At 44.0% G+C, this 72,089-nt stretch overlaps 3 protein-coding genes across 3 annotated transcripts in view; 1 reads left to right on the top strand and 2 right to left on the bottom strand.

The window, feature by feature from the left end:
- LOC111863802 (hexamerin) overlaps nucleotides 1-3,441 on the bottom strand; it is a 51,992-nt gene extending 48,551 nt beyond the window's left edge. The window contains exons 1-2 of the mRNA XM_023850512.1: nucleotides 3,300-3,441; nucleotides 1,081-1,214 (exon numbers count right to left, since the gene is read on the bottom strand). Of these exons, the coding sequence (XP_023706280.1) occupies nucleotides 1,081-1,214; nucleotides 3,300-3,426 (261 nt within the window). The 5' untranslated portion in view covers nucleotides 3,427-3,441. The remainder of the gene's footprint in view (nucleotides 1-1,080; nucleotides 1,215-3,299) is intronic.
- Nucleotides 3,442-22,122: 18,681 nt separating this feature from the next.
- On the bottom strand, nucleotides 22,123-39,763 carry LOC111863773 (hemocyanin A chain). Its single transcript, XM_023850432.2, has 10 exons — nucleotides 39,624-39,763; nucleotides 38,470-38,603; nucleotides 35,399-35,768; nucleotides 32,437-32,843; nucleotides 31,480-31,644; nucleotides 30,415-30,543; nucleotides 28,480-28,789; nucleotides 27,428-27,564; nucleotides 23,977-24,084; nucleotides 22,123-22,745 (listed from the first exon to the last, which is right to left on the bottom strand). The coding sequence occupies exons 1-10, from the start codon at nucleotides 39,757-39,759 to the stop codon at nucleotides 22,557-22,559; spliced, it is 2,085 nt and encodes a 694-aa protein (XP_023706200.2). The 5' UTR covers nucleotides 39,760-39,763; the 3' UTR covers nucleotides 22,123-22,556.
- A 6,094-nt stretch (nucleotides 39,764-45,857) lies between these two features.
- LOC111863819 (hemocyanin) lies at nucleotides 45,858-67,049 on the top strand. Its single transcript, XM_023850544.2, has 11 exons — nucleotides 45,858-45,964; nucleotides 52,166-52,299; nucleotides 54,422-54,760; nucleotides 55,221-55,426; nucleotides 56,984-57,212; nucleotides 58,161-58,454; nucleotides 58,593-58,748; nucleotides 61,197-61,377; nucleotides 63,011-63,147; nucleotides 63,874-63,981; nucleotides 66,659-67,049. The coding sequence occupies exons 1-11, from the start codon at nucleotides 45,898-45,900 to the stop codon at nucleotides 66,860-66,862; spliced, it is 2,055 nt and encodes a 684-aa protein (XP_023706312.1). The 5' UTR covers nucleotides 45,858-45,897; the 3' UTR covers nucleotides 66,863-67,049.
- The last annotated feature ends 5,040 nt before the right edge of the window (nucleotides 67,050-72,089 follow it).

Raw genomic sequence — 72,089 nt, 5'->3', positions numbered from 1 at the left:
AAGTAAATTTTTCATTTGTTTTCGTACTAAATTTCCTGTCATTTACTCGCGTCGCATTAAAATATTTTTAAAGGAAATTGTAAAAGTAAAAAAATAAAGTTAACACTGTACCAGGTTGTGAGACGTTGAGGCTCCCACACTATCTAGACAATCGGCTCAAAGATGGCGGTAAGGTTGTCAGCCTTACTCGCCGGCCGCGCTTTACTCCCCAGGAAAATTATTTAATTAATTCCTGGTACTCATTTCTGTTAGAGGCGGAGTAAACCCCAGGGCCTAGTGCGGCTGAAAAAAATGCAATGACCTCATCGGGACTTGAACCCGCGACCTTCCGGCTTGTAGCATAGCCCCTCAACCAACTATGCTACCGCTGAAAGAATATACAACACTCATGGAGCTGAGCCCTTCTTGAGAAGCCGCCAATTATGCAGCTACTCAAGAACTTCCCAGCATTTTATGAAACCGGAAGGTTCATTACCGTGTTCAGAAGAGCCCTCCACTAGTCTCTATCCTGAGCCAGATTAATCCAATCCATACCATCCCATCCTATCTCTCTTAGAACCATTTTAATATTGTTCACCTACCCACACCTTGGTCTTCCCAGTGGTTTCTTTCCTTCTGGCTATCCCACCAATATCGTATACGCATTCCTCGTCTCCCCCATTCGTGCTACATGCCATGTCCATCTCATCCTCCTTGACTTGATCATTCTTATTATAGTTGGAGAAGAGTACAAATTATGAAGCTTCTCATTATGCAGTTTTCTCCAACCTGTCACTTCATCTCTCTTCGGTCCAAATATTCTCCTCAACACCCTGTTCTCAAACACCCTCAGTCTATGTTCCTCCCTTAATGTCAGAAACCAAGTTTCGCACCCATACAGAACCATAGACAAAATTATAATTTTGTATATTCTAATTTTTGTGTTTTTGGACGGCAGACGAGAAGACGAAATGTTCTGGAGTGAATGGTAGCAAGCATTACTCGAGTTCAGTCTCATCTTCATTTTCTTCTGAATCAAATTTTATTGGAATGGTGTACATCAGAGAGAGATGTACTGGCACAGAAGGTGGCTGTTCTTACCTCGTATTTATCGATATTTTCCTTCGGGTTGTAGTTCAGCCCCTCTTCCATTTGATCCTTGAACAAGTTGGGTTGCAGAATCCCGTACAGCAGGCGCAGGATGTTCCTCTGCTTCTGGAGGAACGTCTTGTCCGCTGTAACAATATATGTTCATGTTTTCTTTGTGGTCTGTATGTTCAGGGCCACACTGTTACAATTTCTACCCAAGAATTGACGCCTGAGTAATGTTTTGCTGTCTCTGCGTGAACGACCAGAGCGTATGAAGTCCGCCTATGAGCACCAGGAACTCAGTCTGTCCGTATGTCGCGCCATGAAAATATCAGCAGTCAGAATGTTCGCGCCTGTTCTTTGCACCGTGTTGTAACCTTGTTTTCGGAAGTTTCATATGCAGCTCTCCCAATGTTAACATCATAATCTCATTCCAGTGCAGTCCTCCCAAAGTTAATATCAAAATGAATTCTAACAATAGGCATTAAAAGCTCAGCTCAACTTCTTACGTCTTCTCGTAACAAAATCCACATCCTAACCCTCTACCTTATTCACTTCCAAACGCTTTACCCTTCCTCAAACGTACCTCTAGCAGAAGGACGAGCGGGCATTACCTGGGAACCTTCAAAGTCGGAACAATTTCTGTCCTCCCCCTTAAGTGTAGTTTCGCTCACCCCTCCCTTTCAATTCTCAGGTGGACAGATGTGAAGGAATCATGAATCGGAAAGTCCCCGCGTCCCGCCACCTCAACACAGGCATTTTTCGTCTTCCTGTCCTCAAACAAACGCTGAGATTGTTCCTAAAATCTGAATTGCTACTGCTCGCGTCCCATGCAGCCCTCCCAGTTAAAATCCTTCAAACCGAAATTCCCGAAGTTATTTCTACAAATTGTGCCCTTTTTTTAATCAGAGAACCAACATTGAACGGTTTATGTCGGCAGTGGTCCATGAAACTTCCCGTCTAACCGTAATCAGCTAATTTGTTCATGAAAACCCAGGCTAGTTGGCTTTGCTGAGATCCTGGATAACATCCATTCTGGCAGCTGTCTTACTATGCCGTATGCTTGCTATCCCCTCCCCTTGTATCCTGTAGGTGCGAATCAGTGACGATCTTCCCCACGCCAGAGATGATGGTTTGCCGCTCACAATGCTCACCACGGTGACTTATGTTCCTAACGTGAATTACCAGATTTTTTTCCTAAACATCCAGGCTAACGAACACTACTTAGGTCCTAAGTACTAACACTACTTAGGTCCTAAGTACTAACACTACTTAGGTCCTAAGTACTAACACTACTTAGGTCCTAAACTAAGTACCATGTCCTCGGTCTGGTATGTTCCCTGTTCTCTCCATAGTGTTATGTGGGTTGCATACACGACTGGTTATCCGATTGATGGTCAAAAGCCCATGGTACCAAATACCTGCATTTAACATTTCTCATAATTTACCTATGAGAGTAGAGCTTAAGGTAAAGTTGTCACTAATTAAGCACTACGCCACCAAGACGTATGGGGAAGTGGATGTATAGATCCACGTTTCCCTAACCTCGGCAATTGATGAGTGGTCAGCTTCAGACTCCGGCCGCTCTACCTTCCGGGGAGAGAGACCCCTTTACCCATTGGATAGGAGGTTAGGTATGCCCCAAAGCCGGTCTAGACAACGTGGAGAAGAGAAAATTTTTGCCCCTACCGGGACTCCAACTCTGACTCCTCGGTCGTCCAGCCCGCAACCAGTCACTATACCGACTGAGCTATCCCGGCTCAAAACCTTAATATACCTGTGTGAAAAATACGATTTCCCAGTCGTAGCGGTAACTGTCCAGACTCGTCTTCATGACGTGCTCGGTTCGAACTTCTGTGGAGACACCGGCTACCTTGACTGAGGTTTATCGTTGTTTTCCTCAGTCTGGTCGTGTAAATGGTGAGTTAATATTTCGATTTGACTGAAGCTACTTCTTTCGAAATGGTTTCGAAATCGTCATTCATCTATCTTCTTACGGTGTCAATCTGCCTACCGACACCGAAGTAAAATACCCCCCCCCCACAGAAGAAATTACGACCTTCCTATTGCACGTTCATTATATGCACTTCATGTAGACATAGCATCATTAATGAGAAAAAAAATATGCTTTATTCCTGGTTGCCTGTAGAATTACTTAGTATTGCTAACAAGTGAAAATATTTGAGAAGCCTAGAAATCCGTTTCCGGGGCTTCAGTGACTCCGTACTCACCGATTTCCTTCTTCTCTATGTGGTGGTCAGCTAGGGAGGCGCAGGCCACGAGGGCCACGACAGTGAAGAATACGATACCAGTCCTCATGGTGGCCAGTGAAGTACACGAACTGGTGGGCGTCGTCATGGCTTTTATAGCGGCTTGAGGGTAAGCAGTGACCAGCTTATGTAACGCGAGACTCCTGCGTTGCCAGGCGTCGGCACGGGGTCACAGGAGCAAATTTACTTACAGGCTTATCAAGTGTACGGCTGACAATCTAAAGATGAAAGCATACACAACTATAACGACTGTCCTGTTCTGGGATCTGACCCCGTGTAGTCCTGTAAAAGCTCACAATATTTGAGACAAAAATGTGATCAGCCACCAGGCACGCTTACTCTTTGATCCTGAAAATGGAGGCAATACATTCTTCCGAAACGTCGCTTAACTTCTACCGGATTACACGGCGTCAACAGTCATATGTGTGAGAACCTCATATCCTACAAGACTATAATGTAGCTCAGTTTGTGGCCTCGTGGGTTGTGACACCATGTAGATTTGTTCGTAGGAACATACTGCATCCATCTTAAACCTCAAAGATTAAGCCAGTATGTCCTATCGAAACTTCGATAACCATGCACAAGATTAAACGGTGTCACAACCCACAAGACCACGACTAGAACACTCACCACCTTGAAAACCTGACGTAAAATATAAATGTAATGGTGCTGCTTGAGATTATGATAACACAGTGCGCCGATAGATCCATGCACGCGCTAGTTGCAGATAGTAATAATTCTTCTTGTAGGTGAAACTGCCAGCAACAGTCGCCCTGTCCTCAGTTGTTATCATGTTTGTGAAGATTTTCTGTTAATAACAGTTTCTTGAAAGTTGCTTGGAATATGAGTCTACTTTTGTAGGGTTCGTAAACTCTGCCTCTCGCTCTAACGGAAGAACAAAATGGAGGGTGGAGAATATATTTGTTTGTAACCAGAGATTTGGAAAACTGCGTAATTTGTAATCTCTGTCTCTTATGACAGTAATTTTATGCAGGAGGAAGAGATGTAAAGAGCCTCTAAATCCTGGTGCTGAAATATAAATGCATACACAATTTCGGTCGGGCAACTGCAAGTGAGGCGCCACCTGCAAGCCTGACTCGAATATGGGAATATGGCTCTGAGAGAAATATGATATATTGTGTCTAAAATATCTTTGACGTTACGCAGTGCTGTATCTCGTTACGTCATCATACAACGTTATTATGTTCTACTTTGAACACAGGATAGGAACCCAAACCACCGTACCGAAGGTTTCGTTAAATACTTACGACTTTTTCTTGTATGGACCGCATCTGTGGTCTGGTGGTCAGAATTCCTGACTATAGATTCAGAGGCTCCGGGTTCGATTCCCGGCGCTACCGTATTTTCTGAGAAGTAGTCGGTCTGGAACGAGGTCCACTCTTCCTAACGAGGATAATTGAGGAGCTATTTCAAGGAAATAGCGGCTCCGGTATAGAAAACCGAGATTAGCTGCCGTGGGGATCCGTTGCGCTGACCACGCGACACCCTCTATCCACTATTTTTGGCACTAACTTCGCCGACAAGCGGCGGTCGCTCGGTCGGTATAGTTCGCTTGCGGACTAAAACCACGGAGTTTGTTTGTTGCACAACAAAGTGTGATTTGCACTCAGAGATGTTCTGGACAGACAGTATGAGCATGTTTATTGAATTTAACTGGCTCAGGATATCGTCCACCTGTGCGCTCTTGTGTCAGTAGTTACGTAGGTTTGGACCGTTCGATTGTTTTCCTTTTTTTAACGACACTATATAAACTGTACTTATTTTACTGCGGTTAGTGACGTGGAGAGTTGACTGAATGATGAGTTCGTGGGGATCTTAGAGGGGAAACTGTTGCTAAATTCTTCAAATTACTGTCCCTGAACTCGTTCCAAGAGAAAAAGGGACATTCCTCTCTGTAGATTTCCCTGTAATGCACCGATATTCGAAGAGGGTGCATGTCCAACGGAAATCTACACATTCACCGGCGAGCTGTTTGTCTGAAATTGTAATTGATGTGTCTGGAGGAAGTTATATCGTGACTTAGTGGAGGTACCATCCTGGAATTTGTCTGGAGGGACTGAGGAAATCCTCAGTCATGAGAGCCGGTTCTCCACGTGACTGACTTTTATTTGGGCCGAGACACAGGCGGTCCTGACTGAGGCTTTTCATGGCTTTTCTCAGTTCTTTCAGAAAATTTCGGGTTTAATGTCTCTACTTAAGATAATACCGCTTTATTGCGCATCGTTCTGAGTTCATTACTCTCCATCCTACCGTTCCGATGTATATAGCCCGAGATAGCAACAACGCCGTTAAAAAACTATAGTAAGTAAGTATAATTATGAGGATAAGTCAATAAGTAAGTTACAAATGGATATAGAACTTAAACAAATAAGAATACTGACTTGAAAAATGCTTTTACTTCTCAACATAATCTCCCTGTACATTGAGGCACTTGTCCTTTCTTTTCACAAGCCCCTGAAAACCAGCAACATAAAGTTCTTTGGGCTGCTGTCGGAACCAGGCGTGTTGCTCTTGCATGACAACGCGCGTCCCCATACTGCCAACAAGACAAATGAGACGCTGTGAAATTTCAAGTGAGAAGTCCTCGAGCATCCTCCTCCGACCTTGCTCCAAGCGACTTCCATTTGTTCGGCCCTCTTAAACATCATCTGTCGGCTGAACATTTTCCTGACGATGAAGCTGTAGTAAGGGAAGTCACCGCCTGGTTCCGACAGCAGCCAAAATAATTTTATGCTGCTGTTTTTCAGGGGCTTGTGAAACGATGGGACAAGTGCCTTAATGTACAGGGAGATTATGCTGAGAAATAAAAGCATTTTTCAAATCAGTACTCTTATTTAAGTTCTATATCCATTTGTAACTTACTTATTGACTTACCTACGTACATACCGACTATCCTAAGTGAGGGTTTTGTAGTTTTATGTAGTACCTACAGGAAAATTTCGGGACTTTTCAAAGTATGCCACGGCCGCATTACTTTCAATTAATTATTTACTCATCTTGTGTATTCTATATCGAATTGAACGAGATAGAAAAATCGTCTTTAAAAATAAACGGAGAATCAGACATTTTATAAATTCGAAGCAGGGGTCAAGGTGTTGAGTGACATCAGATGGTGGAATGTTACTTATCTACCCGTCTAAAAACAACAAGCCATGGGTCAGCGTGGAGTGACACAAGTCGCCCTGGTAGGCTTCCATCCGCACGTACTGGCCGTCTACCCATAATTCCAGTTGTTTTTCTCCCTCAAACCTTCGCCCTTGAACTCTTCGAAATGAATGCATGAAAACTTGTATAGGGTGACGCTGATGGGTACGAGATTGGTGTTGGATTCGAACCACGGCGTTATATTGTCGACAGCCGACGACAGAGGTACTTGTTGGCAGATCCATCTACCGGCAGAATTAATACTACCTGCAACCAGCGCTCATAGCTTTATATTGAGGCGCTGTGTTAACAGCAATCTCACACAGGCATTATGATTTTATTGTATAGACGGACAATCAGAATCGTTCATTCTTAGCTAGGGGCACAGCTGGTCTCTTTGCTAGTGTCACGATGCTCAGGGCTCAGATTTTAACCTGTGTTTTTATGATTTACTTAACCCCACTCTCAGTAGCTCCGAATGCATGACTTCGAACGGTAGAGTGAGTGGTGAATAATGAATTGGAAAGGATTTGTAAGGGGCCGATCATGGATTAGTCGACGTATGGATTGACTGAGGAGAACAACGAAAAATCTCGGGATAGTTGTCGTCTGAGAAGAGGTTTGAAGCCGGGTCCTTTTGAATACGTAGCAGGAATGTTACCCACTATAACGCAACATGTTGTGCTAAACTTTAAAGGTTATAACACTGACATTAGTGAATGAAGGGTTACTCTTTTAATTTCTAAACAGATTGGATAAGAAGTTGATAATCTCATGTAGAAACTGTACCGCAGTTGTTGCATGTCGCTTTAACAGTTATGGCTCCCCTACGTAAAATTGTGGCACAGTTCAGATATTTGGAAATGACAAGACAAATCAAAATTTGTTTCAGGAGGAAATTAAGAGGAGATTGGATTCGGTTAATGTTTGCTACCATTCAGTCCAGAAGCTTTTGTCTTCTCTTCTGCTTTCTAAAACCGTAAAAATTAGAATATACAAGATTATAATTTTACCTTTAGATCTGTATTGGTGTGAAACTTGGTCTCTAATATTAAGGGGGAAAATAATTTGAGAACAGGGTGCTGAGGAGAATATTTGGACCGGAGAGAGATGAAATGACAGGAGGTTGGAGAAAACTGCACAATGAAGAGCTTCATAACTTGTATCTTTCTCCAAGTGTAATTAAAATGATCAAGTCAAGGAGGATGAGATGGTTAGAGCATGTAGCACGAATGGGGGAGAAGAGGAATGCATATAGGATATTGGTGGGAAGTCCGGAAGCAATACGACACTAGGAAGAGCAAGACGTAAGTGGGTATATAATACTGTCACGTATCCTGGTAACGCGTCAATAAATTAATGGGTTCCGGATTAGACGAAGTTGTTTATTGGATAAGTTGTTTACAATTTCAATTACTATCACTCAGAAATGACGTCTTATATGCTATACCACTTGGCTAGTATGTCGTCTTCTGGTTCTTAGCTGAGCTAGTTTCTTTTGCTCTCAGCTCTGCTCCGTTCGCCTCTGTTCTGTTCTCCGCTCTGGTCTGGCCTGGTCTCTTATATTTTACAGTCGGACGGACTAGAAAACACCTTCAAGGGTTCCGTGTCACGTGTTCTATGCGCAGGTCGCTAATGTATTCTTTGCCGCAGGAACTTCACGAGTTCTGTTTTTCACTTCCGTGGTGACGTCTGCTATGTATGCATTGTCGCGTGAACCTATTTCATTGTCACCTTGACAACGATACGGAACCGTGGATACCGAGCCGTTGCCTAACAATGGACTCCCGCTTTGACTCAGATATTCTGGCTTCTAGACGGTACGCCACAACATTAAAACGAATCTTGGAGAGATAAGATAAAATGGCATGGACTGGATTGATCTGGCATAGGTCAGGGGGCCAATGGAGAGCTCTTGTGAACACGGTAATTTGCTCTCGGATTCCATAAAATGCTGGCAAGTTCTTGAGTTACTGTGCAACTGGTGGGCCGCGCCGTATCTCAAGCGGTTAAGCGCTGGCTTCCCATCGCCGCGACCAGGGTTCGATCCCAGGTCTGGTCAAATGGGATTTGTGGTGGACGAAGTGGTGTTCGGGCAGGTTTTCTCCGAGTACTTCGGTTTCCCCTGCCAATCTTCATCCCACCAATTGCTCCACATTCACCCTCACCTATCATCTGGAGCTGGTACAATAGGTCAGAAGTGGCCGCAGTACAAGGGACTTAGTTCCACCCCACTAGCAATAAAAAAATGCTGTACAATTGTCGGTTTCTCAAGAAGGGCTCAGCGTTATAAAGTTGGTTAGTTAGCTACCGTACATATTTGTAAAATATCTTTAGGTGTTCTCTTGTGGGTCCGCGGAACCGGTAGCAGTTTTCCAGACAGGTAGATTTCGCAGTGATTTACCTTTCCTCAACGTACCTCTGCCAACAGAAGCAGGAGCTCTTTCCTGCCCCTTAAAGTGCTGCTTCTCGCTGCTCATCCACTTTCTCTCCTCTCTCTTGTCGTATGGCTCTTAGATTCTCTCTGACGCCTTGCTCTCTGTGCTTCTTAAGGACAGGAGCACTGTGATGTCCCTCCTGCTCGTCTTTCCTCTAAACATTTGATCCACTTAACGAGTTTATATTATGTTTGCTCCTAATGGAGACTATGTAACGGGAATCGAAGGAAACCGCAGAAGGACGCTTTCAGAGCGAAAATTTAAAGAAGATGAGAGGGGTGTGATGCTTTATTAATACATGTGGAAACAATAAATTCATACAAGATTTTGCTTAGGAAATCAAAGAAGAAAATTCACTCTAAAGACATTGGCGTGGATGGGTGTATGATACGGTAATTGAGGCCCATCCAGCCTCCTGTCGAATTGGTACCAAGGTCCTTTCCCCCAGGGGTGAAGCGGCTAGAGCGTGAAGGTGACCACATTCCACCATATTTTGCCGAGTTCAAGAATCCATGGAGCTACACCTACACTCCTCCATACGTTTTCATGTCGTGGTATTTGATTAAAAATGGAGAATTGTTGCTTTACCTCAGAATAATATTTTGCAGAGCTGTACACTGCATTAAACTGTGGCTAGGGTAATTTTGGTGAGCTTTATAATCGTGGTAATGAACTCTTTTTAAGCTCCAATACTGGGAATCCAATTGAATGACTAATAATTATTAACTAACTCCATGGAGCTGAGCCCTTTTTGAGAAGCCGCCAGTTGTGCAGCTACTCGAGAATTTTCCTACAATTTATGGAACCCGAATGTTCATTGCCGTGTTTACAAGAGCCCTCTACTGGTCCCTACCCTGAGCCAGATCAATCCAGTTCATACCATTCCGTCATATCTCTCTAAGATCCATTTTAATAATGTTCACCCACCTGCGCCTTGGTCCGCCAATATCCTATATGCATTCCCCTTCCCCCATTCGTGATACGTGCCCTGCCCATCTCCCTTAATTTGATCATTCTAATTATACTTTGCAAAGAGTACAAGTTATGATTAACTAAACTTATTATTTTTTTATTCTGGCTCAACATACACCATCCAGTTTTGGAATCGAGCTCGGTACCTCCTCAGCACGAACACGCCGAGATACAAATTTCACCATAATATTGTTTTATCTGCGTTGAAATGAGGTTTCTGGGTCAGTAGAAACTTTTGCGGGCAGAGTCCAAACTAATAGAAACAAGAGAAGCCGTTTGTATGGCATTTGGGTTATCGTTGCTAAGGTGACTTCACAGCCGTGTCAAACAAACAGGTCACAGACTTGGCCACTTGCCAGCAAGGGTCACATTCAAATTAATTACCTCACTATCTTAAACCTTATGTACACCGAAGACGGTATTTGTAGCCATCTCCGGGTAACAATGTCTGACATTGGCTGCAAAGAAGTTGGACAATTGAATCCTGGAAAACAGTTTAAAACATTCATGGTGATTGTAATGTAGTCGCTTCTAAGATGGTATGACCATGTAGAACGAATTAAGGGGAAATATACCCTAGTCACCGCAGTGAAGAAGAGAAAGTACACGCAAGCGGCAACATAAAAATTCGGATTAGAGGTTCTCACAGCGGTAAGTGCGAAGTTACACTCTGTAGTCCCATAGAAGTTCACAAACCTTTCGCAGTGACTTTCTGCCTCCATCTTCAGGGTCGAAGAGTAATCCAAGCAAGCAACCAGAAAAATCAAGCAACAAACTGAATGATTTGGGCTTTCCTTGCGTTATTCTTCGACCCTGAAGATGAAGGCAATACGTTTCTCTGAAACGTAGCTGAGCTTCTACCAGAGTACACGGCGTCACACCTCAGAAGATTGTGCTTCTGACGTGAAAGTGTATGCAGAATGTCGAAGGTGGGAGACGAATGTGCGGAAAATAGTTTTAGTATTTTGGACTTACTGCTTGTTGCGTTCCCGAGAGCGGGTCTAATTCGAGTTCATTATATCTTGGGACGTACAGGGTTACGTTCCTGGAGCTCAAGGCAGAGCCCGATCTTTCAATAAATTATAATTATATTGTTTTTATTACAAGATCAATAAAAGGACATAATAACGATTGTAATATTAAAAGTAAACAAATTAATATGTTACCATGGATCATTACGAGTTACAATTCGAGTCGTCAGAGCATTTACCGACTTTATAACCAACAAAAGTAAAAAATCCGATATCTCCAGGATCTTGTCGAATTAAAATTCTTGTTTCTAGTTGAAAGTTCAAAAATTCGGAGCGTAAGTCGAATGGGTGTCAATTTAATGGGATCCTAAGCCGGAAAATTCGGAGCGTAAGTCTAATGGGTGTCAATTTAATGGGATCCTAAGCCGGAAAATTCGGAGCGTAAGTCTAATGGAGCTGGTCACGGTAGCCGGGCTCTCTAAGGCATGCACTATCTTCGCTTGCTCGGAGGGCAGGATCGTGGGTTCGAATCCCATTAAGGGCATGGATGTTTGGTGTCTATGTGTATATGCGTTTTTCTGTGTTTGTGTACAGGTAGAGGCCTTGCGTCGAGCTGATCACCGACCCAAGGAGTCCTACCAAATGTCTAAGCTCTAGTAAACCGAAGTGAAACGGAGAGTTTCATGGAGACAGGCCAAGACCAAAATTGGGGCTGTAGCGCCAAAGGAAAAAAGTCCAATCCTAGGCAAGGAAAATCCCACATAGAGGTGCGTGTGCTTCGGTGCCATGGAAACTGAAGCCGTCAGTCACATAGAAGTGTAGCACCGCAGAAACTGTACACTTCTGTGATGACATTTATGAGTGTAAAACTCGGTTTATCACCGGTCTGAAAGATGAATTATTTTTATAGTAAATTCCTGGGAAGACTATGTGGATGTAAGGCAGGCTGTGTGTCAGGATAATGCACGAAGTTGCATAAGTAGAAACTTATGTAATTATCTCAATTCTTTAACAACGTTTAGGTGTCGAATTTCTATACTAGAGAAATTTTTTGCAAAAAGAATAATCACAAATTTATCATCATATTTACCCTTTCCAGTATTGGGCGTATTACCGCCTGTTATGGATATTAAAAAATGGAGTTCTTTCATCGTTTCAGAGGTCTTCCCAGGTATCTCTTTTCTCTTGGTTCATATTTTAAGACTACTTTTTTGTACCCCTGTGAGAACTCGTCCTTCCAGCGTGTTTCTTCTAATTTCTTCTGAATTTTTATATAAATTCTATTAAATTTGGAATTTATAGTTCTCTAATAATTTCTTCTGCACATTTGCTGTCAGAGAAGGCGTATTCCGCAGCCCTCCCCATCAGGCGCGTGTCTGTTGACGTCAGCATTCTCTCACCAGCTCTTGTTCTGCCCAGGGCTCACCGCGCTCACCACCGTAAGAGGATGTTGAACTAGCAAATGTCTTGTAGATTTTTATTTCCCCACAAATGTATATAATTATTCATTCCAAACTTCTAGATACCAAAGAGGTTTAACATTTTCTATATTTACCTATACTCCATTCAGAATGTGTACCGATTGCATATTCACAAAACATCGTACGACAGGCGATAAAAATTGCTACGTATTTCCTGACAGGACGACACGAAGCCTCTCTTTATTACAGTAGCAGTATGTGGAGACAGGGCACATTCTGAGACAGTTGACACGTTCTGAACTTCAACTTAAACTCGTCTCGCCTTCTGCCTCTCGTTCGTTTACATGCACTCCATAGACATTCCGAAAGAAGTATAACCTATTTCTTGACGCAACAGAATTCTTTAGATACAAGACTGTAGACTTTTGTTCGGGAAATGCTTCCATCTAGACAGGGACACCGACTTTCCTCGATTTCCTTAGTACCTCCATGCAAATGGGGGCATGCAGTAGCGTACTTGGTTGAGACACTATGCTACAAGCCGGAAGGTCGATTTTTCAATTGACCTAATCATTCCAGCCGCACTATGTCCCTGGGGTCGACTTAGACTCTAACAGAAATGAGTATCAGGAATCTTCCTGGGGGGTAAAAGGGCGGCCGGCGCTTAAGGCTGACAACCTCACTGCCATCTGTGAGCCGATTGTCTAGATAATGTGGGGCCCTCAACGTCTCACAACGCTATGGGTCTCTACGGCCTGCTACAGGGATAGCTTTACCTTTTACCTCCATACAAATTCCGTGATAATGCCTCGATTTGGATAAGACCACTTCTTTACGGATCATTTCTAATTCACCCTACTGTCCGATGCTATCTAGTCTCGGTATTGGAAAAAGCATCGTCTAATAAGAATAAAAAAGACATTTGTTGCTCCAGGAACTTTCCATTCAGTAACCTTTTGAATCTTGTGTGAGGTCCATGGAGTGACGCTGTTACGTGTCACAACATGCATAACAAGTTGTTTGCTCAAGTGCTGATACTAACATGCATGGCGTGGTCTGGTGTTGCTTTGACGAGTCCTCCAAGTGTTCACGCGTTGTATTGGCCAGTCAGCGGATCTTATCGAGGGATCACGCCTTTTAAAAATTCGCTCGATATAGGCCGATGATTGAACCCTCCCCCCGATTACATGTCATCTAAAAATGTCCGTTACCCATCCAGAGAAACACGCATGAAGCTGATCTGTGCAGTGCAGACCAGTACAGGTTTCAAAACAAGCCAAGAGAGAGAAATGGCGTAACGCTACAGCTCTTGACTCGTACTCGGAAGGTTTCGGATTTGAATCTAGGCTAGGGCACCGTCAATCATTTGATTTATGGTTTTCCTCAGTTCCTCAAGGCAAGTGCTGGAATAGTGCCTCGAATAGGCCACAGCCGCCAATTTTATTCGAAGTAAAAGTTCTTTCTGTGCTTAGCGAATTAAGCACTAAGCCTTGAAGGCGTATGGTGGAGTGGATGTATAGATCCATGTATTCTTGACCTCGGTACTAGATGGTGTGTGGTCAGCTTCACGCCTTGGCCGATTATCCCTGGGGAAAGAGCCTCCCGGTACCCACTGGACAGGATGCTGAATGGGCCCCTGAACCGTTCTGGACGACGTAGAGAAAAGATAAATTTCACCCTTATTGAGACTAGAACTCCGGCCCTTGGGCAAGCTCCTGCTTTCATCCAAATCCTTTGCAGTTCATTCATCACCAATCATCCTACCATCTGACGCCGTATAGTCTAGCTACTGTCAGCGTCTTGAAGTAAATCTTACAAACAGTATACGAAACAAAGAAAGGCAGGGAGTGATGTTAGGATTCGTGTATTTAAATGCTGGAGGGCCCAACACAATAGCCGCGGGGTCTAAGGCATGATCTGCCTTTGCTCGTTCGAAAGCTCCCAGCTTTCGATCTCATCGTCGGTTCGAATCCCACTCGAGCCATGGATGTCTTTGTATGTGTTTATTATTTGTTTGTGCTGTCCTGTGTGTGGGTATCGGCCTTGCGACTGGCTGATCCCCCGTCCAAGGAGTCCTACCGTCTGTGAGAAAAAGATTACGGAATGGAAGAAGAGACCAGGGCCTAACAAAGGGCTGTACAGCCATTGATGAATGAATGAATAAAACACTGGACTCCTGGCTAGAAGTCAGTTTATATCCGGCCAACATTTCGAAATCTTCACGTGGTTTTCCTCTGTATGCACTGGATATATATATACATATATATATTCTTATATAAACGTATGTAAATTTCAATGACGAGATCTTGTGAACGTTGTAATGAATTAACATTACAAGTTCAGCTGAGTGACTATCAGCTTATCAAGTACTTTGCACTATGGAGATATTTAGTTATTAATATTTTCATCCAGTATTTTTTTACCAACACGGTAAAGGCCTGCATAAGCTTATTTCATAAAATGTCCCGTAAAGTGTGAAAGACTAATAAAGACACCACACGCTGTGGAGGAAACACGCAAACCAGGGGCATGTGGCAGACATAACTGAAAAGTAGGCTACGAACGTGAGGGGCAAGCTGCCAAAACAAAACACCCTGTACATACATACATTTATGAACAATGGGCGACACTCCGTGTGAGGTGAAATAAAATGCATCAAAATAACGTGGGTTTAATAGAAATTTAAAAGATTTTATCTGGTTTTACCTTGATAAGAGAATTACAGCGTGTGATTTTAACACGGACTAAGACAGTGTAGCAATTTTAACATAATTTAATAAAATATTTGTAACATATCAAGACACCTGAAGATAGCCGTTTGGGGCCAAGACATGTAGTGTCGAAGAGGATAATGTTAAACTNTTCTTCTACCCTGAAGATGTAGGCGATACGTTCCTCCGAAACGTCGGTTAACACCACTTATACACGGTGCCAAATCCCAGAAGACTGCTTTCTTCATAGTCACCGCCGTGAAAGCCTCAAATCTTACACATGGACGTTAAGTTAAACAATTGCAACAGGATGCTGAAATACAGAATTATAAGTGGGAAATTATGTTGGCAGATTATGTGTATCCTAGCAACCAGTACAAATTAGGTGCTTAGCTAATTGAATTTATTGTATTCTGTTGCTGAAACGGAAGACCAGAGGGAGCACTGGCTGCAGGACAGTGGCGAGGACAACTGTATGTGTCTCTTTGTGCCCCTGTAGCTCGTTGCTGCTATTGTGCCCACTCCGTGGCCTTTACGAACGCGTAAAATCATTCTTTGATTTAAATAACTAAACCAAACAAATTGCTGAACAATTTGAAACTGTTCGCTGATATAAAATCTATTGCCTTTCCTGCCAATGGAAGAATTAAAATCTTTGTTTTCTGTTTCATGCACTAGATGGCAGGCTGCAATAATTATCTCATCGCTGTGAAGCCAGTCAAACAAGGGGAGCGGGTTGAAAACAAAAGAAATCTCATAATGTAAATTTTATGAATTTTAGTTCAATAGGTTTGTTTGTTGTCTGGCTGTATTATTTGAACTGTAATTTGTTAATTGAAATACGTCAGGGACGAATACATAAAAAATAAGGATATAAGTGAATAAACCAGGTGGGACTGAAATTAAACGGGACACATCAGCTGTTGGTCTATGCCGATGATGTGAATCTACTGGGTGATAATGTAAATACCATAAAGAAAATCACACAGACTTTAATTGACGCAAGTAAGAAGGTTGGTCTAAAAGTAAAAATAGCTATATGTTGCTGTCTCGTCAACAAAATGCAGGGCAAAATCATGACATAAAAATAGGAAGCAGATGTTTTCAAAACGTGGCACAGTTCAGATATTTGGGAACAACGATAACAAATCAAAACCTGATTCAGAAAGGAATTAAGAGGCGATTGAACTCGGATAATCCTTGCTACCGTTCAATCCAGAACCTTTTGTCTTCTCGTCTGCTATCCGAAAACATAAAAATTAGAATATATATAAAAAAAATATAATTTTACCTATGGTTCTGTATGGGTGTGAAACTTGGTCTCTGACATTAAAAGAAAGTTATATAATTTTAGAATGTTACTTATCGTACATCATATCAGAAAACTAAATTAAGTGTCGCTGTTATCTCACCCACCTCATAAGTTCGTGCGTTATTCGTGTTATTATCGATTGTTGTTTGGGTGATGCACGTGTCGAATTTCGTCAGAATCCGTTTAGCGGCTCTTGAGTTGAAACATGCGAATATGCAGACGGACGCACAGACAGACAAGACCCTTCTCCATATGCGTTTGTTCCTGCACGTTACGCAAATAGCGCATAATAATTGCACAGGTAATCCGAAATAGGCTTATGTGGGGCCGGCTAAGGCATGGAATTTATTTTCTTTTTCACAGCCTCCACACCGGTTCTGGGGCCCACCTAGCCTTCTATCCAGTGAGTACCAGGGGGCTCCTTTTCTGGGGGTAAAGCGGCCGGGCCCTGAAGCTGACCACTCATTTCCAACTAGTGCCCAGGTTGAGAAAGCGTAGAGCTATACCTCCACCCCCCTTCCCTCTTCATGGAGCCGTGGTTAATTAAGTGCGGGGGTAACTTTACTTCTAGTGACACATGGAAAGGGGGAAAAGTCTCGCAGATTTATGCCATTTTTGCGCTCACACGAGAAATAATTTTGTTCATAGAATTGCAGAGGCGGTACTGTAATTAAAGTGTATTTTAGCTATGGGCAGTGACGCAGTCTGTTACGTCACAATATGGTTAAGAAACACATGACTAACGCCTTCTGTTGGGATCTGTCGGGCTTTGCAGAAACTCGCTTTCAGTGTCGCACAGTTGCTGAATAATCCCTGTTCATGTTTCGTAATTTTGTTTGTTTAATGTCGCACGGTGTTCGGAGTTTTGTTCTCTCCTGTCTCCTTGGAATTTAGGCTTTGTGCAGCTCATCATTTTAATTAAATCGTTGGCTAGGTGGGATTGTTCCCCTATGTTTCTTTCTTCCACCACACTGCGGCGCCACCAGCAGGTAATGCCTCATCGCTCAGCCGAGTGAAACAAAAGAATAGCTAACCAGAGGCGGAACTGGACAAAGACTGTCAGTAAAACAGATTTCTGTTTTTCCTGTTCTCGTTTCGGTTTCTGCTTTGTTTTACTGCGCTGTCCGTTTCTCAGACTTTACAGAAACGTGTTAGGATGAGGGGTGAATAATGAATTGGAAAGGACTTGAATGGAAGCGGTCGTAGCCTAATCGAGGTACATCCTGACATCTCTATGGAAGGAAGAGGAAAATCACGAAAGACTTCAGTCATGATACCTTATGCTCCGGCCAAGATTCGAACCTACCATCACCCAGATCGGAGTGTAGAGCATTACCGCTGCGCCAACGCGCTCGTTGTATGTCTATCCTTAAGTTTCAGGCCCTTAAGTATGAAGATGTAAGGGGAGTGGAGGTATAGCTCCATGTATTCTTAATCTCTGCAGTGGGTTGAAATGAGTGGTTATCTTCGTTTCTCGACTGCCTTGCCCTGACGGAGAGAGATCCCAGTACCAGTAGACAGGAGACTGGGTGAACCCCAGACCCCATCTGCCACTATGAGGAGTTGAACCCTGGTCTCCCAGCCCTTAGTCTGATCAGTCTACTGAGCTGGGCTACTGAATTATATGTGGCCAGTCTGATTAATATTTTCATGAGTTCACTACGCCCTCTGGGAGCACGCGGCAGCGTAGTTGGTTGGGGCAACGTGCTACAAGTCGGAAGGTCGCGGGTTCGATTCCCAGTGAAGTAATTGGATTTTTTAATGGATCTAATTCCTCCAGCCACACTATGCCCCTGTGGTCTAATCAGCCTCTAACAGTAATGAGTACCAGGAATCTTCCCGGGTTTAAGTGTGGCCGACGCGTGAGGCTCAGAACCTCACCGCCATCTATAATTGTCTTGAAAATGTGGGAGGCTCGACATCTCACAGCTCTATGGGCCTCCACGGCCTGTTGCAGGGATAGCTTGAAAGCTTCACTACTGAGGTATTCAGAACAGCTGTGCGCGTGCGCCGACGTGGCTTCCTGCCCAGAGGGATCAACTGGAATGAAACACTCCGAGCATGAAGCTGGCCATTTCCCCCTTTATAATACCAAGATTAGTTGTTATTTATTTATTTATATATACCCTGCCAGTAGCTTAGTCGTTTCTTGTTACTTGACGCTGTCGGTATCGAGACTGTACAGCGAGGATGTAGGATGTTTAATGAACATGGAGGAGTTAGTGGAATCAGTTCTGGAAGGGGAAACGGAAGCACTTAAACGAAACCTGCCCCATTGCCGCTTCGTCCACCGTAAACCCTACATGGCGTGAGCTTGGATCGAACCCTCTCCCCAGCGGTGGGAAGACAGTTACTGACTACCCGAGCTATGGCACGGCCCCAAGCCGTGATAATATATCTGTTATTTGACCACAGTTTCCTTCCAGATTCTTGTCGGTTCACTATTCATTGATAATCCTAAAGGTTCGGCCACACAGCGCTACGCTATGTTCGCTACGTGCGCTGTGTACACTCTGTGACGCAGCTAACTTAGGGAACATAGCATACGTAGCGTACGGAAGTCTGTGTGACCAGTCACATTGGCAATAAAGGGAGATATTTTTCTGTTCGTATAGCGAACATAGCATACGTAGCGCTCTGTGTGGCTGAACCTTTACGCCGTGTTTTCCAGGTTGTATTGTACGAATAACTCCTGCATTTCATGCGCTAAATGGTTACTTTTGCGGTAAGTATTTGGGCTGGGCATTTAGCACGCATGGGAGAGAGCAGAGGTGTATGCAGGGGTTTGGTGGAAACTGCTGAAAGGAAAATACCACTTAGAAAACGTAGGCGTAGATAGGAGAATAATATTAAAATGGATCTTGAAGGAATTTTGTCGGAAGAATGTGAATTGGGGCTCGTGATAGGGCCGGGAAGCGTTTTGTTTTATGAATACAGTACTAAGCTACCTGGTTTCATAAAATTTTTTGGACATTTTGTCTAACTGAGCAAGTATTAGCTTCTGGAAAATGACAGCTTCATAGAGTTACTTAGTTCCTGTTATGAGGCCGCGCCATAACTCGCGCGGTAAGTCGCTGTTNAGTTCCTGTTATGAGGCCGCGCCATAACTCGCGCGGTAAGTCGCTGGCTTCCCACCGCGTCGGCCCGGGTTCGGTCCCGGGTCTGGTCAAGTGGGATTTGTGGTGGACAAAGTGGCGCTGGGGCAGGTTTTCTCCGAGTACTTCGGTTTCCCCTGCCAATTTTCATTCCACCAATTGCTCCACAATCACCCTCACCTATCATCTGGGGCTGGTACAATAGGCCAGAAGTGGCCGCAGTACAAGGGACTTAGTCCCACTCCACTAGCAATAAAAATAGTTCCTGTTATGTGTTGATACCAATATTTGCCCATATTTGCGATATGCATGCTGCAGGAAGTATGTCATACAGTCACAAATCTGTATGGCTCCCCTCACTGACATTATAAACTGGCAACTGAATACACAATGCTGTGCACTGATCAGACAAAACAGGTTATGTATATATTGTCACGTTATATAGTGACTATAGATGGGGTTTGGATTGAAAAAGGATTTATTAAACTTTGAAACAACACATGACTAGACTTTTCTAATCTGTGTCAAAAACAGAGTACCGTTCTCAGTCACGGTCTTCACTAGCCGTTGTTTGGTAGCGGCTTCCAACTGCGGGCTTTCCTCTTCCTCTTGGTTCCCCAATTGACCCATGCCTCAGCTTCTGCAACTCTCAAGTGACTGCCTGCAGACTCTCTCTCGACTGAGCCATCGCTTTGCAATGGGCATGTTTACCGAGACGTTCCTTAGAAATGGCTGTCTCTTCTGGCTTCACAATTGTGGATTTCAGCAGACGTGTCACAATATAAAAATTATTTTTAAGCATGCGAATAATCATTGCCGTTAAACATTTTGGGTTACCATAGCAACTAACTGTTGAGCGTTGACATGTTGCGTGAACGTAAGCAACGAACAGTCAGCCTTTTGTTTCAGCGTATAGTACTGCTCTGTGAGCACTGATTACGTTTCCATGTGGTAATATGAAATTTAGTGTAAGTATATAAAGGAGACGGTTTAGGGTTGAATATTTTTGCGAGTTATTCGTGGTAGATGGTTTTAAACGTAGGCTTCGATGTATCATACGATAACAGGTAGTACTGGGGAGGAATGCTGGATAAAACAAGGGAAGTTAAAGAGTATGAAGACGTGCCATGACAAACAACTAGACTAACTTCACGGAGTTGAGCCCTTCTTGAGAAACCGCCAGTTGTGTAGCTGCTCAAGCACTTCCCAGCATTTTATGGAACCCGAAGGTTCATCACCGGTTCACAAGAGCCCTCCACTGATCTCTATCCTGAGGCAGATCTATCCAATCCATACCATCCCATCCTGTCTCTCTAAGTTCCATTCTAATATTGTCCACACACCTACGCCTTGGTCTTCCCTGTGGTCTCTTTCCTTCTGGCTTTTCCACCAATATCCTATACGCATTCCTCGTCTCCCCCATTCGTGCTACATGCCCTATCCACCTCATCCTCCTTGAGTTGATCATTCTAATTATACTTGCAGAAGAGTACAAATTATGAAGCTCCTCATTATGCAGTTTTCTCCAACCTCCTGTCACTTCATCTCTCTTCGGTCCAAATATTCTCCTCAACACCCTGTTCTCAAACACCCTCAGCCTATGTTCCTCCCTTGATGTCAGAGACCAAGTTTCACACCAATACAGAACCACAGGCAAAATTATACTTGTTTATATTCTAATTTTAATGTTTTGGACACCAGACGAGAAGACAAAAGGTTCTCGACTGAATGGTAGCAAGCATTACCCGAGTTCAGTCTCCTCTTAATTTCCTCCTGAATCAGGTTTTGGTTTATTGTAGTCGTTCCCAAATATCTGAACTGTGCCACGTTTTCAAAACATCTTTCACCTATGTTTTTGTCATGATTTTGACCCGTATTTTGGTGACGTGACGGCAACATATACTTAGTTTTCTCTGTGTTTACTTCAAACCAAATCCCTTACTTGCGTCAATTACAGCTTTCTGTTTCTCTTTATGGTATCTGCATTATCACCCAGTAGATTCACATCATCAGCATAGGCCAACAGCTGATGTGTCCCATTTAATTTCAGTCTCACCTGGTTTCCCTGTACCTTCCTAATTGCATATTCTGAAGCAAAATTGAAAAGGAGTGGCAATAAAGCATCTCCTTGTTTTAGACCATTCTGGATAGGAAATTTATCAGAGAAATATTTACCTACACGGACTTTACTATACTTTTCGTTTAAACACATTTTAATCAGCCTAACTAGTTTCATGGGTACCCCAAACTCTTATCAGAATATTGTACAATACTTCCCTCCTAACTGAATCACACGCTTTCTTGAAGTCTATGAATAGCTGATGTACTGTCTTATTGCACTGCCATGTCTCTTCCAGTATCTGACGAATGGAAAACTCTGATTTGTAGTTGATCTGCTACGTCGAAACCCACACTGATGATCCCCAATAATTTCATCTATGTATAGACATAACCTTGAGAGAAGAATATTGGATACAATTTTGTATGAAGTTGATATCAGTGGCATCCCCCGATAAGTACTACAGTCAGTTTTATCACCCTTCTTATGAACCGGTACAGCAATGGACTCCTTCCACTGATCAGGTAGTTCTTCCTTATTCCAACAAACGATGGCACTTGCTGTATAATCTCAACGGTTCTTAACGCTACTTGTAATTCAAAATACCCGTGCAGTGAATTATCCAAAACGAAAAAGTTACACAAACTATGTTTTATTTGAATTAATTCCGATAGAAATATTATGACAATGATTGTATGACAAATATTATTTGAAACACAACTTTTCAATCTAAACACAAATGAAGCCATACTGATTAGGCACGTAATAATATACAGACCCATGATGGGACATGTTATTTGATGTACAGGTTGTGCAAAATTCAGGACACACTTCATAGTAACTTCAAGTATCCCCACCAGTTTTGAAGCTCGTATCACTGTGTGAGGTGGTACAGTTTAAGTATTCATATTCGTACGTGAATATGTATATGCGAGATTTGATTATATCTGCAAGAGAAATCACGAAATGTATTTCAATGATACGATTAATGGATATTTTCCTCATTTTAAAGTGTGTCCTGACTTTTGCCTCATTCAGTATATGTGTAGCTATCGACCGGAAGCGCTGTCCGATCTACTCGCTGTCCTTGAAGGTGATTACAACGTCCTTCTGGTAAATGTTGGATCTGAAGAAGTTATCGCTGTTGATTTGCCTATCGAAGGGGAATCCCATGGGCTTGCTGTCCGGGTACTTGTGTCCCGAAACGGTACCACAGTAGCTAATGGAGCCCCCGTAGTCGTAGTCCCAGGGTAAATCATTCACCTACAACAGAAGGATGGCACTTTACGTCGCACTGTGTCTGAAATAGTGACATATTGTATTTCATTATGTCTGCTTTCAACACATGATGGAAGCAGGATGTTCCAGCTAAATATTTTGGGATTGAGTTGATTTTTTGTGCATGTTACTTTTATTTATGTTAAATACCTATCAGACTAGACGGCGTCACATCTCTTTATCTCCACTCTACTGGGAACCTTTTTTTATTTCTAGTGGGGTGGGACTAAGTCCCTTGCACTGCGGCCACATCTGGCCTATTGTACCAGCCCCAGATGATAGGTGAGGGTGATTGTGGAGAAATTGGTGGAATGAAGATTGGCAGGGGAAACCGAAGTACTCGGAGCAAACCTGCCCCAACGCCACTTTGTCCACCACAAATCACACTTGACCAGACCCGGGATCGAACCCGGGCCTCCACGGTGGGAAGAGAACGACTAACCGCTTGAGCTATGGCACGGCCCTTACTGGGGACCTTACGACGGCAGTAACTTTACTCTCTTACGTTGCAGATCGAAAACAAAGCGTGCCCCTGGTTCTCATATTGGCGTGGGGATCCGCTGGTACTTATCACCGCCAGAAGGATTAAGAACTAAGGAAATCACACTTTAAACCCTTTTCATATTTACACTTTTAGTAGATGTTCATTTATTTTAACACAGAGTGTCCCCCCAAAATGTACACACATTTCAATAGAGGTTATTTAATAACATTTTCAAAGTTGAACCGAAATATAATGTACGGTGTATAGTGTGGTATTCTCTCGACAGATGGTGATAGTCACATAAATACCGAAGCCACCTTATCTAATGGCAGAACAGTCAAAGAAAATGGCGGGTGAAAGGTGTGTATATATTTATTTGGGTTCCCTGTATTCATAAAATCCTGTCCCGTGTAGAGGCGGAGTCGAATGCCTCTACCTCCCAAGGGACTCGGACCCAAGAAAAACTGCTCTGGCAAGGACAAGTAGCATGGAAAAAAGACAGATCCGTCCTCTCGTCAGAGAGGGCGCCTCACAAAAAACAAAACAGTAACGTTCAACGTAATAAATATCTGGTCATGAGCTCCAGACGGGGCTCGACACCAAGACTTACTGACAGACTGGCCGTCAATCGCAATATGACTTGGACTTGAACATAAAATCCTGATTGGCTCATGTTACTCATGCATCAACCGGCTGCATAGGATGGAATGTGTTAAGAACTTTGGAACTCACCTTCTCCTTATCAAAGTCAGTCAGAATTACGAAGAGGCTGAAGGGCATGCCGTCTCGTTTGCCCTTGGGGAGTAGCAGGCGCTCTGGGTAGCCGCAATGGCGCACATCCTGTAAGAGATCAATGCTACCAGTAACAGTCTGTTAGAAATAAGCTGCTCTGGCCTTGACTCCAAGGCCTGTCTGTCTCTCTCTCTCTCTCTCTCTGTACAAGCTCCACAGATAACTGCATCTTTAAATACTTCGATGTGGCCTAGTAAGTTTAATGAAGCATCGGAAGAAACGAATGATATATAGTGCATTGCTACAGCCCTACCTCGAATTTATGGCTTCTTTCTTTCCCGAAAAAGGGACATAGTTAGTTAGTTAGTTATTTAGAGAGGGTGGGTTTCCCCGTGCACCGCGACCAGTTTGATGTATGTGCTTCCCTCTATGATATTCTACCAGTCTCTATACCCTACCAATACTGGTGCTTACCATCAGTCCCGACCAAGCCAGCGAGTTCGGCCTCTACTGGCTTGGCGGTATCTATGTTGCTTCCCCCATCTATCAGAGGCGTTAGAGACTACTGTTGGGCGGGAAATGTCCTTGAATTTGGCTCAGTGACCTCCTTAGGAGATATGAGGTTCTTTTACGTGCCGTAAAGCTACGACACGGGACCCACGGCTTAAAGTCCCTCCCGGAGGACTTGTTCCCTGGCCCTTAAAAATTCCACGACCTCCGACGGGTTTGAACCCGCGTACTACGAGTCATGAGGTGGGAACGTTACCTCTAGACTACGGAGGCCGCTATAAAGGGACATAAGTCCAAAAATCATAATTCTAGTTCATTATAACCTGGGATGTACAGGGGTACTCAGTCAACGTATTATCCACTGTCATATTAAAATAACTCACTCACTCGTGGAGCTGAGCCCTTCCTGAGAAGCCGCCAGTTGTGCAGCTACTCAAGAACTTCCCAGCAATTTATGGAACCCGAAGGTTCGTTATTGTGTTCACATGAGCCTTCCACTGGTCCCTATCCTTAGCCAGATGTCATGTTAAATTATGTTGTCTTTATTATAAAATCAATAAAGGGATTTCATATATGACGTTACTGAACGTTTTAACCATTGAACATATTAAAAATAAGTTTTCACGGGTCGTTGAGAGCTGCAGTTCGAGTCATCAAACATTTATAAACTTTATAAACAAAATAACATGGTGTGATATGAAACTCAGAGAAAACTAAGTATATGTTGCTGTCTCGTCACCAGAGTGCAGGGCATAATCATGACATAAAGATAGGAAACAGATGTTTTGAAAATGTGGCACAGTTCAGATATTTGGGAACGACGATAACAAATCAAAACCTGATTGAGGAGGAAATTAAGAGGCGATTGAACTCGGGTAATGCTTGGTACCATTCAGTCCAGAGCCTTTCGTCTGCTGTATAAAAAACATAAACATCAGAATATACAGAACTATAATTTTTCCTGTGGTTCTGTATGGGTGTGAAACTTGGTCTCCGACATTAAGGGAGGAACATAGACTGAGGGTGATTGAGAACAGTTTGCTGAGGAGAATATCTTGATCAAAGAGAGATAAAGTGACAGGAGAAAGCAGTCTTCTGGGATGTGGCGTCCTGTAGATATTGTGTTAATCGACGTTTCGAAGGAACGTATCGCCTCCATCTTCAAGGTAAAAGAAAAAATAAGAAAATCTGCTAGCGGGGAACCAGCGCGAGCAGGTGCTAACAGTCTAAGACTGCTTTCTTCATAGTCACCGCCGTGAAAACCTCAAATCTTACAAGTGACAGGAACTTTGAGAAAACTGCATAACGAGGAGTTTCATAACTTGTACTCTTCTCCAAGTTAATTAGAATGAACAAGACAAGGAGGATGAGATGGGCAAGGCACGTAGAGCGAATGGAAAAGAAGAGGATGGAAAGCCAGAAAGAAAGAGACCCCTAGGAAGACCAAGACGTAAGTTGGTGGATAATATTAAAATGGATCCTAGAGAGATAACATGGGATGGTACTGGCTGGAGAGGTCTTACTCAGGATGGGTACCAGTGGAGGGCTCTTGTGAACATGATAATGAACATTTGGGTTCCATAAAATGCCGGGAAGTTCTTGAGTAACTGCATGACTGGCAGCTTCTCAAGAAGGCCTCAGCTGAATGAAGTGCGTTAGTTATGGTATCAGAACCCGACATCTTCAACATCTCGTCGAATTCAGACAGGAGAGAGCTCTGGGTATGGATGATGCTGGGAGGGACTCGATTTGGGAGAGTGGGGTGTCGCTGGGGTCCCTGAAGGAGTTATCCAAGGTTCGCAATTCGATTTCCGCATTGCAAGTCCGAGGCTAATGTGATTGTATGTACTGAAGTTCGCAAGTGAGGGAGTCATGGGTCGAGGCTCAGCTGTATCATCGAATAGTCTTTGTGTTCGCATGTCCGAAAGACTAATTCGAGTCTACGGAAAGCGTAGCCACGATGGAGTACAGAGACTTAGCAGCGGCGCTACCTTGTCACTGTGGCTTTCTGTCGATACTGAGTCAATTGTTCTATTTATGTGCCTTGTGAAAAATGGATGTGTTTTTCTACGTTTCGGAAGTATATTGTGCCTTCGTCTTCAGGGCGGACGCTAAGGATTGAGACAACATATATCTAAAATGTCGCCAGCACTGCCCATATCCACACAGTGTAAAGGCCCACGAGCGGAGTCAACATCAACCGTGTTGAAACCGTTAAATATGGCTGAAATCACAATGGCGGACACGTTACGAACTTTCCCTTTTACCAAATTCAACAAAAACTTAACTAACATATTATATCATAGATGAAGTTCATTTATAACCTTATATAAAGTAGGCTTCAAGAACGAGGTGATGGGTATGGGATGTAGCAGGCATAGGAGAGTAAAGGTCGTGTATGCAGATTTCTTATAGGAAAGCCTGAAGGATGCGGACAAGGATAAAGGCAGACTTTGATGGGAGGGAAGTACTAAAATTATTCTTAAAGTAATGGAATTGGGCGGGTGTGGACTGGATTTCTTTGGCACAGGTTATAAATCGGTTCCGGGCTCTTGTGATGAAGGTAATGAACATTCGAATTTCTTGTGTGGCTAAGCAGCGGCTGGCTTCTCAAGAAGTTCCCAGCTCCATGGAGATAGTTTGTTTCTTAGCTGGAATTTGTTTTCGACCCGTGTGGCCGAAAACCTGATGTTTCCGAAAAATTTACTTGAAGTCTCCAACAGGGCACGTAATTAAAATGTTTTCAGCAGCTCAGGCACTGGTATAAGTCACAGACAATAGACGGAGTGACATGACCACCGCACCGGACATTTACTTCATAAAGAAAGCGTAGAGGTTTTGAGAACAGGGTGCTGAGGAGAACATTTGAACCCAAGAGAGAGGAAGTGACAGGAGGCTGGAGAGAATTGCTTAACGAGGAAAATTCTTCGTCAGGTGTTACCTTGTTCACTGTGTACGTCGCCTTCCCCTGCAGCGCGTCGTCAACCCGCCGCACGAGTATTTTGGTCGTCTCTCTGTCCGGAATTGCGACGCTGGACTCGCTGCTCTTCCGCTGTATAACGGTTGCCCCCTTGTTCACTGCAACACGGCACACATCACGTCACAGTTTTACTACAGTTAGTGCGGAACCGATCCTAAGCCAGTTCCAGCCATCTCCTAGCCTCACAGCCTATTTCCCTAAGATCCATCTTACTAATTAACTAACTCTCTGGTAGCAGAACCCGAAGGTTCAGCACGGCTAATACCAAACCCCGCCACTGGACACGATCCTGAGCCAGTTCCATCCACCTCCCATCCTCACAGCCTCTTTCCCTAAGATCCATCTTACTAATTAACTGACTCTCTGGTAGCATAACCCGAAGGTTCAACACCGCTAATACCAGAGCCCGTCACTGGACACGATCCTGAGCCAGTTCCATCCACCTCCCATCCTCACAGCCTCTTTCCCTAAGATCCATCTTACTAATTAACTGACTCTCTGGTAGCAGAACCCGAAGGTTCAACACCGCTAATACTATATCCCGCCACTGGACACGATCCTGAGCCAGTTCCATTCGCCTCTCTTCCTTAAAACCTCTTTCCGTAAGATTAATCCTAATGCTTCGGTCTTCTCACCAAGGTCTATTTACTTTCTTGCGGTTTAATCCAATCTACATTCTTACCCCATCGTAATTACCTCGGTTACGCCACTGTAACAAATATTGTAACCCGTATACGTCACAAAGTTCCTAGAATTATTTCACTCCTTATTCTTTCTTGATATATCTTCAAACATTTGTAATTTATCATCCATCCTTCCAGAATTCAAAACATTTACGCTTGGAAGAAAAATACGAAATTAATTTTGAGTTTCATATGTGGCGGAGCCCACGAATGGAAGAACATTCAGTCCAGTAAGTTTTAGTGTGGCTATGGTCACCGAGACTGCTCCCAGTCTACTCAGTAGTTCATAAGACGGAAGTGCTGACGGACAGAGGGAGACGTAGCCCTCACCTTTAGCAACAAACTTGTCGAGCTCTATGACGTAGAGCCGCTTCTCGTTGATGGGGATCTCTTGCCCGAACCAGTCGAACTTGGGGCCCAGGAAGATCCGAACCGCTGCCATTTGCTCCTGGTTGCTGTTCACAGTGATGCTGAAAGTGAAGGGGCGGTGGTTGAGGCGACGCACCCGGGCCTTTATCTCCACGTCCTTCAGCTCTAGGGTGTCATCCAGGGCGTTCAGCAAGTCGATGTCGAAGTCCTCGAAGTACGTGACCAGGTCGTCCACAGTGACGTCCTGAATCGCCACGCCCGGGAACTCGAGCTGCAAGGTAAGTGGTCACCGTTACCATGGGAACGACGAGTTCTGTCTTTTGGGATATAACTCCATGTAGTCCGTTAAAAGTTAACCGACGTTTCAGAGGAATACATCGCCTCCCTTTTCAGGGTCGAAAGTGAGTCTCTGCTTGCTAGTTGTCTCAAGCTGTTTTCTTACTTGGCGTATTCTTTAACTCTGAAGATGTAGGCGACATGTCCATCCGAAACATCGGTTGACTATCGACCGATCGGTGGGTTAAATTGCTGCTGGTCCTCGTCAGCACAATGATTCGTGATTTTGAATCCTTTCGGGACCCATGAACAAGATTTTTCCTCTCCTAGGCATATACGAGTTTAGAAATAGGGCTCCGTCTTCAATAAAGGGAGGTCTCTAGCTATTACTGGTTACTACTCTTCTAATGGGGTTACTCGGGCGGGCGCTCACTCATTAACTAGCCCCCTCTACACACGCACGCTCTACTCACAGACCTGTCAAGTCTTCTAGATAATATATAAAAATCCAGTCCGTACTTCACAGGAAACACATTACTTCTGCGTTACAGAGACGAACCGGTTAATGCTGTTTAGGGAAATAATTGCTGTTTATTGTGAGAAGCATAGGACAAATACATTCTGGAGGCAGAGTACAGATCTTTGTTATCTTAAAGCAGGTGATACATATAGTAACCACCGGGCTTTAATGGGATAAACACCGCTGAGAACCAAACACCTGACAGGTGACATAGAGATTGCGCAAGACGCTTTCCCAAGGAGGCAGCCAAGCATGCCGGCAGTGTTACATTGCAACTGCAAAGTAAGAATGTGACATTCAAACAGTGAGATAATGTTGTCGTGGAAACGGCAAGGAAACTGAGCCACGCTGCCATTTTGTGTTGCCAAGAGCAGTGATGCTACCGTGAACAATAACCTAACCATCCACTAGACCATAGGGCGACTGCCAGTGTCATGAGACAGTACGAGACTCGAAACCAAGAATCATTGTGCTGGCGAGGACCAGCAGCAATTTACCCGACAGTTTGTAACCATCCATACAGTGGCCGCGCCATATCTCAAACAGTCGCTGGCTTCCATCCGAGGCGGCCCGGGTTCAGACCCGGGACTGATAAAGTGAGATTTATGGTGAACAAATTTGCGCTGGGGTAGGTTTTCTCCGAGTACTTCGGTTTCCCCTGTCAATCTTCATTCCACCAAATTCTCCATCATCATAATCATCCGGGGCAGGTACAATAGTCCAATCAGTGGCCGCCGTGCCGAGTGGACCCAACTGGACTCCACCCCCCACTAAGCGAATTAAAAAAAAATCCACACAGCAAGGCAGTGTTAACCATAGGAAGAAGGAGGAGAATCTAGAAGGAACCATTGGGAGGCGACAAAAATAAAGAAAACAAGAGCTAGATAGAACGGGAAATGGAAGGAGAAGGACAAAGGAAAGGGAAATGAGGTGTAAGAAGACAAATTTCAGAGAAGGGATGAAGACGGTGTTGCCATAGAAAGAACAAGAACGGCAGTAAGGAGTATGTGGAGGGAGATGAAAAAGAGAGGGAACAACGTAAAGAAGAAGGAAGAATAGAATGAATTGGAAGAGAAGCAGAAGCAGAAAGAAGCGCTCACCTCTTCGCGTGCGTAAGGAGGCAGCATGTCCTTGTGCAGCTTGAACAGGTTGTCTATGTACTTGTGCAGCCTGAAGAAGGCAGGGTCGCGCGTCGCAGTCTCGAAGTGCTCCATGACGCCAGGGGGCATCTGAAAGAGGGCAGAGACTGCTGAATTCTGGGTCTAGGATAAAGCCAGTAGCAAGTAGCTGCTGGGTGTGTTGCTTCCGGTACTGAGAAGCTAGGGCAAAGTGTCACGCTTCATCCACATGTTTATAAACGTGAAAAGCAGGAACATTTGTGATACATTGATTTGTTTATGTTAACTGCCATTACGAGAGCCCGCCGCTGGACACGATCCTGAGCCAGTTCCATCCACCTTCCATCCTCAAAGTCTGTTTCCCTAAAATCCATCTTACTAATTAACTGACTCTCTGGTAGCAGAACCCGAAGGTTCAACACCGCTAATACCAAAGCCCGCCACTGGACACGATCCTGAGCCAGTTCCAGCCACTTCCCTTCCTTAAAACCCTTTCCCCTAACATTCGTGTTACTAAATAATTAACTCTCTGGTAGCAGAACCCGAAGGTTCGACACCGCTAATACCAAAGCCTGCCACTGGACACGATCCTGAGCCAGTTCCATCCACCTCCCATCCTCACAACCTGTTTCCCTGAGATGCATCTTACTAATTAACTAACTCTCTGGTAGCAGAACCCGAAGGTTCAACACCGCTAATAAACAAAGCCCGCCACTGGACACGATCCTGAGCCAGTTACATCCACCTCTCATCCTCACGACCTGTTTCCCTAAGATCCATCTTACTAATTAATTAACTCTCTGGTAGCCGAACCCGAAGGATCAACACTGCTAATACCAAATCCCGCCACTGGACACAATCCTGAGCCAGTTCCATCCACTTCCCACCGTCACAAACCCGTTTCCCTAAGAGCCATCTTACTAATTAACTAACTCTGTGGTAGCAGAACCCGAAGGTTGAACACTGCTACTACCAGAGATCGACACGGGCACAGTCCATCTGCCCTGTCCTTCCTAGTATTATCTGAAGAAATGACGTCATACTCACGTCGAACTTTCCCTTGGGGTCGGTGATCTGTCCGAGCAGGATGTGGCCGTAGTTGTGGAGCGCGCCGTAGTACTGCGGGTTCGGCGATTCTTGGGACGGCTCTACCAAGCTGCCGAGTATGTTGATGCCCATCGTGTCGTTCAGGGGCAGATTCTGGCCCCACCTCTGCATGACAGACAAGCCACATGACGCAAGCAGCGAGACAACTATTCATTATCAGTAGTCATATGAGAATTGGATTTATCACTATTGTTGAGTGTGGAGGTTACTCTCGTCTGGGATGTGACGCTGTGTAGACTAGTAGAAGGTAAACATACCCTGGCTATGTACGCAGCATGTTCCTCCGAAGCATTGGTATCTGTCTACCAACATACACAGCGCTATCTCCTACTCATTCTCCTCGTTTGCCTGTATTGAAATCCGTCATATGTATTTAACTGGAGGCTACTGCATAAGGCAGAGTCTCTACACTTAATTAATTACCACCGGGATTGGAGGTATAACTCCCTATATTCTTAACCTTTCTTTTTAATGCTAGTGGGGTGGGACTAAGTCCCTTGTACTGCGGCTACTTCTGGCCTACTGTACCAGCCCCAGATGATAGGTGAGGGTGATTGTGGAGCAATTGGTGGAATGAAGATTGGCAAGGGAAACCGAAGTACTTGGAGAAAACCTGCTCCAGCGCCATTTCGTCCACCACAAATCCCACTTGATCAGACCCGGGATCGAACCCGGGCCGCCGCCGTGAGAAGCCAGCGACTACCCGCTTGAGCTATGGCGCGGCCACTTCTTGACCTTAGCATTACGTTGGAGTGATGTGCTTCGTGCTCCGCTAGAAAGAGTACACAGTAGCACTGGATAGGCAGAAGAGGCCCCCGTGGGATCAGAAGCCCCACCCCCGCATCATATGCGACCCCATGTTCGTGTGTATAATATTGACTTTGAGATAGCTCTCACCGTTATGACACTTTGCTGAGAAATTGCCTCGCGTATCCTGCGCGTATAATCAACCATGTCCTTCACTTTGATGTCCTGCAGGTCCTGAAACTCGAAGTTATCAGGTCTGGCCGGGAACTCTCCCCCCACCCGGTACGTTGTCTGTGGGTAGAAGCCATCCTCGATCTTGTCCTCCCAGTAAAGTGGCTTCACGAAGGGCAGATCGTTGGACAGGCGCTCCAAGTCGAGTCTGGCGATCAGCTGGTGATGCATGTAGTAGAACAGCTCCCCCTGCCGGTCCTTCTTCACGCCATACTCATCCTGCTTCCACCAGAAGGGGAAGTCCATGTGCCAGTGACTATGATGCGAGTTTATGCCCACGTCCTCTCCCAGGTAGGCCACCCTCTGCTCAGGATTCCTGACCGTTCCTGCAACAAGTACCGCAAGAAGTTCTTCTGTTATGACGTCAATACACGTGATGACCTCTGGGTTAGGAAGGGAGTGGCAGTGTCATGTCATGCGCTCCAAGGACTGGACTGAATTCTTAGTCTTTTTAGTTTTTTTAGTTTCTTTTGGTGGGGTGAGACTAAGTCCACTTGGTACGTCGGCAACTAACTGGCCTATTGTAGCAGCCCTGGATGACAGAAAATGAGTGCGGAGCAGATGATGAAATGAGAATTGGCAGTGGACATAGAAGTACTAGGAGTAAACCTGCCCCAGTACTACTTCGTCCACCACAAATCCCACACGACGTCACCTTTACTCAATCTCGGGCCGCCGCGGTGGAAAGCCGGCGACTAACCGCTTGAGCTATGGCACGGTCCTAACTGAATTCGTTAGGATGATTTGTGAGACACTAACTCCGTGGAGGATAGTGCTTGAGAAGCTGACATTCTCTCACTTAAACAAGTTATTTTCCTCCTTTTATGGATCCCAAGTGTTCATTACCGTGTTCACAAGAGACTTCCTACTTGTCCCTGGTCTGAGCCATAACTGAGGATCTGTTTAACGTTTCGTAACATGTTTATCTATTTTACATGGAGGGTTTTGCAACACTCGCTTAACATACACGCTGCAGACCACCCCTTGTCAGCTCTCTTCGACTGCATATTCAATATATTGACACCCCCACCCCCCCACCCATCGATATCACCAGGCTGTCTCCTGCGCCATGCCATGGTGATGAGGATCCACATGTCAGGGAAAATGATTTAGGGGTTCGAATTCTAAACCAGATTTTCTCAAACTGCAATTCACAGGTACCCCAATGATCGCTGAAACTCTTCCCAGAAAACGTTACTACAGTAACGGGCGGTTGTGGATTGAATTCATCTGGCTTAGGATATAGAAAATTGGCAAACTGTTGTGAACACGGTAATGAACCTTAAGTTTCCATAAAACATTCTGAATATCTTGAGTGTCTGAGCGACTATGGGGTTTCTCTAGAAAGATTCAGCTCCATTGAGTTAAATGGTTAGTTTTTCTATGGCCTAACAGCAACTGTCCACCGGCAGCAATCGAGACGCATGCGCCCCACGCTGTGCAGCCCTTCTGGCACCCTCCGGTTTCCCATATGTATTGAAGCCTTCCGCCTCTTTAAGAGAAGGTGAGGAGTGTCTATAAGTATGAGGGGTGAGCCATAGAAACCGGCCCTCGCACTGCGACCTTCAATGATCTATGGTGCTTCCATTTTGGATTAGCCGTTTATTAATCCTACACTTCAAATGAAATGTAGGACTTTATTTATGGGGGCGTCATAAAAGTCAATTGGTTCCATAAAAAACTAACCCAAGTGATGAAATCTTAAATAAGCTATGTCCTCACAATTACACAGGATATGTGAGGCTGATTCGTCTTCTTGTAGGCACCTTTCGCAGGTTGGGTCATCTGTCAGTCTCAATTTGAAAAGGTGTCCTTTTAGGTGACAGTGTCCAGTAATTAATCCTACCACCCATCTTAATTGATCTAGGTGAAGAGTTTACTAAACATCCTGTGTTATTTGTATTGGCATTACTGAAGCCTCAGACAAAAGTCCGAGGCCCACTGTTCTGAAAGGTAATGTTTTCCCATGCTTAACTAAACTCCGTTCCGTGAAGTCATAGGGGTTGCTGGAGATATAGCTCCACGCATTCCTAACACTAAATTCAATTCAGTGGTCGGTGTCATTCCTCCCTCACTTTGCTCACATTTCCCCAGGAAAGAGACCTCCGGTACCCCCAGGGTAGGAGAAGAAGGTGGTCTCTCGAATCAACCTAGATGCTGTGAATAACAGACAATTATTTCTTAAGCCGAGAATCGAACCCCAGCTCTCCAGTAGTCCAGCCTGTGTCATTGTCACTATGCCCACTGAGCTATCTAAACTGTTGTCATTAATGTTTGTTAGAATTAATTTTTTTAAAGTGCCGTATCACATTTTAAGTCATTTGTATAGATCACGGCATCTCCATTTTATTCACATCAAGACGACTCCAAACTAAGTGTTTGAATTCCTGACACTCAGGGAAATTCACAGAAGGGTGACATCTTCAGGGGTATGGATCGTCATCTATTCTGATAGAAATCTGCCGACTTTATGGTGGAACGCACTGCCTCCATCTTGCCTACTCGAATTTACTCTTTGATCATGAATTCACTTAGAGGGGGGTGGAGTCCAACTGGGTCCACTCGGCACGGCGGCCACTGATTGGTCTATTGTAGCCTGCCCCGGATGATTATGATGATGGAGAAGTTAGTGAAATGAAGATTGGCAGGGGAAACCAAAGTACTCGGAGAGAACCCGCCCCAGCGCCAATTTGTCCACCACAAATCCCACTTGACCAGACCCGGGATCGAACCCGGGCCGCCGCGGTGGGAAATCAGCTACTAACCGCTTGAGTTATGGCGCGGCCTTGATCATGAAGATGGAGGTAATACATTCCTTCGAAACATCGGTAAAGTCTACCAGCGTGAGAACCACAAACCTGACACTGCAGTTCCATTTTACCTGTGAAGTTCATGCGCACTCTGGCCGGCTCCTGCCTCATCTTGGCTCTGTAAGCTGCGTGAATGACGTCGGAGTTGACGAAGAGGTGTGGGTAGACCTCGTACGCCGGCGGCAGTACCATTCCACGCGTGTCCTCCCTGTGAAGTACAGCGACACTCAGGGCGTAAACGAACTGCCCCTCGTTGACCCTGTCGCGAACGTAGCACGCCGTGCGGTAGAAGGTGTCCCAGTCTTCCGCGTAGAACAAGGACTCGAATATGGTGATCATCTGCTCGCGTTGTCTGTCGTTAAACAGAGTGAAGATCTGTCCTCGCGGCAGCAGACGCCCTGACGTGTACTGCTTCACGAGGGTCTTCACTGGCAACGCGTTCTGCAATGTTACAACCAGCCGTAGCTCCTTAGTAAAATCGATCTCTGCTTCTTGATGGGAAGGTTCTGGGCTTGTATATCGGCCGGAACATCGGGTATGATGGCTAAGGGAAAACCTCAGTCGGGCCAAGATTTAAGCTCAGGACTTCCATGCATGAAGCAGGGATGTTAACTGCTTCTGGGAAGGTTCTGGGCTTGTATATCGGCCGGAACATCGGGTATGATGGCTAAGGGAAAACCTCAGTCGGGCCAAGATTTAAGCTCAGGACTTCCATGCATGAAGCAGGGATGTTAACTGCTTCTGGGAAGGTTCTGGGCTTGTATATCGGCCGGAACATCGGGTATGATGGCTAAGGGAAAACCTCAGTCGGGCCAAGATTTAAGCTCAGGACTTCCATGCATGAAGCAGGGATGTTAACTGCTTCACCCCGAAGTTTCATTTCTGATTTTCTTTCTTTTTGTTTCGTTTGTTCAATTGTTACTTGTTGACCTCTTCAGTGTTCTAGTGGTCATGGTTCCTGGCTACAGATCCAGAGGTCCGGGTTCGATTCCCGGCGCTACCAAATTTTCTGAGAAGTAGTGGGTCTGGAACGGAGTACACTCAGTCTCGTGAGGATAATTGAGGATGTATTTCAAGGAAATAACGGTTCCGGCCTAGAAAACCGAAATTAACGGCCGTGGGGATTCGTTACGTTGACCATGCGACACCCTCTATCCGCAAAAGTTGGCACTAACTTCGCCGACAGGTGGCGGTCACTCGCTCGGTGGGTATAGTTCGCTTGCGGACTGAAACCACGGAGTTTATTTGTTTGTTAATTGTTGCATTTTGTTCCTATATTTTATTTTATTTTTGTTCCTGTTCTTTTTGGTTTTAGCTGGAAATGATTTTTAATTTTCTGTTTATTTTATTTTTTACGAGCCTGTAGTTTTGTGTGCGTGTCAAACTTGGTCTGTGACATTAAGGGACGAATGTGGACCGAAAGACTTGTAGAACGAGTCACAGAGGAGAACATCTGCACCTTAGAAGGATGGTCCAATAGGAGGGTGAAGATTGTAGCATGATGAAGGCCTTCATAATTTGCATTTGTCACCAAATATTGTGAAAATGATCAAGTTAAGGCAGATGAGATGGGTAGGTCATGTAACATGCACGGGAGAAGCTTGAGTACAACGTTCTAGTGAGAAATCCAGAGGAATGAGACCACTAGGGAAAGTTATACGTGAATGGCAGGACAATATTAAAATGCATCTCAAGGAAATAGGAAGGGAGGTTGTATACTGGAATTATGTGTCTCAGAATAGGGACTATTGGGGATTTCTTGTGAACACGGTAATGAGCTGTCGGGTTCCATAGAATGCCGGGAATTACTTGAGCGGCTGAGCTCAAGAAGGACTCAGCTCCATTGAGTTATTTAGTTGTAAACGTGATCTACTTATGTTCCATGTACAACAGCATTGAACTTATCTTTTTATATAGAACCCGTCAACAAAGCTGCTTCATTTTAGATTACCTATATTAATGGAATTGGTGGCACTGCTAAATGTTTCTGCCGATAATTTTCGTTGTAGGCTTCGGAGAATGTGTCGTCACTAGTTGTCATTTCCTGAATTGTTGTTTGACAAGATGGCGAACACGATAAGACATCTGCTTTAATCGAAATCACTGCATACATTGCAAGCAGAGCTGTCGCCAAGTTTCAGCATTGACTAAAGGTGGTCTTGGATGGTGATGGTTTGCATGTTTACCATTATTTTCCCAAGGCCACTGTGCTAATTGATACCATTATCATTCCTGTACATTGCATATACGTATGTAGATGTATTTAGTTTAAACCGAAACGTCTTTCTTGACTGACCCTATGCTTTTCATTGATCCGCAATTGACGAAGTAGTTACATGGGCCACGTGTTCTCCGACCCTATTACACTGAGGGCCTGTTAAAGTGTGTTCATGTACCTTGTACTTGCTGAAACATGTTCACATACCCTGTACTTGCTGAAGTGTATTCGTGTACCATCTACTTGCTGGAATGTATTCACGTACCCTCTACTTGCTGGAATGTGTTCACATACCCTGTACTTGCTGAAGTGTGTTCACGTACCCTCTACTTGCTGGAATGTATTCACGGACCCTGTACTTGCTGGAATGTGTTCACATACCCTGTACTTGCTGAAGTGTATTCATGTGCCATCTACTTGATGGAATTTATTCACGTACCCTCTACTTGCTGGATTGTGTTCACATACCCTGTACTTGCTGAAGTGTGTTCACGTACCCTCTACTTGCTGGAATGTGTTCACATACCCTGTACTTGCTGAAGTGTATTCAAGTACCATCTACTTGCTGGAATGTATTCACGTACCCTGTACTTGCTGGAATGTGTTCACATACTCTGTACTTCCTGAAGTGTGTTCATGTACCCTGTACTTGCTGAAGTGTGTTCACCTACCCTGTACTTGATGGACTATGTTCAAGTACCCTGTACTTGCTGAAGTGTGTTCACATACCCTGTACTTGCTGGAATGTGTTCAGTACTTGCTGAAGTGTGTTCACCTATCCTGTACTTGATGGACTATGTTCACGTACCCTGTACTTGCTGAAGTGTGTTCACATACCCTATACTGGCTGAAGCGTGTTCACGTACCCTGTACTTGATGGACTATGTTGACGTACCCTGTACTTGCTGAAGTGTGTTCACGTACCTTATATTTGCTTAAGTGCTGAGTAGGATCGTAGCTGCGTCCCAGGTCCGCTTGATCTTTGAAGCGGTTGGGCTCGTGAACTTTATTGAGCAGCTTCAGCACCTCCCGCTGCTTCGACAGGAAGATCTTGTCAGCTGGAAAGAGATGCCGAGATCACTGAGAGACCCCAAAACTATTTTGTCCACCATCGATTCCACGTGACCTGACCTGGGATCGCACCCGAGACGTCGCTGTGGAAATCCGGCTCGGTACACTGTTAATCATGTTGTTAATGTTATCACCATCGTCATCAGTGTTTGTGCTGGCTCTGTATTTGGCCTCTGGGCTGTTGAGTTCAACTGTTAAATGAGTGAGCAACTGAATTGCTTTATACGAGTAGTTTAAGGACGCTGTCACCATTTCGATGGTAGCACGAATGGTTGATACTTAATTGGAAGGGATTTGGAAGGAATCGGCCTTGGTATAATCAAGGTACTATCCCAGCTTTTATCTTGAGGGACTGGCAAAAACCACGAAAATCGCCATTTAGGACAGCCATTGTGCCGGCTGAGATTCGAACTGCTCACTTTCCTATCACAAATCTATAGAATTGTCGCTACACCAACCTGCTCGATTTATTATTATTATTATTATTATTATTATTATTATTATTATTTTGAAGGAGCCGGGATAGGGTAGTCGATATATCGACTGGCTATGGGCTGGACGACAGAGGGTTCGGAGTTCGAGTCCTGGTACGGAAAAGAATTTTCAATTCTCCAATCGTCCAGACCGGCTCTGGGGTTCACTCATTCTCCTATACAATGTGTACGGGGGGTAAAGCCACCGAGGCGTGAAGCTGACCACTCACCTCCAACTAGTGCCTAGGTCGAGAAAATGTGGCTCTATACAGCCACTCCCCCATACGTCTTCATTGCATGGTGCTTAATTAACTAATCACAGGGACAACTTTACATTTATTATTATTATTTGGGTTATGTTACAACTGCCAGTAACTGCGGTATAGAGAATTGGAAACGATTTTGGAAGAAGTGATCATGGCCGAGTCGAGGTACAATCCGAACAGTTGTATGGAGAGCCTGAACAATACCGCGGAAGGTGTCAGTCAGAGTACAGTATTAACATTAAAAATAATTTTATGTCTGGGGACTTACCTGGTGCTTCGCCCCGCATGACCTTGGCCTGAGCCAGGTGGCACACGGCCACCCCTAGGAGCGCCACAGTCAGGATGCACTTCATGATGTCCGCCCCACCACAGCAGAGTATGCACCACCCATCACAATCATGCATTTATAGCGCTGTAGTTCAGTTCACGACGTGATAGTGTCGCGCTGAGCGAGGCCCCCCACCGCCATCTTACCCCCACCCGGCATAATGGAGCGGTGTGCAGACTTCTGAACGCCTCTGGAAACTGATTGGTTCGGAGTTGCACACGGGATAGCGACGTCAGATTCACACCGACGCGCACAAGCTCAGTTCACATAAGCACGTTCATAAAGAATCTCACAAAACTTCTTGGTATAGAGGTTACCACTTTTCTAAACTCCGTCATTTTAGTCCGCAAGCGAAATATACCGACCGAGCGACCGCCGCTTGTCGGCTAAGTTAGTGCCAACTTTAGCGGATAGGGTTGAAATGCTTCAGCAGTGCTTGCATATTAGCTGATCAGCACGGAGAATGGCCATATAATTCCCAGCCCGCCATTCTTAACTATTGTCTACTATCTCACAGGATGAGTTCTCTAGACAGTGGCCCCACCAAACAAACTGACGCTTTTTGTTTTGGTCCGAATTGATAGGAGTAGCGTCCGACTCTTCGACATGAATTTCCGCTCGCATAAAACTTAGTTTGTAGAAGAGTTATGTCTTCTGCGATATAACACTGTGTAGTCCGTTAAAAATCTATGGACGTTTCGGAGGAACATGTCGCATCCTTCAGGATAGAAGAATACGCCGGACAAGAAACAAGCGTGAAATAAGGTGGCAAGCAGAGGCCACCGCTGTAAGAACCTCGAATCCTACGATTTAATTTAATCTAAGCATGTATGGTTGAGACAGGGGCACGCGGTAGCGTAGTTGGTTGAGGGGCTATGCTACAAGCCGGAAGGTCGCGGGTTAAAGTCCCGATGAGGTCTTTGGATTTTTTTCAATTGACCTAATCCTTCCAGCCGCACTATGGCCCTGGGGTCGACTCTAATAATAATTTCTAATAGAAATGAGTACCAGGAATTAATTAAATAACTTTCCTGGGGAGTAAAGCGCGGCCGGCGCGTAAGGTTGACAGCCTTACCGACATCTATGAGCCAATTGTCGAGATAATGTGGGACCCTCAACGTCTCACAACCCTTTGGGCCTTCACGGCGTCTTACAGGGATAGTTTTACGTTTTTTTTACTTTTTTATGCATGATAAGCTGTCGTTAAATAAGCTATTGAATAACCATATTAGACATGAACACAAGGCTAGAAAGAAAGTTCCAAATTCGATGTAAAATTAATTGTATTTGTGAACTGAGTCTTTGAAGGTATGCGTTGTTTCAAGGCAATGGTTTGTTGCCTTGAGTGATCGATCGTATCTGCAAGATCAAGACGGCCGTGGCCTTCGACCTTGACATTCGTACCGATAAGCAGCATGCATATTTTTCTGTACGCTTGGCCTCTTTTTCAGAAATCGCGTGCGAATGAACGGGTGACGTGTCACCGTTGAGTCACGCAACATGCAGCCCCTCTGTCTCGTACGAAGTTAGTTTCTCGAGCGCCATTTGCTCATTGCAGTTACGGAAACCTCTTCAGTACAATTCCACGGCGAAGCGTAATATTGTTGAAACCCACAAATTGTTGTCTTTAACAATTCAGATCTGGTGTAACACTTCTGTTTGACAGACACAGAATACATTCAGACTCTTAGGTCTATGAAGTTACTGGAGGTTCATAATTTGTACTCTTCTCCAAGTATACTTAGAATGATCAAGTCAAGGAGGATGAGGTGGGCAGGGCATGTAACACGAGTTGGGAAGAAGAGGAATGCAAATATGATATTGTAGAAAAGCCAGAAGGAAAGAGACCACTGGGAAGACCAAGACGTAGGTGGTTGGATAATATTAAAATGGATCTTAGAGAGATAGGATGGGATGGGATGGTGTGGATTGGATTAATTTGGCTCAGGATAGAGACCAGTGGAGGGCTCTTGTGGCAACGGTAATAGACCTTCGGGTTCCATAAAATGTTGGGAAGTTCTTGAGTTGCTGTAAAACTGGCGGCTTCCCAAGAAGGGCTCATCTCCACAGAGTTAGGAGGGGCTAGTGCTGATAACCGAGATACCCTCTGTGTAGCATGGAAACGATCCAATCAGATCCAGCCGATACTCAAGGGAAGGCAAATCTTTGAAGAAGGGTCTGTGTTTTATTGTGTGCTTTTGCTGAATCAACTGATGAGGTTATATTGTACATAATATTGTCATGAGACCGGAGGGTGGGGGCTCGTACCGAAGAAACGTGTCTCTTCTACTTCTGATCACCGTCACGTAGTCACTTGTTGACGGCAGGCTGTCGGGTCCCCAGTTCAAACCGTCGTGCCATAGCTCTGTTTTTTCCCCCTGTTTATCTGTGGCTCTGAAATAAAGGCCAAAGGACACTCATGCCTCTGCCAGAACAAGGTCCGGGCTTCTCTCCATGGCAACACGGTCGTTTCTTTTTAATTTTGTTCACCAAAATTTCCACGAATGTGTATGGCTCAGCTGGGCGCGTTGTAGGTGAATGAGTGAGGGCCCCCTTGCAGACCCTGCATGCAGGACTGGATGGGTCCCAGAACAGGTCTGAATGTCATGACCAGAGAGTCATTTATGCCATTGTAGTGTACTGAGCGAGCAGGTTAGCATAGCAGTAGCGCTCTTGCATTGCACTGTGGAGAAGCCCGTTTTCCAGTCTCAGCCTGCACATACTCATTGAAATGTTTCGCGGTATTCTTATTTTCCTTCAGAATAGTGCCATGGTAGTACCACGATTAGGGAACAAACGTCTCCTTCAAAATATGATCTAAAATTTGTGACCATGTTACATTTTTTTAATTTTCTTAAATTCACTTAGTGGTGGGGTGGAGTCCAACTGGGTCCACTCGGCACGGCGGCCACTGATTGGCCTATTGTAGCCTGCTCCGGGTGATTATGATGAAGAATTTTTGGAATGAAGATTGGCAGGGCAAACCGAAGTACTCGGAGAAAACCCGCCCAGCGCCGCTTTGTCGACCACAAATCCCACTTGATGAAACCCGGGGTCGAACCCGGGCCTCCGCGGTGGGAAGCCACCGACTAACCGCTTGAGCTATGGCGCGGCCTACAATGGTACATTAGTGCCCATGTTATGTTTTTGGACATTAGCCACCGTCTTGTATATTTTTCAAAACGCGACGTTTCGGAGACTGGTTTCTGTCTCCATCTAGGGATTAGCTCTGTCGATTGGGCCCAACTGAGTAGGTTATACCTGAAGAAGACAGAATCCAGTCTCCGAAACGTCGCGTTTTGAAAAATAAACAGCGGTGTTTTTAGATAAAGACAAGACGATGGATAATGTCCAAAAACGTAATATTTTTACGTCTCCTTCCAAATATTTTCGAATTCATCAATCAATCTTGCAATTCTAGCTACCGGCTCCGTCGCAAGATATCCCAGAAAAAAAAATGTGTTGTTCTACGTGAAATCAATCAGCACCCATCCAGGGCGTAAGAGTTTTAGTGACAGCTTTTACAACCCAGTTACCAGGAACTTTCGAGAATTACGTAACGATATAACCTAGTTGAGCAGAGTCATTCTTGGGAAAGTGAGTCTGGCAGCTGGTAAAGGAAATATTACCAAAACCCCAAGGTTCAGTCCGGTGTTCATCAATTTCAATCCAGTCTATACTTTCACGCCTATTTTATTCGACATCAATTTTAATATTATCCTTACATCTTTACGTGAAAGAATAATGGAAATATATTCTATTAAAAGGTAAAAGGTAAAGCTATCCTTGTAACAGGCCACGGATGTCCATAGGTTTATGAGACGTCGAGGTTCCCACATTTCTAGACAGTTGGCTCACAGATTGCGGTAAGGTTGTCAGCCTTATGCTCCGGCCGCCCTTTACCTCCAGGAAGATTTCTGGTATTCATTTCTATTAAAGGCTGAGTCGACCCCAGGGCCATATTGCGGCTGGAAGGATTAGGTTAGTTGAAAAAATCCAATGACTTCATCGGGACTCGTACCCACGACCTTCCTGCTTGTAGCATAGTGCCTCAACCAACTACGCTACCGCGTGCCACAATTCACTATTTCCCAATTAAATTTCTTGTTTTCAGAAATTATTTTTTTTTACGCCAGTGACTATGTGAAGTGTGATATTTGTATGTGACACTGTGTGTCACATTCAATGACGTTTCGGAGGGATGTACAGCCTCCGTCTTCAGATTCAAGAGTAAACCAAGCAAGCAAGAATCTGATTGATCTGGATGCTTATGTCCTGTCATATGTGTGCTAACTGACGTCTTGAAAATAATTAATGCGGTCACATATACATTTCGGGGGGCACGCGGTAGCGTAGTTAGTTGAGACACTATGCTACAAGTCGGAAGGTCGCGCTACATACCCTTCCCACCTCATCCTCATTGACTTGATCATTCTAATTATACTTGGGGAAGAGTACAAGTTATGAAGCTCCTCATTATGCAGTTTTCTCCAACCTCCTGTCACTTGATCTCTCTTCGGTCCAAATATTCTCCTCAACACCCTGTTCTCAAACACCCTCAGTCTGTGTTCCTCGCTTAATATCAGATACAAAGTTTCACACGCATACAGAACCATAGGTAAATTATAGTTTTGTATATTCTAATTTTTATGTTTTAGACAGCAGACGAGAAGACGAAAGGTTCTGGACTGAATGGTAGCAAGCATTACCCGAGTTCAATCTCCTCTTAATTTTCTCCTGCATCAGGTTTTGATTTGTTATCGTCGTTCCCAAATATCTGAACTGTGCCACATTTTCAAAACATCTGTTTCCTCTCTTCATGTCATGATTTTGCCCTGCATTTTGTGACGAGGGTATGGAGAGAAGCTTCGAATATATTGAGTAAGGAGTCGCTGACAGGCCGACACGGGGTGGTCCTCCAGCTTGGGGGTTGAGCGTGTGGCTAACAACTCCTCATTTTAAGATAATCTTTGGCCGCGCCATAGCTCAAGAGGTTATTCGCTGGTTTCCCACCGCGGCGGCCCTGGTTCGATCCCGGGTCTGGTAAAGTGGGTTTTGTGGTGGAGAAAATGGCGCTCGGGCAGGTTTTCTCCGAGTACTTCGGTTTCCCCTGCCATTCTTCACTCCACCAATTGCTCCACAATCACCCTCACCTATCATCTGGGGCTGGTACAGTAGGCCAGAAGTGGCCGCAGTACAAGGGACTTAGTCCCACCCCACTAGCAATAAAAATAATCTTGTTGCGACTACGGCCGGTAGGACGCAAGATGAAAACTTTTGCATGTCTGTGGCTTCAGCTGCGGTCACGATCCTTAATTACAATATAAATTCTCGTAAAAAAACTGTCCCTGTGCTAACTAATCACGCACTACGCCATGAAGACGTATGGGAGGTTGGATGTATAGATCAACGTATTTTTGATCTCTGCATTATTTGGATGTGAGTAGTCAGCTTCACGCCCCTGCTGCTTTCCCCCCTGTGAAATAACCCCCGTCCCCAATTGGATAGGAGGCTGGATGGGCCCCAGAGCCGGTCTGGACGACGCGGAGAAGAGAAGATTCTTGACCCTACTGGGACTCAAACTCCAACCCTTCGGTCATCCGACCCGTAGCCAGTCACTATGTCGACTGAGCTACCAAGCTTTTCATGTTCTCAATTCAGAACCTCACCACGAAGGGGTAAGAGGGGATGTGGAAGTATAAACTCGACATACAGCATTCACATAAATGGTCAGCGCCACGCTCCGTCCATTTTATCCGCTCAAATAAGTAAATAGATAAGTAAAATACTAAATCCTAGTATCACGCCCGGTTTTGATCGCGACAGAAAAACAGAGCCTTCATATTTTCCAGCCTATATTTGAGATTAAAGGTTGTTGATCGTGTATCCACATTAAGATGTTATGTGTAAACATTTTGTTGTGTTACAGGCATGCCTAATTGCTTGTATTGCCTCATCCGAGATAACCGAACCGTTTGTTGTTATGTCTGACGAACCCTGTACCCATCAGCAGTTCGTGTCAATAGGGCACCGCGTGGCGGGAGGACAACATACGTCACTAGTACGTCACTAACCGCTGCACACGGTGTCTGCTTCTCCTTACGCAGGGGGATGAATCTTCCCCTTTCTCCATCTACNCCCCCCCCCCCCATGGTTATAAACAGGTGCCGACAAGTTAGCAACTCGCTTGTTTGTCTCAGCCGCCGACGTCGGAATGAGGCCAGCTACTGTTCTGCTTATCGTCCTGGGCGCTTGCGCACTTGCGTCTGCCGAACAAAAAGGTGAGTTTGAAAATGTTGAATTGCACAGAAGAAATCACAATAAACTTTTCCTTGTTACCTGATACAGTAAGCCCTAGCTAGTACGGTTAAGTTAGTCCGGATCGAAATATAAAAAATGAAAAGAAAAAATGCTGTACACAGTTGAGTACAGACTTTAATAGACGCGTGGCATTTAGGAAGGCAGATGAGTCACTTGTCTGTTCAGATAAAACTTTTTTTTTATTATTATTATTTATTAACAATCAGAATTACGTACATTCTATAGGTTAATGGTTTCGCTAAGGACTATTACATGTCATGCGAGGAAAATGTCCATCGACATTACCTCTTCAGAAGTTGATTTGTTTTATATCAGGTCATTTGGCCATTTCCTTTTTAGTCTTCTATTGTTGATTGGCTCCCTGAGTGGTTGCAATAGTTCGTTCTCGTGGGTTTCAATTTTGCTCATGTGTTGGCGGCTTCTGTCCAGGATGATTTCTTTCACGAATTTTAAGTTCAAGTCTTGATGTAGGGTTTCGTTTGACACATACCAAGGTGCGTCGACTAACATCCTTAGGATTTTTGATTGTGATCTTTGGATAATATTGATTTTGGACTTACTGGCACATCCACAGAGTTCGATGCCGTAAGTCCAAATTGGTATAATTACTGGGATAAAACTTGACAGTTTCTTCAAACTTGCATTATTACGTTAAGAAAACAAGTGAAATTTCTAAGGTGCTATTTTTTATTTATATTCTTCAGCAATACATATATAATTAAATTTTCCATCTGTTTGTGTTTTAAATACTGCTTTGACATTTAGTGGTCAGAGTTCCTGGCTACAAATCCAGGGTTCCCGGGTTCGATTTCCATCGCTACCATATTTTCTGAGAAGTAGTGGGTCTGAAACGGGGTCCACTAGCCTCATGACGATAATTGAGGAGCTATTTGAAGGAAATAGCGGCTCCGGTGTAGAAAACCGAGATTAACGGCCTTGGGGATCCGTTGCGCTGACACGTGACACTCTCTTTCCCTAAAAGTTGGCACTAACTTCGCCGATAAGCGGCTGTCGCTCAGTCGGTATAGTTCGCTTGCGGACTACAGACCACGGAGTTTTTTTGTGTATTTTAAGTTGTGTCTTAGGTCTACATTTTACCTCACTAATCCGAATGACCTGTCTCCAATTACTCCGGATTATCGAGGGTGTGCTGTAGTTCCTGTATATATTTGTTTAGTGACGCGTTTCCGCCGTTGGAATTTATCCCAGTAACTCATTGGGTTCCTGCTCTAAGGACGTTTACCGAGCTGTGAAATGCACAAGACTTGAGGGTTTTCACTGCGATGAAAATTTGTATGGTAACCTTTTGGTCCGTGCGTATCATAGTAAGGTCGAATAGACTGTCGTAGCCGTAACGCTGTAGATTGCGCATTCGGGTGGTACTTTGTTCGAATCTCGGCCACAACACCTTCTATCCTGACTGAGGTTTTTGTGGTTCTTTCAGTCCTCCCAAGGAAATAACAGTAGCTCGCTTAAGCCACACCCACTTCCGTCTAAGTCCCTTTTAATCCATCCTACCATCAAACGTTGTGCAATCATCATACTGAGGTAGTCATTACGTGACTTAGGCGAATAATCCCATGAACCTGTAACGGGCACTTGTAGTGTTTTGTAAGTTTGTATTTCCTCTGCACGCAGGGTAATTTGAATTGCCAATATAATATTTCTGCCACTCGTGATATACTGTTTTGGCATTTTTTAAAAATTCGCTTATTGGGGAGTGGAGTCCAGCTGGGTCCACTCGGCACGGAGGTCACTGATTGGTCTATTGTAGCAGGCCCCGGATGATTATGATGATAGAGTATTTGGTGGAATGAAGATTGACAGGGGAAACGGAAGTACTCGGGGAAAACCCGCCACAGCGCCACTTCATCCACCACAAATCCCACTTGACCAGACCCGGTGTCGAACCCGGGCCGCTGCGGTGGGAAGCCAGTGACTAACCGCTTGAGCTATGGCGCGGTTTACTGTTTCGGCCTTCCTGACCAATGTCTTTAGTAGGAAGATTTACAAATTTGTGAAGCCTCGAACCCTGTTACGTGTGGCGGATGTTAAGTGGTGGAACAGAGATGTAGAGAGTGTATCTTGCTAACGGAAAAGGCAGCCGAACTGGAAGTCCTTTGTCATTACTGACATTGAGTCCTATGTTTGTCATCCTGAAGTCAGTCAAATTAGACCATTGGAGCAAAGCCCTCCCACTCTTTCCCGTGTGTGGAAAATACTCTTCAACTCTGTGAAGCAAGAAATTCATCTGTATTGAAACTGCATATTGCTTTATACAACCGTTGGACACCTTGCCGTCAGCAAACGTCACTTCCGCTGGCTCCAGTTGCTGGTAGGGATTGTAGAATTCTTTCTTTTCGCTACTTCGTTGATCATCCTGTCCTCCGAGGTCGGAAAACGTAGACCAAACTGTGACTCGCATACCGCATGCGGCTCGTTAGATTTATGAGTGCTCCCAATGTAGGCCAGTTATTTCTTTATGAATGGATTAAATATAAAACCTGCTGCGTGGAGAGACTGTACCTAAATATCTGTGCTCTCCACTACACGTCTGTTGGGGCTCTTAAATTTCGGAAAACTATACAGGATTTCGATATTCAGAAAGTTTGGCCACCCCTGATATAGATTATAATTTCCCGCCGTATATCTCTCTCGATTAGCATTAAATGCCCAAAATTTTCAACTTATATCTTTTTCATTCCTGTTTTTTTACTAAATTAACACCTTTTGAAAATTCAGTAGAAAGTATCTTTGTTATGTAAAAATTCGTGCTTTTTCCTCTTCCGTCCTTTACTCCTTCCCAACCGCTTTTATTCACAGTTCTGTCATCATTCCTCTCCCCTTTCCTTTCAACGCCTCCTTTTCTTTGTAATAGGTTAGGTGAACTACGTTCGAAATACGCCATAATAAATTGCTCACTTCGTTTCGTCGCATTTTTATATGTACCGAAATTGAGTGGGGGGCCACGCGATAGCGTAGTTGGTTGAGGCACTATACTACAACCCGGAAGGTCGCGGGATCGAATCCCGATTAGCTTTTTTTTTTCAATTGACCTAATCTTTCCAGCCGTACTATGGCCCTGTGGTCGACTCAGCCTCTGACAGAAACGAGTACCAGGAATATTCTTGGTGGTAAAGGGCGGCCGGTGCGTAAGGCTGACAAGCTCACCACCATTTGTGAGCCGATTATCTAGAAAATGTTGGAGCCTCAACATCTCACAATCCTATGGGCCTCCACGGCCTGTTACAGGGATACCTTTACTTTTACTTGTTTTACGTTACCGAAATTTAGTAAACGCTATGTTGGATAGATCACTTTTGCATTCCATTTCTGAGGAAACCGCGAAAACGACAAAGCAAAAAAACAAAACAAAAGCTTTCCTGCTTAGACCATTTATATAACGATTGTTTCTTCCCTTTCATAGAATTTCACCACTTCGTATCCTACCTTTTATTGATATTTTTCGACTTGTCGAAAGTAATATATTTCCAATACGAGTTATTTATTTCTCAGCCCTCCTTTAGAATCCAGCTATTGAGACGGGTCCGAGTTACTTTACGACTGAGCGGCCTCCGTAGTCTAAAGGTAACGTTCCCACCTCATGACTCAAGGTACGCGGGTTCAAACACGGCGGAGGGTTTGAGCAAGTCCTCCGGGAGGGACTTTAAGCCGTGGGTCCCGTGTCGTAGCTTTACGGCATGTAAAAGAACCTCATGTCTCCAAAGGAGGCCACTGAGCTAAATTAAGGACATTTGCCGCCCAACAGTAGTCTCTAACGCCTCTGGTAGATGGGGGAAGCATTGAGATACCTCTGAGCCAGTAGAGGTCGACCTCGCTGGCTGAGTAGGTACTGATGGTAAACACCAATACCGGTAGGGTATAGAGGCTGGTAGAAGATTATAGGGGGACGCACAATAGATCAAACTGGTCGCGGTGCATGGGGAAACCCACGCCCTCCAATAATAATAAATAATAATACTTTATGACTGGCGGTTTACCGCTAGTCAGTTCTTCTTGGCGCTAAGCCCTTTTAAGCTCACGACCATACTGAACCCTGGCGGTCAAAATCCTTATGTAACATCCTCTCTGACGAGAAGATGGGTTTGTCTCTATGAATAGCTTTCGTCTTTATCGAGTGTACTTATCACATATATAGTATAATATTGAGAATTCTTCTTTTTGCACATATAAACTCCTCTGTCAGTACAGGCTTTGCTAAGCAGATCGTGTCCTTCTTACTTAGGCTACAGTGCCAGCTTAGTCACTTGAACCGTCGTTAGCTTGACCCCCGCAAAGTTATATTTTCTATATCTGGCTTCACCTTGTCCTATACCACGAGCATGTTCATTTTCATGATTCTGTATGACTTCTGCTTGTTTCCTGCACAATTCTGTTATATAATCGCATGCATAAGGAAGGTGGAAGGCCCTCTGCAAATCGCGTACCGGTGTGCAACTCGGAAAATTTCCAGTGTGGGGGAGAACCTTGCTTTGTATGCGCTGCAATTTTAAGAGGTGGGTGTCTGCTGCAAGTTCCTAGGCGGGACAAGCATAAGTCAGTACTGATTTAATCAGTGCCTCATGGAGGGTTAGATTAATGTTGGCACTTAAGCGCTCACTCTTGAATAGGCAGTAGATTCTAATGAATGTTCTGAAGACCTTGGCTTCAACCATTTCTATGTGCAGGCTCCATGTAATCCTCTTACCGAAGATTACACCGGGATGTTTTGCATCATTGACGAAGGGATCATCCGTTCATTCAATGTAAGATGAGCTTTAGGGCACCTAATTCTGTGAGAAAAGCAGATGGCCCGAATATTATCTTCATTAATTTTTATGTCCCAGCGCTCACACCATGTTTCAATAGTACTGAGACCTCGCTGCAGCTACCTGGGATTGTAACCCTATTTGCGGTTCTTGTAGATAATATGTAAGAATCCAGTTCGTACCTCGAAGGGAACACATTACGTCTCCGCTACAAAGCCCAACTGGTTAGTGCTGTTTAGGGAGAGAGCCGCTTTTCGTTATGAGAACCATACGGAGCACACAAATACACTCTAAGGGCAGAATGCAGAGTTTTTAATTTTAAAAGTAGGTGTGACGTATATTTATTTTAGTTTCTTTCATGGCGCTGTCAGTGATGCGGATTATATGCACATCAAACGATTGGATGACAGTAAATTGGAAAGAATTATGAAGGAAGCGGCCGTCACCTAATTGAAAATATTCCTGGAATTCCCATGAAGTGGCTGACAAGAACCACTAAACCTGTTAGGATGTCGGTATTTCGACAGAGGTCCGAACAGGCCGCTTCCCGAATAGAGGTCAGAGCCGTACCTCATGGGCCAAATTGTTTCCACATAAAGTAACCACCGACCTTTAAAGTTTTTTTTTTTTGCTATTGGGGTGGGCCACTTCTCGCCTATTGTACCAGCCCTAGATGATAGGTGAGGGTGATTGTGGAGCAGTTGGTGGAATGAAGATTGGCAGGGGAAACCGAAGTACTCGGATAATACCTGCCCCAGCGCCACTATGTCCACCACAAATCCCACTTAACCAGACCCGGGATCGAACCCAGGCCGCCGCGGTGGGAAGCCAGCGACTAACCGCTTGAGATATGGCGCGGCCTACCATGGTACATGGTTAATATTGTGCGAGTCATGTAATATTTCTGACTGCCCTTTATGCTTTCCCCAATTCTATTGCAGGTATTGGCTGCGTGAAACATCTACGACTGCACGTCACACCTTGAATAGGTAACCTAACGGGATAAAAGTTGTTAGTGTTCAAGTAGGTCTTCATAATGGCGATTTCGGTTTCCATTGTGTGTTGAATGTAGAATCCAGTAATTTTGTAATGACGATATAACGATGTACGTCACTATCTGATGATGACGCAACCTCAGAGATGTTTTAGACAGAGTATACCATTATTTTTCCATGAGAGAAAACACGTAAAGCGAAAGGTCAGATCAGTGATTCATTTGTTTAATTGTTTTGTTGTGTTTATTCTCGATACAAAGCCGCACTCTGTTTTTCAATGGAAATTTTTAAACCGAGATCTGGAACTTGAACTTTCATATTTTCTCTATAGCTTATCGTTATGGGTCGTTTACTCAAGACAAATTGTTGATTTTTCAAACTGTGATGCTTGTTGCAGCGGACGCAATCTTTCTGAAGCGACAGCTGCAGGTACTGAACCTGCTACGTCACCTGAACCAGCCGCTGATCGATCCTGAACTCTTAGTCTTCAAGAACTCTTTCAGCCCACTGAATAATCTGAACAAGTTCAAGGTGACTGTTTGGCTGTAAACATTTAATTATGTCAACTAACTAAGTTCATGGAGCTGACCCATTCTTCAGAAGCCATCAGTTGTGCAGCTTCTCAGTAATTTAAGAAACTTTTATAGAACCCGAAGTTTAATTTCCATATTCACAAGAGCCCTCCACTGGTTCCTATCTTGAGTCAGATCAATCCAGTCCATACCACCGCATCCTACCTCCCTAAGATTCATTTTAATATTATCCACCCATCTACATCTTGATCTAGTGATCTAGTGGTCTCTTTCCTTCTAGCTTTCCCACCAATATCCTATATGTATTTCCCTTCTCCATCATTCATGGCTTTAACCAATTAGAACTGTATTTTATGAGCTGAGGCTGTCACGCCTGTGACTTCCGGGATATGACGCTGTGTACTTTCATACAACCTTGCCGACGTTTCGGAGGAATGCAAACCCACATCTTTAGGGGTCAAAGAATAAGCCCAGCAAACAGATGTCACTATGCCTGCATCTTACTTCCTCGGGTTACTCATAAACTTCTACCAGACTACACCCGAGGTCATGTCATTTACAGTGCTGCCTATTTTCGTACGCGATTGCCCAAATATCCAACAAATTCTAACATGGGAAGTTTGTCTATCACTTATTTTCTACAGCCGTGACTGCTGCAGAGATTCACACTGTCTGAGAATCCAGAACAGTCCCCAAGGGAGAAAGTCAGCAGTATGAAAACTGCATAATAAGGAGTTTCATGTATTCTTCGCCAAATATTACTAGGCTATATGAAGTCAGGGAAGATGGGGTGGGCGGGACATGTAGCCCGCATGAGAGACGTTTTGGTGTAAAATCCTGAAAGAAATAGATCTGAGCTTGTATGGGATGGGATTCTGAAAGTGTCATACATATACAAGTTTTTTTTTTTTCCTCGACACTACAGCCCCACTGGGCCTAGGCCTACCTCCATGAACTTCTCCGTTTCACTTCGGTTTTTCTAGATCTTACACATTCGGTAGGACTCCTTGGGCGGGTGATCAGCTCGTCGCAAGGCCTCTACATGTACACATTTACAAGTACTGGCCAATAATAAACCCTGTAGGTGGCTTTTGTGAATACGGCAATGAATTATTTCACTCACTCACTCACAGAGCTGGGCCCTTCTTGAGAAGCTGCCAGTTGTGCAGAATTATCTACTTCCATAAGTGGTGGGGAATGTGTATATAAACTGAGCGGCTTTCACCGTCTGAAGGATAACTCTGTTCCTTAGAATAAGCTGAATTATTTACTTAATCAGTGACTAAGTAAGTTACTAAGTTTGTTAGTTAGGCAGTCGCCTAATAAGATACTTGATGAGTTAGTCGGGATTTGGCCGCTCCATAGCTCAAGCGGTTCGTCGCTGGCTTCCCACCGCGGCGGCCCGGGTTCGATCCCGGGTCTGGTCAAATGGGATTTGTGGTGGACAAAGTGGCGCTGGAGCGGGTTTTCTCCGAGTACTTCGGTTTCCCCTGCCAATCTTCATTCCAATAAATTCTCCATCATCATAATCACCCGGGGTAGGCTACAACAGGCCAAATAGTGGCCGCCGTGCCGAGTGGACCCAGTTGGACTCCACCCCCCCACTAAACGAATTAAAAAAATATCTGGATTTAGTGTTCAGCAGTTTACTCAATCATTTAGAAAAATTGCGACTTAATCAGTCAGTGCACTTGTCACGAAACCAATATTTTAATTACACGAAAGGAGCCAGCATTTCAGTGAATTAAATAGGCCAGTGGCTGAGTAGTTTTGTTCTTTTTGCCGACGGACCTACCTGAGGCAAAGGGGCTTAGTGTAATAGAGTTCCATTGCTAGGGATATAAGCCATTTGTTCCTATGAGTACAGTCAAATTGCTGCATAGCAGAGCAGTAAATTTCTGCCGGTCCTCGCCAGCACAGGTTTCCCCATAAAGACTGACTGCCTGCATGCTAAATGTCTGCTGCTTCTCGCCATATAGTGATTCTTGGTTCTAAGTCCCACGCGACTCATGGCCATGTTTCACTGTCTGACGGCTCTGGGAGCCTTCAGATTAACTGCCAGCCACATTGCTTTGCTAGTATCCAGTTTTTATGGCTGCATCACGTTGCTATGGTTACAGGACCCGACGGCAGTAAAGAACTTTCTGAAACTGGTGACCGAGGGGAAGCTACTCGAACGTGATGCAATCTTCAGCTTGTTCGACGCGCGCCAACGCGCCCAGATGGTGACGCTGTTCGAGGTGCTGTATGGCGCCACTGATTACGATACCTTCCTCAAGGCAGCCGCATGGGCGCGCGACCGCACCAACCCTCGCCAGTTCCTGTACGCTTTCAGCGTGGCACTGTTGCACCGGGAAGACTGCAGGGGCGTGATACTGCCCCCCGCGTACGAGATCACTCCCCACATGTTCCTTACCACCGATGTCGTCAGGAAGGCTTACCAGGCCAAAATGATGAGGGTAAGTGCTCTGACAGGAGGACTTTCAGGCTGAAATTGTTCAATGATTGCTTGTTAGTTAATTGGTTAATAATCAGAGGAGCTAGTTGTTGGGAAATATTACAACAAAAACTTAGCTACGAATTTTTCTTGTATTTCCGCGTCATTTTCTTTTTATTGCTAGTGGGGTGGGACTAAGTCGCTTGTACTGCGGCCACTTCTGGCCTATTGTACCAGCCCCAGATGATAGGTGAGGGTGATTGTGGAGCAGTTGGTGGAATAAAGATTGGCAGGAGAAACCAAAGTACTCGGAGAAAACCTGCCCCAGCGCCACTTTGTCCACCACAAATCCCACTTTACCAGACCCGGGATCGAACCCAGGACCGAACCCGGGACACCGCGGTGGGAAGCCAGCGACTAACCGCTTGAGCTATGGCGCGGCCTATTTCCGAGTCATGGTTGGTGCCTTACGCTTGTTACAGACGCCCACTGTGATTCCCATGAAATTCACGGGATCGGTAAACAACCCTGAGCAGCGGGTAGCATACTTTGGAGAGGACATCGGCATGAACTCGCATCACAGCCATTGGCACATGGACTTCCCCTTCTGGTGGAAGCAGGAATACACAGTGGACAAGGACCGGAAGGGAGAACTGTTCTTCTATATGCACCATCAGATGGTCGCCAGGTGAGCCCTGGGGACAACGGACCTATATTAAATAGCTGAATTAGTACCAAACCTTTCTTCCCAGTTATAAATTGGCCAGAGCGTGAAGCTGACCTGACACCTCTGTCTAGTCTCAAGGTTAAGAATGCTTGGAACTATCTCTTCACTTCCTCATATACAGAGCGTCCCAGGAGGAAAGGTCAGTATTCTGGAACGTCATAGTATCGGTTATTCTAAGCAAGAAAGTGTATATGTACATGTGTACTATTCCGAACGGTCTCCGAGAGNGAATTAGTACCAAACCTTTCTTCCCAGTTATAAATTGGCCAGAGCGTGAAGCTGACCTGACACCTCTGTCTAGTCTCAAGGTTAAGAATGCTTGGAACTATCTCTTCACTTCCTCATATACAGAGCGTCCCAGGAGGAAAGGTCAGTATTCTGAGACGTCACAGTATCGCTAATTCTAAGCAAGACAGTGTACGAGTATATGTACATGTGTCCTATTCCAAACGGTCTCCGAGAGAGAGCTATTTCACTGTGCAGTACACTGTACAGTGTACAGACGAGCAACACGCCATGTCCTCACACGAGTTGCACCGAGAGAGAGCTATTTCACTGTGTAGTACACTGTACACTGCACAGACGAGCAGCGCGCCGNCGTCCCAGGAGGAAAGGTCAGTATTCTGAGACGTCACAGTATCGCTAATTCTAAGCAAGACAGTGTACGAGTATATGTACATGTGTCCTATTCCAAACGGTCTCCGAGATAGAGCTATTTCACTGTGCAGTAGACTGTACACTGTACAGACGAGCAGCGCGCCATGTCCTTACACGAGTTGCAAAGGGCATTGATGTTGACGGTGGAATTTTCGAAAATATATTATAGTAGGTGAACTGATGGGGAGCTTCGTAACTTGTACTGTTCTCCAAGTCTAATTAGCATGATCAAGTAAGGGCGGATGAGATGGACAGGGAATATAACACGAATGTGGGAGAAGAGGAATCCATATAGGATATGGGTGGGAAAGCCAGAAGGAAAGAGACCACTGGGAAGACTAAGACGTAGGTGAGTGAACAATATTAAAATGGATCGTAGAGAGATAGGATGGGATGGTATGAATTGGATTGATCTGGCTCAGGATAGGGACCAGTGGAGGGCTCTTGTGAACACGGTACTGAACCTTCGGGTTCCTTTAAAATGCTCGGAATTTCTTGAGTAGCTGCACAATTTTCGGCTTCTCACGAAGGGCTCAGCTACATGAGTGATTGCTTAGATAAACTGCCCCAGTTTTGCCACATGAACAATAAATACTGCTATTAGAAATAGTACGTAATATATCTTTCCTACCAACAATTACAAGTGTACAGTGAAATAGCCCTATCTCGGAAACCGTTCAGAATAGGGCACGTGTACACATCTTTTTTGCTTCGAATGACCGATACTATGACGTCCCAGAATACTGACCTTTCATTCTGGGACACTCTGTATATTTATGTCATGGTGCGTAACTAGGCGAAGGGACAGTTGTGATATTTATCCTTCAAAACAATAACGATAATTTGTCGTACACCCTGTAGGTTCGACGCCGAGCGTCTCTCAAACGACCTGCCAGCGGTGGAGCCACTGGAGTGGGACCAGCAGATCACTGAGGGCTTTGCCCCCGCGGCGACCTACGAGAATGGGCAGGAGTTTCCCATGCGGCCAGATAACATGAAGTTCTGTGACTTGCCTTCCCTCTCAGTTCGAGATATGAAGATCGTCGAGGGTCGCATCAGGGATGCTATCGCCTCTTCCTTCGTCAAGACGGTAGGCCTGTGTTATACCGGATGTCCCAGAAAACCCTTGCAAAGAAACGCTGATACTTCTTAAAGTAGCTAGTTATCATGACCACGACCTTTTAGTTATCTGGTAGAAGTTCTGTCTGCACATACAGAAATTTAGTTTCATTAGTTCTCATAATGCTACTGCCAATGTTTCACTAACTTTTGTCATTATTGTACCTTCTGTGGAAGAAGTGCACGACATAAATGCTTACAGTTCTGGTCCTGTCTCTCGGAATGTCTGTCCGCATGTTTCAACGTGAGAACTGCTTGGATAGATTTTGATGATACTTGGTATGGGACATTGTAACATTTGAGGCTGTACAAAATTCATAATTTTTAATTTTCTTAGTCAGTAATACCAAAATGGCAAATGCACGAACTTATGAGTTGAGAACATGGCGGCTATGCGAATCTTGATTTTTATGGTTGAAAAAATCCGGCCTCTCGGACCTGGAGAACGAAAAGCTGATAATGTATGAGCTAGAAAAATCTTGCTTATTTCATATTTTTTATTCTTCCTTTCTTTCTTCCGCGGTTCCTTTCATTGTTTTACTCTTTCTGTCCTTGTGTCTCTGGCTTATTTCTTCCATTTAGCTCATATATATTTCTTTTTCCTCGCCTCGTTTATTATGTCCATTTTATCTTTCTTCGTTTCATATTTCATTCATTTTTATCTTTTCTTCTTTATATACTTTAATTGCTTCCTTCTTCCTGCCTCTGTTCCTCTGGTTTGTTTCTTTCTGTTATTTATTCCTTTATCTCTCCCACTCCTTTTAATTTTTTCTTCCTTTCGTATGTTCTTCTTTTTGCATTTCTTTTCATCGCTTTCCTCTTCTTTACTTTGTTTCTTTCTTGTTTCCATTTTCCTTCATAGCTACCTTTTCTCCCGCATTTGTTTCCATCAAACTAACATACCTCTTGCTCCCTGCAGGCCGACTCGCGGCTCCTATCTATCAACAACACGGCCGGCATCAACCTGCTAGGGGAGATCATCGAGTCCTCAGCGAACAGTGTCAACCCTGTATACTACGGTCAGCTGCACAACGACGGTCACGTGATGCTGTCCAAGGTGACGGATCCTCTCCAGCGCTACGGGGTCCCCCCTGGCGTCATGGAGCACTTTGAGACTGCGACTCGCGATCCTGCCTTCTTCAGGTTGCACAAACATGTGGACAACCTCTTCAAGCTGCACAAAGACTTGCTCCTACCCTACGACGTATCTGAGGTAACTTGAAACATTTTCCAAGGAGGGGGCAGACAACTAAAGGTTATTTTCAAAGGGGAAGAGCCGTATAATTTAACAGAAGTTGAGACTGTGGATGTTGGATGTTGGACACTGACTGGAGTGCTGTGTACGTTTCAGTTGGACTTTCCTGGCGTGAAGATAGAAGCTGTTAAGGTCGTTGGCAGCTGCAAGGCCAGCACACCCAATCAGCTGATCACTTACTTTGACGAGTCGCACATTGATCTGAACAACATTGTGGAGAACGTAGGGCAGGAGCAACCCGTGGATATCAAGGTAACGCAGCGAAGTTCCAGCCAAACGCTCACGTGGTGTGAGAAAGAGTTAGGTTAGGTTTGAGTTTTTTATTGCTTGCTTTTCAAAATTCTTACAATTTTTAAACTTTAATATCTCTTCTGCAACACTGGTTTATTCACACTATGTGTTTCGACCAACATTGGTCATATTCAGGTGTCTCTAAAATTGCTGATGAAACTGCTGTATTTCCGTTCGAACGCTCAATTTTTGGGATATACCCTCGTCTACACGCCGACGTGTCCAGTTGTGACCCATAGTTCCTCTTATTGTGTCGTGTGTAGCTGTTATGAATGTTGCATGTGAGACAGCTAATAACCAACGTGCTGTAAGTGACTTGCAGCAGGATGCTACGATACTATGTTATAAAGTGATTTGAAATCAGCACGTCTCACAATAGTATTAACATTGCGGTGCTCAGACTTGTGACACCGTATAGTCTGATAAATATGCATCAACGTTTCATAGGTAACTGTTACCACTGTCTTCAGGATACGGCTAATCCTATTTTGTGGAATTTCTTTATGACGCTGTAAATATATAAGTAGGAAAACCTGAAGGAAAAGAACCACTGGGAAAAACCAGACGTAGATGGGGTAATTTTAAAATGGATTTTAGAGAACTTGGATGGGAAGTGCGACGTTGATTTATTTGACTCAGGATAGGGGCTAATGGCGGGCTCTTGTGAACGCGTTAGAAAGCATTCTGGTTCCATAAAATGTTGAGAAATTATTGATCATTTGAGCAACTGGAGGTTACTCAAAGAGGACTCAGCTCCATTTAGTTGATTAATTAGTTAGTCTGTAGATAGATTATATAGCGTTGGATGATTGATGAATGACGAACTGAAAAGGATTAGGAAGAAAGTGATTTTGCATAATGTTGGTGCTATCTCGAATTTGACAGGGGGGCTTGAGAAAACCACAGAAACGTCAGTCAGAATAACCTGTGTACTGGTCAAGGTCCTACCAATCACCTCCCAAATACAAGCATACAGCATTATTTTTGCACCAGTCTGCACGGGAATAAGGTTTCATGTTATAATGGCGGTATCACAGAGTGACGCCGTGTAGTTTAGTAGATATGTGTCAGTGTTTTAGAAGGACCTTGAAGAAACCTCAAGGTAATATTGCTTTTTTCCCATGCTGCATTTACTCATATGACCAGAAGATGGAGACAAGAAATTCAAGTTAAACAACAGACTACACGGTGCCACATCGCACATGACAGAAATCGTTGAAAAGAAGGCGTGGTTTAAAATCAATTCAAGAACATTATGAATGATATCACGACACACCCTGTTGCACATTGCCTGAACTACTGTAGCCGCAGGTTGATATAGTGTGAAGTTCTCGCGTCTGTCATCAGCACCGAACCCGAGCAAGCTGCCGGAAGTAATGCGGGTACTTGCCTTGATGACTCCCCCTCCCCCACTCCAGTTTCTATCACGACCATAAATCAGGCAGAACAATTAGCTAGGAGCTGTGACGCCTGCATTCAGACGGATGACAAGTAATCTGTTAGCGTCACCATCCTTCCGTCCCGTGGTGAAGACAAAGATTAATACACGTAACACAATCTAAAGTAAGAGAGGCAAAGTACAAGGGGAAAATGCATTACAAGTAGCTTTACTGCCTTAAAATATTGTAGCATGTACAGCCGTTACTATGCAATAGGTGAATATACATGTACAACGACCGTTTCTGTGCAAGGGCTCGGTAAACACGTTCCCACAGAAACTAATACGCACTTAACAAGAGATTTACTGTGCAAACTTGGTGTTTTCTATGTGGTCCATGCTGAAATCTTATGAGAAGGACAATTTGAAGCAGCCAGTTTAGGTGAGCTCTGCAAGGGAGGCTGTAACAAGGGAACCTGAACGCATGAAGCTGAAGAATCTCCACTGTTAGAAGCCGTTGCGAGGGAACAGCTGGAAAAGGCTTAGCAGTTGCTGTGGTGATTTGAAGTATGGAGATCAGCGATAGCATTGTAATTACTTATAGTGGTAGCATAGTTAGTTGAGGCACTGTGCAACAGGCCGGATGGTCGCGGGTTGGATTCCCCATGAGGTCATTGGATTTTTCAATTGACCTAATAACTCCAGCCGTATTATGATCTGGGGGTCGAGTTAGCCTTTAATAGAAACGAGTACCAGGAATCTTCTGAGTGTAAAGGGCGTCTGGCGTGTAAGTCTGACAACTTCACAGCCATCCGTGAGCCGATTGTCTAGAAAAAGTGGGAGCCTCGACGTCTCACAAACCTATGGGCCTCCACGGCCTGTTACAGGGATAGCTTGGCGCGTAAGGCTAACAACCACACCGCTGGATTCTTTACCATTTTACCCCATTGTTATTGTAGTGGCTGTCTCTACCCACCTCCATTTTTACTTCCCTTATTTTCGTTCTTTAAAGGGTTAATGCTCTGTTGCAGGCAGTGGTAAGCCGACTGAACCATGAACCCTTCAAGTACGTCATCACAGTCAACTCCAAGAAGCCTGTAAGGGGGATTGTCCGTATATTCCTTGCACCTAAGTTGAACTGGTTCGGCCAGCGAGTGCCCCTGGACGTGGCCCGTTGGGGGTTCATTGAGTTGGACCGATTTCCAGTTAGACGTGAGTAAATCTCGATGCTACATAAACACGGCAGTCGTCGGACCGCGGGCGACTACCAGTCCGCAGGTTAAAGATAGCGTTTTCCTCTGTGCGTAATCATAACGCCATGAGGACGGATGAGGGCGTGAAGGCATAGCTCCACGAATTATTAACCCCGGCACTGGATGGAGGTAAGCTTCTGGGATTTAGCCCAACTGTACCCATTTTATAGGAGGCTAGGTAGACTCCAGTGCCGCTGTGGACGCTGTAGAGGAGAGAGAAATCTCTTGTTACCGCCGGGAATTGAACCACGTTTCCCCGATAGTATAGCTTGTAGCTTAGCCACTATACCGAGTACAGAGTCGCGGTTTGAAGTTGTATTATAAGGTAAAGAAAACGCTGTGTTCCAATCAAATTTTTTTCCCCCCTCGTTTTTGTCACTTTCCCAACAGACTTTTAAATAAGAAAATCGTCAGTGAATTTCTCCTGGTCTATCTGTTCGTGTGGAATAATTCAAGAACAGATGAGCGAATTTTCATGAGATTTTATATAAGTGAGGTTCTTTCTTTTTCTAAAATGTGTTGATAGAATATAATTTTAGCTTAACTCGGACAGCAGTAACAAACACACTGTGAATGATGAAGACCTGCGTGCATTTATATACGTAACTCGCTATATATATATACGGGCTATGCCAGGAGGAAAGGTAATATTCTTGGAGGTCACAGTATCGGTCATTCTAAACAAGAAATTGCGTATATACATGTGTCCTGTTCCGAACGGTTTCCGAGATACAGCTATTTCACTGTACAGTACACTGTGCAGACGAGCAGCGCGCCATGTCCTCACACGAGTTGCACCGAGATAGAGCTATTTCACTGTGCAGTACACTGTGCACTGTACAGACGAGAAACACGCCATGTCCTCACACGAGTTGCAAAGTGCATTGATGTTGACGGTGGAATTTCGGAAATGTATTATACTAGGTAAACTGTACCATCTTTGTCACTTGAACAATAAATACCGGTATTAGAAACAGTACGTAATATGTCTTTCTTAACAACAGTTTTGGAATTGTGCAGTGAAATAGCTGTATCTCGGAGATCGTTCGGAATAGGACACATGTACATACATAATTTCTTGTTTAGAATGACCTATACTATGGCCTCCCAAAATATTAACCTTTCCTCCTGGAACGCACTGTATATCAAAAGAAAACTATTTTGAATAGACGCTGCGGGGAAAAACGAAACATTTTTTACCCAATACACTTTCTACGCAAATCTTTCTTCTTTCTAGATAATAAATGTAAGACAGAGAAATTATTTCCCGTCTGAGCTCATGTTTTTGCCATGAAGACGTAGGCATCATTTTCCTCCGAAATTACACGGCGTCACGTGCCAGAACATAATCACTTTCATTGTTATCTCCGTGTGAACCTTAGATCTCAAATACCCAAATCTAGTCACATGGTCAAGGTCACTATCTCAGTTGCCATGTCCAGTTCTTTGTGAGTAGAATGCAAATTCAGAGACACAGGGTCGAAGAGACTCGATTTCTCACCAAGAGCGCCTGCAGACTTCAGTTTAGAGTATCCGCTCGCTTGTACTGACGGAGAAGTTGCCGATGTTCACGGCGTTCATTGTGTTTCCAGTGGCGAGCGGAGACAATATAGTGTCACGCAATTCTGTGGACTCCATCATCACCGTACCCGAGCCCAGAAGCTTCTCGAACCTTGTAAGCGATGTCGAGAAGGCAATACGCGGCGAACAGGTGTTCAGCTACGACAAGGTAATAACTTGATACGATATCCCTGACTGTGCGCCTTGCAAAGGTAGTTGCGATTACGACTGGTCGTCGGAGGGCACAGTGACAGGCGTACAATTGTAAATTGTATCTAGGGGAATATTTGGAAATTCAATTGAAATATAATTGTAAATTTGCTTTTAGGGGACTAGAGGATTAAGTAACAGAAGTGTAGCTGTGATGTAGGATCAGGAGAATAGTATAAAAAGTGCCTGAAACACACAATTTTATACTGAGCAAACTGACTGAAGTATATCTGTGACATTGATCTAGACTAATACTGGTTTTTCATTTCGGGTAAATTGCTGCTGGCTTCGCCAACACAGTCAATCATAATTCCGAACCCCGCGGGACCTGTGACCGTACTATTTGTCTCGTGACACGGGGCAAAGTTTATTTACGATCTTGACCTAAGAGGATTCTGGTCAAAGTGACCCACGTATGTTTGTGATTTTATATAAGGGAATATTTGACAAAATGGCTGAAGTATTTTTGAAATGTTTATTTAGGAGAATGTTGATTAACGAACTTATATATATATATATATATGAGTTTGATCTAGGGGAATAATGGGTAAAGGGGCTGAAGTTCGTATGTGATTTTGATTTAGAATAATGTTAGGCAAAGTGACTGGTGTACGTTTACAATACTGATTCAGGGGAATGCTGATCAATATGTATGGAATACAGTGTTGTCGCTGTTTGGTTTCAGTATTATCGACACTGCGGTTTCCCTCGCCGCCTGTTGCTGCCCAAGGGAAAACCTGAAGGCATGGTTTATCAGCTGTACGTTGTTGTGACTGATTATGACAAAGACATTGTAAGTTGCTGAGGGTATGTCAAGGGTGGAAAACTTTGTGAATATGTTATAACAGTTTCGAGCTAAATTGTAATTATCTCAATAATTTTAGAGACTTTGAATTTGCTGGACAATTTATTGATTCATTCTTAATTTATATTTTCATTTTCATCAGTAATCTGTCATACGACAGGTCCACAGTCTCATCCAAAACAGTTCCTCCACTTAATGCGGTCTAGAGCCTTCTCCTTCAAATAAAAATATCCTCTTCTGTCCCCAAGGTCATCCAGCATCTTCTTACGTCTGTTTCCTCGTCTTCTGGTCGCATACATGGTATCTCTGTTTTTGGAAAGAGACTATCCAGGAAAATTGATAATGTGGTAGTTTTTCCATTTGCTTTCCACATCGCAGTACAACAGCCGTTCAAACCACTCTGGTCACGCCTGTTGCTATACGAACTTGAACCATCTCGAGCATCATTTGCTCTGTGCTTCAAGTCGCTGCTGATGACGCTGCTTCCGGCATCAGTTTTTGGTGTCTCTCTTCGTCTGATGCCTACCCTTTGACCTGTCCAGCAAGGGAGGCCCTGCCAGTAGCTACGCTACCGCTGGTATAGCTCTCAGGGTCCTTGGCATACTCAAACCCCCTCACCACGATAAGGTGGAGACACCAACGAGGGGGTTAATTTATATAACGACATTTAAATCTATGATATAGCTTGAATGATAGGACTATTATTGCGTCATAAATCTGAAACGTGTGGAAGGAAGTGGTATTGGCCTATATAAGCTGCATTGTTTCAGCATTTGCCTGAAGGGACTGAGGAAAACTACAAAAACACCCACAGCCGAACTCTGAACCCAGGTTCTCCAGAATTCTATTCATCAGTGGTTATTATATTACCATAACATTCAGTGTCCGCGGTTCAAAACCCCGTTTGTTCATCGGTGGTTTCTTATCTCCACTTATGTGTTCAGAAAGACTTTACTGGTCAAGCAGGCCGCGCCATAGCTCAAGCGGTTAGTCGCTGGTTTCTCACCGCTGCGGCCCGAGTTCGATCTCGAGTCTTGACAAGTGGGATTTGTAGTGGACAAAGTGGCGTTGGGGCAGTTTTTCTCCGAGTACTTCGGTTTCCCCTGCCAATCTTCATTCCACCAATTGCTCCACAATCACCCTCACCTATCATCTGGGGCTGGTACAATAGGCCAGAAGTGGCCGCCGTACAAGAGACTTAGTCCCACCCCACTAGCAATAAAAATTGTCAAGCAGTGTCTTATACAGTGTGCCCCAGGAAGGAAGGTTAATATTCTTGAAGGTTGCATTACAGTATCTGCCATTCTAAGCAGAAAAGTATATACGCACTTGTGGCCTATTCCGAACAGTTTCCGAGATACAGCTATTTCACTGCGCAGTTCGAAAATTGTTGATATGGAAGAGATATTACGTACTGTTCCTAATACCAATATTTGTTCAAGTGACAAAGTTGGGGCAGTTTTCGTAGTATAATGCATTTTCGCAATTTCCACCGTCAACATCAATGCACTTTGCAACTCGTGTGAGGACATGGCATGTTGCTCGTCTGTACTGTATACAGTGTACAGTGTACTCTACAGTGAATTAGCTCTCTCTCGGAAACCGTTCGGAATAGGACACATGTACATATACAGTTTCTTGCTTAGAATGGCCGCTACTGTGACTTCCCAGAGTATTGACCTTTCCTTCTGTGACATCCTGTATAATGTGTATATGGAGTTCTTTCAATTGGGTTAAGTCAGCTGGAGCGTGAAAGTGACCAACTTCAAGACTTTAACAGGAGCTGTAATAATATGTATATTTGACTCACATAATCGTAACTAATTTTATGGAGTGGAATCCATGAGACGCTAATAATTATTCATCTAGTTAATATATTCCCCAGGTTTTGTGTTCGTTGCCATGTTCACAAAAACCTGCCGCTGATCTCTCTCCTGATCCATATGAATGTAGTCCACGATCTTCCACTCTACTTCTTGAAAATTCTTTTTAATATTATTACCCCATATATACATGACCGCCTCTGTTGTCTAGTGGTCAGAGTTCCTGCCTACAGATCCAGAGGTTCGGATTCGATTCCCTGTACTACCAGATTTTCTTAGAAGTAGTGGGTCTGGAACGGGTCCACTCAGCCTCGTGAGGATAACTCTGGAGCTCTTTGAAGGAAATTGCGCCTCCGGTCTAGAGAACAGAAATTAACGGCTGTGGGGATTCGATGCGCTGACCACGCGACACCCTCTGTCCGCTAAAGTTGGCACTAACTTCGCCGATAAGAGGCGGTCACTCAGTCGGTATAATTCTCTTGCGGACTCGAGTCACGGATTTTTTTTTGTTTGTATATACATAGGGTTTCCAAGTCATCTGCTCGTGTCATGTTTTTTTTTCAGTTTATATTTTCTATGCAATTCTTATCTGCCTCATGTATTCTACAGTCCATACAAGTTTCATCGATCTTGATTTTAATATCCTCGTAAAATTTTATAAAAAATGCAGTTAATGAAGCTCCCTATCACGAAGTTATATACATATTTTTATCCTGTCTCTTAGGCCCAAATGTTCTGCTTATCACCCAGTTCTCGAGCACTCGTCTCTCATAATATAAGCAGTTGACAGATAATTTTTAAACGAACTGCATAAGAAGGGCATGTCCTGATATTGCTTGCAGGTGGAACCAGGAATACAGCCGGAAGATGTTGAGAACCTGAGCTCCCTTGGCTACTGCGGTGTCATGGGTGGAAAGATACCTGATGGCAGGCCCATGGGATTCCCCTTCGATCGACGCATTGTGTCTCCCGAACAATTCCTTACTCCCAACATGGAGGTCGTGGATATCACTATCAAGAACGTGAAGCAGAAGCCAGCAGAGTAGACAGCTCTTGAGATGGTGTCCTGCCTTTAGGGAACTGAAGTAAATGGCATTCTACCAGTTTCCTGTCTTTCCAGAATATGTGACTGGATAAAATTGCCACAAATGATTACATTTATAGCTCTGAAAGCTTTCTTTAGTCATTGAATATTTTTCTAACGTTATAAATAAAGTCTGGACTTTTCTGAGACTACGGTGTTTTGATATGTGTCACCTTGTTGTTTGGTAGATGTTTACCGATGTTTTGGAGGAACCTACTACTTACATTTTAAGGGTAGAAGTTACTTATTTCCTGAATATTGAGGCAGCAGGTCTATTCGAAACGTTAGTATAATTCTGCCGAGTTACATGGCGTCACACCTCATAAAACTACGTTCCTTTCACAGACACAAGAAACATGTATCTAATATTGGTACATTTTATGAGAAATATGTTTGGGATTGCTAAATGCTGGAATGTCCTTTAGCTACAGAATATGTCTGATTTGTGAAGAGCAGATACATAGAGAGCCAGAATTTATCAGAATATTAATTGCTGTAATGTTGAAGATGTTCAAAGTGAAGTTCAGATTGTGTTCATTTATTGAACATCACAACATTTTTCGGTACAGAAATACAGCTATTTCAATCCATTAATTTATGACATCTGCATTTGTATAGGCCTATTTGCATATTCAATTAACCAAATTCTGTATCAGAAGTGAACGCACTAATATGTCTCTTTATGGCTTTTTCGGTCTCAACACAACTATCAAAATCTCATTCACACTTACTGTGTATAATGAGTTTAGAATTCTTAATGTTATGGCAGTGTGCTATAGAGCCATACTCAGGCAGTTTACAATAATAACTCTTCTCAAACTACTGAATTACGTTTTACATGAATTCATATATTAAAATATAACAATTATTACTAATGTATTTGACTTTACACATCTTTAATATATTCTAATTTTCGTTAGAATTAATACCATTTTTGTAAATATATTAAAATTGGAATGAAAGTTTTATAATACGTGGGTGCTTAGAGATGTACATAAAGGCGTCTATAAAAATATAAAACAATATAAACATAATGAAACTTTTAACATATAAAATACACTAAGACAATAAATTAAAATATTGTAAGATTTGAGGTTTTCACAGTGGTGACTATGAAGAAAGCAATCCTCTGGGATGTGGCACCGTGTAGGTGTGGTGTTAACCGACGTTTTGGAGGAACGTGGAGGCGATACGTTCCTCCGAAACGTCAGTTAACACCACATCTACACGGTTCCACATCCCAGAAGACTGCTTTCTTTAATTAAAATATTCCTCGTTATGTCATGTTTAAATATCACATACATTAATATTGTTCATGTTAGTGTCCATCACTGCAATTATCACGCTACAATATGTAGTTACGTGTATGTACGAGCGTTGTCTAATATAAATACTGAGGATGCTGTAATTTGCCGTCTGAGTGGGGATATTGAACAGCTCAACAGTGGAATGATAATTTGCAAGGGGAAACTGAAGAATCTAAGAGAAACCCTATTTGTGCACATTCGTCCACCATGACTCTCACATTTTTATCCACAACAGAAGCTGAGTTTTCGTGGTATTTATTGCAACATTTTATGAATCAATTATTATTCATTTCCCTTCCCGCCTCTGTGGTCTAGTGGTCAGAGTTCCTGGCCAAAATCCAGAGGTCCCAGGTTCGATTTCCGGCGCTACCAGATTTTCTGAGAAGTAATGTGTATGGAACGGGGTCCACTCAGTCTCGTGAGCATAATCGAGGAGCTATTTGAATGGAAAAATAAAGGCTCCGGTCTAGAAAACTGAGATTAACGGCCGTGGGAATCTGTTGCGCTGGCCCCGTGACACTATCTATCCGCAAAAGTTGGCAGTAACTTCGCCGACAAACTGCGGTCGTTCGGTCGGTATAGTTCGCTTGCGAACTACAGGCCACGGAGTTTCATTTCCCTTCAGTACATAGAAATTGATCAATTTTCTTTTTCGCACTACATTATATTTTTTTTTTTTTTTTTTTACATTTTCTCTTTTCTGATTTGATAAAAACCAGGCTTAGCACAAATAGTACTTTATATCTTGATGTTAACGGAGTTCATAAAGGCATGATTATACTCATTGGTTAGTGACATGGCCACCCCTGAATTTTTATTTCTATTGTTGTGTATGAATGTGTAATCTTCAAACCGTGGAGTATTTCTTAATCAAATTATATATAAGTTTTCTATGTCCTCCATACGTTCTACGTTTTCTTTCATTGCTTAAAGTGAGGTGAGACTGAGTCCCTGTGTACTTAGACCTTCAAATGACCCATTGTAGCTGCTCCTAATGACTAGGTCAGGGAACCGAAACACCTGGTGGAAGGGGAATTGTCAAGGGAAACCAAAGTACTCTCAGAAATCTTGTTCCAGCGCCACATTTCTTACCTTGGAGCCTTTAATTCTTTATACCACAATGGTTAGTATATATACCACTTGCTTTAACATTAAAAATGTTTTGTACTATGACTACACGGTGTATTTTCGTGTTTCTTACGATTCTAAGAATAATCAACGATTATTTCTCTGAACAACATTAACTGATATGTGCTGATAATGGAGCTGCGGTGTGATTTCTGTGAGATAGGAACTGTTTTTTTTAATATTATTAAAAACACATCTTGACATGTGTTTTCTTAGTTTCGCTTCGTCTTTAAGCAAATTCTGAGATGGTTCCCAGGTTCCAAGTTGCTACTGTCTGCTCCTCATACAGCCCTCCGCGATTTAAGTTAATCATTACTAAAATTAATTTGCCGTAAAGTTAAGAAAATTATCGTTTCGAATTATACAATTCGACACTAATTCCGAAAAACAAAATACCGCTGCCCCTGTCTCAAGCCACTGTTTCTAACCAGCCTAACGTCTTTTGGCCGCGTCATAGCTCAAGCGGTTAGTCGCTGGCTTCCCACCGCAGCGGCTCGACCTCAATCCCGGGTCTGGTCAAGTGGAATTTGTGGTGGACAAAGTGGCGCTGGGGCTGGTTTTCTCCGAGTACTTCGGTTTCCCCTGCCAATCTTCATTCCACCAAATTCATCATCATAATCACCCGGAACAGGCTACAATAGGCCAATCAGTGGCCGCCGTGCTGAGTGGACCCAGTTTGACTCCACCCCCCACTAAGCGAATTTAAAAAGAAAATCTAACGTCTTCACTTTCACACTGCCCTTGTCAGAAAGATGAAGGGTAGACCCTGAGATCGTTTTACATGTGATGCTCTCTCTGCCTCAAAATAAGATGTTCCTCATCTCTTCTATGACTTTCGCTTATCACTTATCCTTCTAATAGTCCTTTACTCCTCTGTTTCTTTCTTCAAGATTTTGTGTGTTAAGATAGAGACTGGTCGGTTCTATCAATTTCCTTTTGCTTTAAAGAGGTAAGGCCGGGTACAGACTAGCGAGCTGTTGCATGTAACGTAACGGTTACTGTAACCACGTCTTCGTATGGACGGTACGTCCATAGTCGTCATGTAACCAGCTTCGAGCGACCCGATCCACAGTGCTCGTGGTGAGCTCGCCTTGAAGACATGTCTTCCTCCTTATCGCTACTCCTGGCTCGGAGGAAACGTACACATTTACGAGCAAGCGATTGTGGCGTCCAAGAGCCTACTGCGAGTCCCTTTGTGTTCGCAGCAAAAACCGACAAGGCAGTGGCTCGCCGGTCGTGTTACAGAGCGCGCTTGAAGTACGTTCGCGAGCGTGGTTCGGAAGGCGTCCACACTAACAGAATGTGGTTACAGTAACCGTTACGTTACATGCAACAGCTCGCTGGTGTGTACGCGCCCTTACGTACCCGTTCCTGTTGTATTACTTTTACCTGCACTATCCTTTCCTTCAAAATGTGTTTACATATTTCTTTTTTCCCCTTTACACATTCAGCCCCATTCCTGTAACATTTTTTAAACATTTTCTTCTAACGCATGTCAATTTGAGATTTTCATCGCTTTGTAGACGTCCACGCAGCTGAAAATTATATATATGTCAGGTTTTAATTAAAAACTTCTTTCTTTTCATCAACACTGAGCAATTAGTTTCAAAATTTCCCTCCTTGTTCTGGTTCCGATGTAATGACAATTTAATCTTTTGTCCTGTGGCATGTCTGTTAAATGGAATGTCAGTTACATTTGGACCGAAGGAGAGCAAATGCAACCTATATGATACTTTGATTCCTACAGTTTTAAATAGTATATGTGTCTTTGTGCTTAATGAAGCTACACGCCATGAAGATGGATGGTGAAGTGGAGGTATAGTTCCATACAATCTTAATATCGGCGCTGGATGGAATTGAGTGGTCAGCTTCATCTCCAGGCCGCTTTGCTCCCACGGAAACAACTCTGTATTTTACCATCGTTTAGAAAGCTGTGTAGTCACCAGAGCTCCACTATATGGCATATCACATCAAAGAACCCATCCGTGATGTGGTGATCAGGAAGTTCACTGAAGATACGGCGCCACCGACTGATATACCGGAAGTAACCTTTATCGAATTCCGCTTATGACAGTGACTTACTTACTTACGCATGGAGCTGATCCCTTCTGGAGGAGCTGCCAATTCTGCAGCTACTGAAGAATTTCCCAGCATTTTATGGAACCCAAAGGTTCATTACCGTGTTCACAAGATCCCTTCACTGGTCCCTATCCTGAGCCAGATCTACCCAATCCACACCATCCCATCCTATCGCTCTAAGATCCATTCTAATATTGTCCACCCACCTACGCCTTGGTCTTCCCTGTGGTCTCTTTCCTTCTGGCTTTCCCACCAATATCCTATACGCATTCCTTGTCTCCTCCATTCGTGCTACATGACCTGCCCACCTCATCCTCTTTTACTTGATCATTCTAATTATACTTGGAGAAGAGTACAAATTATGAAGCTCCTCGTTATGCAGTTTTCTCCAACATCCTGTCACTTCATCCCTCTTCGATCCAAATATTCTCCTCAACACCCTGTTCTCAAACACCCTCAGTCTGTGTTCCTCCCTTAATGTCAGAGAACAAGTTTCACACCCATACAGAACCACAGGCAAAATTATAGTTTTGTATATTCTAATTTTTATGTTTTTGGACAACAGACGAGAAGACGAAAGGCTCTGGAGTGAATGGTAGCAAGCATTACCCGAGTTCAGTCTCCTCTTAATTTCCTCCTGAATGAGGTTTCGATCTGTTATCGTTGTTCCAAAAT

This window comes from Cryptotermes secundus, unplaced genomic scaffold, assembly GCF_002891405.2.
Source record: "Cryptotermes secundus unplaced genomic scaffold, Csec_1.0 scaffold1705, whole genome shotgun sequence".
Taxonomy (NCBI): Eukaryota; Metazoa; Arthropoda; class Insecta; order Blattodea; family Kalotermitidae; genus Cryptotermes; species Cryptotermes secundus.
Note: the sequence above shows the minus strand (reverse complement) of the source record. Positions and strands in the feature narration are given on the sequence as shown.

Coding starts and splice junctions, on each gene's coding strand:
- LOC111863773 (XM_023850432.2), bottom strand. CDS start 39,759: ATGCATGATTGTGATGGGTGGTGCATACTCTGCTGTGGTGGGGCGGAC. Junction 38,604..39,623: donor CATGCGGGGCGAAGCACCAG/GTAAGTCCCCAG, acceptor ATCTCTTTCCAG/CTGACAAGATCTTCCTGTCG. Junction 30,544..31,479: donor ACCCCAAGGGAAAGTTCGAC/GTGAGTATGACG, acceptor GCCCTCTTTCAG/ATGCCCCCTGGCGTCATGGA.
- LOC111863819 (XM_023850544.2), top strand. CDS start 45,898: ATGAGGCCAGCTACTGTTCTGCTTATCGTCCTGGGCGCTTGCGCACTT. Junction 54,761..55,220: donor ACCAGGCCAAAATGATGAGG/GTAAGTGCTCTG, acceptor CGCTTGTTACAG/ACGCCCACTGTGATTCCCAT. Junction 55,427..56,983: donor CACCATCAGATGGTCGCCAG/GTGAGCCCTGGG, acceptor TACACCCTGTAG/GTTCGACGCCGAGCGTCTCT.